Genomic DNA, 72089 nt, shown 5'->3' with positions numbered 1-72089 from the left:
CCACGGCGTATCCGCAACCGTGAAGAGGAAAGCACGAGCTTAACCTCCCACTCATGACCCCACACAATTGGCCACGGCACGGATCCCACACTGGCTCTGATATTGCAGCGGCTAACCGCAATAGAGCAGCGGGACGCCAGTCCGCGGTGCCAGCCAGTGTTCGCGGCCAGGCCAGCCCCCTTCACCATGCGAATAATGATTACTGTACGCCCTTCATAATCCAAAAGTCAGAAAATTACGCCATACATGGGCGAGGGCGACCTATTCCGGCACATAGATAACTTCAAAAAAGTTACTGCCAGTAGAGAATTCATCGACGCCACACTCTGCCACCTGTTTAGCGAAACACTAGACGGGGATGCTATGAACTGGTTCTTCGAACAGCCGGCGAACTCCATGGATTCTTTCGCGCGGTTGACAACGGCGTTCCTCAATCGGTTCATCCTCATGGCCGGAGGAGCACACACAACTGACGGTATATTTCAAATAAAGCAAGAAAGCAGGAAAACGTTGGGCGCCTTTATCATGCGATGGCAGACAGCTGCATCCAAATGCCGGAACCTAAACAAAACACTCGCCTTGGCCGCATTCAAGCAAGGACTGCGGTCGGAAAACTTCCTATTCCATATCAACATGGACCCTCGAATGCGCGACGCCACCTACGATGACATCATGACTGAGGTGGTGCGGTACACTCAGGCAGAATATGTCACATACGGGGAAAAGCGAACTCTGGTACCATTAGACAAAAGCACTGTGCTGCAGTCATCTGTACCTACAAACACAATCCCCTTACAACGCGAGTTCTTCCATGGCACAGAAAACTGCGACAAAGGAAGGAAAAGAGAGTGTCATCAGTCAAACCGCCATGACGAGCACAACCAAGATTTCCACAGAGGCCGAGATAAGAACAGGAGACTCGGCGACGAACATCGCGACAACAAAGATCCTCGCCAGGTTAACGCGATGGGTCGCCGCGGTAACCACACGCCACCAAGGGAAGAAACCCTAGAAGACTTCTTTCACAAACATCAGGGGACGTTGAGGAAGTCAGCAAGGCCACTACGCCCTCAAACCGAAGTGGGAACTGGTAAGTGGTGCAGGTTTCATGAAAATGGAAGCCACAACACGAATGATTGCAGAACCCTTCGCACACTGAGAGCAAACGACGACACAAGAGTTCGAGCAGCGCAGCCAAGGGTGCAACAGAACGTGGTTGCCGCAGAAGAAAACCTACACCGCATCAACGTAATTGAGGGCGGAGCCCCAATGACAAACATGTTCAATCGTGGAAAAAAGTGCTTCAGCCGTAGAAACCACCCAAGGCAAGTGTACGCTATCACAGGGGAAAACGCCAAAAGACAGAAGGAAGGATGGAAGCAGATCACCTTCACTGAAGAGGAGGAAATCGGCATCTCTTTACCCAATGACGACGCTTTCCTCACTGACGCGGTCTTGGGTGGACAGTGGGACGTAGGGAAGATGATGATCGATACAAGATCCGCAGTTAACGTCCAATTCAAGGGATGCTACGAGAAGATGGAGCGTAGTGGTAAAAAGTTAGTGCAGGACCACAAACCGTTGATCAACTTCTCTGGTGACATAACTCAACCTCTTGGCTCAGACTACATGATGGTACACATTAGGACTGCACCGTGCACAGTCTGCGTCAAAGCTGAGTTCATCGTAGTTGACACCTACAGTTCTTACAACGGGATCATCGGTCGGCCTATCCTCAACCGGATGCAAGCCTTCATCGCCAGATACATGATGCTCATCAAATTCCCAACTCCAAATGGGACAGGACAGGTCCGGGGTTCACAGTCTGTAGCGAAAGATTGCCAAACACGCGCAGTTAGACACACGCGCAAACAACACGAAATCTTGGCGGTACATGCTGTAACAAACTTGACCTACAAGGTCGTCGACGCGCGAGACGGCGAAATACCAAAAAGTAAGAACAAGTAAAAGGCTACGCCTTACGAAGCCAAAACTCCGGTGAATCCCGAATATTCCTTGAAAAGCATCACACCATTCCCGCACCACCTGAAGCGAAAGATCAAGGTCGACGCAACTCTTAGCCCCACAGTGGAGAGGGACCTAACAAGCTTCTTGGGAGAAAACATGGAAGTCTTTGCATGGTCCTACGAGGATATGCCCGGCATTTCGCCTGACATCATCATGCACGAGCTACACATCAAACCTTCCACATATCCAGTTAAACAAAAGCGTCGTAGCTTTGACGACGAGAAAAGTATGGAAAAACGCCAGGAGGTCGACAAATTGAAAGGCATGAAGTTCATTACGGAAGTCCAGTACCCTGAGTGGATTTCAAACTACGTCATGGTCCGTAAAGCCAATGCCTAATGGCGGACGTGTGTGGATTACAAGAACGTAAATAAGGCATGCCCTAAAGATAATTTCCCTTTACCCAGAATTGACCAATTAATCGACGCAACAACAGGTCATGAGTTGCTAAGCATGATGGATGCATACTCCGGGTATAATCAGATACGCATGAATCCCGCGGATCAGGAAGCTACAACCTTTGTTACTAACAGAGGCCTTTACTGTTATAATATCATGCCCTTCAGGTTAAAGAACGTCGGGGCTACGTATGTGCGTTGTGTCACGCAACTGTTTGATAAACACATCGGTCGCGAGATTGAGATATACATGGATGACATGTTGGCCAAGATAGTCAAGGCCGAAAACCACGTAGCCAGCCTTCGAACCATCTTCAACGTGCTCAAAAAATACAAGATGCGATTGAACCCGGAAAAATGTTTTTTCGGCGTGACAACAAGTAAGTTCTTAGGCTACATCGGCAGTCGACGTGGCATAGAGGCAAACCAAGAAAAGGTACAAGCCATTCTGAACATGGCGCAGCCGGTACTTAAGAAGAATGTGGAAGCCCTTCAAGGCAGACTCGTGGCGTTATCTCGATTCATTTCGAGGTTGACCGAAAAATGTGAACCATTCTTCAAACTCTTAAGACGCTCCAAGAGCAAGCTGATCAAATGGACACCCCATTGCCAAGAAGCCTTCCAGGGGATAAAAGACTACCTAGCCACGGTGCCATTATTGTCAACCCCGCAGCCAGGAGAACCACTGTACCTTTACCTCGCAGTATCTCAACCGCGGTTAGCAGTACCATAGTTCACCGAGATGGAACTAAAGGGTTGCCAGTCTTCTACGCGGGCAGAGCCATGAACAGTCCGGAGAGAAGATACCCAACATTGGAACAGTTAGCCCTTGCGCTTATTGTAGCAGCCAGACGACTATGCCACTACTTCCAAGCCCACAGATCCACGTACTTACAAATCAACCCCTAAAACAAGTAATGCAGAATCCAGAACACTCCGGACGACTCAGTAAGTAGGCTATTGAGCTGACAGAATTCGACATCGAATACAAGCCACGACCCGCCATAAAGGGCCAAGCCATAGCTGATTTTATTGCATTTCCCCAAGATATGGCGGAAATAGCACCAGACGATGTCATAACCCCCACCAAAATTTCTCCATGGAACTTACGCCAAGTCTAGTGGAGTGGGAATCATCTTGAGCGGACCGGGGGGATTCGAGCTAGAGTACGCTCTCAAATTCAATTTTGTCGCCTCCAACAATGTGGCGGAGTACAAAGTATTAATTGCAGGACTACAGTTGGCCCTCGGCATAGGCGCAACTACTATAAACGTATTCAACGACTCTCAGCTGGTAGTCAATCAAGTCACCGGATCTTTTACTGCCAAAGATGAGCAATTAGCAGCCTACCTGGCATACGTCACGACATTGTTGAAGCGATTTGAATTCTATCACATCACCCAGATTCCGCGGGCCAATAACACAAGGGCGGATTCCTTAGCAAGACTCATCACGGCACAGCCACATCAATGCCATAAGGATACCAGGGTCGAAGTTCTCCACCATCCTTCCATCTCCCAGACTCTACAGCAGATATGCCAGATAGAGCGACACCAAGTCTCATTGATGGATGAGATCATAACACTTAAGCGTGATGCCAAGCTACCCGAAGACAAGGATGCCGCAAGACAGCTAACGAGGCGCGCGGTGAGATACCACTTGCGAAACGGCACACTCTATCACCAGGGCCTGCTGAACGCTAGTTTAAGATGCGTTACAACCGAAGAAGACAAACAGATTTTGCACGAAATCCACAGTGGCGACTGTGGTAACCACTACGGCAGCCGCGCACTATCCGGAAAAACTTTGTGGACATGATATTATTGGCCCACACTTGCCGCTGACGCACAAAAGCAAGCCAGATCTTGCCATAAATGTCAAATACACCGGCATATACCACGCCAACCCTCATAACCACTATCATACATAGTCAGCCCATGGATCAACTGCCTCTGGGAAATAGATCTGATAGGCCCGCTTCCTGTCGGGAAATGCCAATTAAGTGGGTCATCGTGTGCATCGATTTTCACTCCAAATGGATCGAAGTCACGCCCCTGACCGCCATAACAACCGAGAAGGTCCAAAACTTTTTACAGCGCAACATCTTCTACACTGGAGTCTATCATCACAGACAATGACACACAATTCAATAACGACCACCTCATCACATGGTGTAAAGCAAGAGGGATTACGCTCAAGTTAGCATCAGTTGCGCACCCCAAAACTAATGGGTAAGTGGAACCCGCCAACAAGTTAATCAAGCTCGACGAGTTACTATGGGAAATCCGCACCACGCCAACAGAAGCCACGGGTGAGACCCCTTTCTGCCTAATGTACGGCACGGAAGCAGTACTTCCCATCAAAGTAATCCATCCAACATCACGGGTTTCGTTATTCGACCCCGAGACCAATTCGAAAAATATGCAACTTAATAAAGATCTCTTGGAAGAAAAACGCATCGCAGCGCACCATCACAACATCCTAAACAAACAGCGCGTGACACGTTTCTACAATTCCAGAGTAAAGAGCAGGACACTTTAGCTCGAAAATTGGGTCCTAAAGAAGGTCCAAACAAAGGACATCGGGTTACGCCCGAGATGGGACAGACCGTATAAAGTCGTCGAGATCGTGGCACCCAACACGTACTGCCTGGAAGACAAGTACGGAAAGAGACTAGCCCACCCTTGGAACATGGAACAGCTTAAGTACTACTACAAGTAAGGGTCCACCCGTAGCGCAACATATATGGACTTAGACTATTTTAAGTACTCACGGCATACTGCCAAAGCTATCTTTGTATATACGGCTACGGCCAGGCTATCAATGAAATGAGGAATTTTCAAACCATTGATCCTTACTACGCCAGTACACTAGCGTACCAAAACAATTAAATTCCTTCGACAAACTATTTCATTGCACTCGCAACAAAGATAGTATTGAGCATGTAGCTACAAGTATAAAACAACAATCACACAACGGTTGCTACGGAAATCACATAGGAGACATTACTTGAAAGGCCCAAAGGGCTTCAATTCATTAAGATAATAAGTACGGCACAATGCCCATTACAGAAACAGGAAAAAAAACTGGAAAAATACATAGAAATGATAAGCGAATAATAAAGCACTTCGGGGACGAGATGTTCTTCCATTACGCCAAGTCTTATAACTCTCATCCCACTCCTCCTCCGCAGCTTGCTACGTCGACGCCGCTCAGGGCGCATCACTGGTTCGTGCAACATCTAATTCTGCCGCTTGCCCCGGTTCGCCTTGCGGCGATTGTGCATTTTGACGCTCTGCGAAGGAGGAGTAGGAGAGGGAGTCTCCGGATTAGAATCAAACCTGTCATTATCACAAGATAAACCAGAAGAAGAAGAGTCAGAAATTTTCTTACCGTCTTCTTCCTGCGTTTCGGCCTCCGCAGCAGAAGAGGACTGCGAGAAAGGCGAGACCACTTCATGCGGCATCGGTGGTGCTTCCAAACCCTTCTCCCTCAGTCTAACTTCGTTGTCTGCAGGATCCAACATTTCCAGTTCTTGGAATGGCGCGATCATATCACCCACGACTGTGACGTAATACCCTTCCAAGTACTCTGTCATCTCCGAAGATGCTTTCAATGCGGCCATTGCGTTAGCTGCAGCCTCCTCCTCCACGCGGGCCTTCTCCACCTCCGCTTCCTCCTTCGCCCACCTGGCAAGTTCCTCTGCCTCAACAAGGGTCGACTGCAGCGCATCTCTCTCCGCGGCCATCTGCTGCGCCAGCGACTCGGCCACCTCTCGCCGGGCGACCTCTTGGCGTAGATCTTCCTGCAGGTTCGCTGCATTCTCCAACTTGGCCTTGACGTTGGCCAAGTCGTTTTCCAGAAGCAATACCCTCGTGGTGTGTTTGCTATCTCGTTCAGTGACTTCGGCGAGTAGACTTCGTTCCTCCAGGACATCCCACTCCGCGTCAAGTAGGTTGAAAACCATCTTAACCGCTCTAGTTATAGCAAGACCGAGCGGGCTACGCAACCCCATGCCAGACTCCTCAGGTTGTCGTAGCCCCCCGAGTCCGACATGCTGGCTTAGCAAGACCAGTTTCTCCAACTCCGCGGCGCCCAGCTGGCTCAATGGACTACGATCCAGGGCCGAAAGATCCTCATAGACCTGGGAATCGGTGAACGTGATGGGTCCCTTCTGCGTAGTCTTCTGCCTTTTAGGCGGCGGCGCTTCGACCGTCATGTCTTCCACGTCTTCAAGAGCGGTAGAGGACTTCGCTTTTCGCTGCGAGCCGACCGTTTTCTGCGCCTTCTTCCTCTTACCAACCTCTAGGGACTCCGCCGGAGTAGCCAACCGCAGTCGGCATCGATGCGACCTACACCTTCTGTATCACTCCGACGAAGCAAACCCTGCTCATTCGGCAAGCTCGTGTGGGATGGTATGGGCAGATCCACGACCTACACCTTCTGTATCACTCCGACGAAGCAAACCCTGCTCATTCGGCAAGCTCGCGGTCGCGTTCACTGCCTTAGTGGACGCCGCCACTTTCTTCGCCGTCACACGCTGCAGCATGGTTACGGCTAGACCTTTGGTGTCCGGAGTTACGTTGGGGCCTTCTTGCTGTAAGAACCTCGCGTAGCAAACACGCTTTGATTTCTTAAAGTTTCTGTTCACCGAGAGTGTCATAGATGCACACGCAATCACATATTAGTACGTAAAAAAATTTATAAATAAATAGACAGAAAATGAGAGCATAGTTCTATTACTCACGATGGCGGCGGAGTAGTCCTTGTTCAAATAGCAGATATGGGTTCATCAACACCTTCAAATCGTGGACCAAATCTTCACCTTGACACCTCCAAAGGTCCGTCACACGATTGACGCGGTCAACTTCCCGCTCCGACAACACTAACCTCCTTCCCGCTGCGCAACAAAAGAACAACAAAGTCAGCAAACAATTATTCCGCAGCAAGTATTTAGTAAGAAATTAACACCTATAGTTAATGGCTTGAAAACGCGAGGGGATACGCTTCTCCGGGAGATTCTCTTCCCCGCTAATACGCCAATATTCCCACCCGCTCTCTACAATGAAGCTATTCTTCCACCAGTTAGCTTCCGAGGAGGGCCAATTCTCCAAGATCTAGAACTCACTGCGTTCGTCCTGCCTAACGAACCGCGCAGTCCCTCCATTGCCATTCCGTTGGTTATAATCTATCTTGAAGAAATAGAGTACCTCTGCCGCAGTGGGAAACCAACATCTCGATAGGTGGAAGAGCGAACAGAGGCCGAGAATAACTCGCCACATGTTGTAATTGACTTGACCAAAGGCCAAGCTGAACTCCGCCACCAAGCACTGCAGGTGCGGATCCAACGGCAATTCAACCCCGAGCCATAATACGGAGGGACTGACCAACGCGTATCCCTCGTGTAATATTTGACCCGTACTCATCCAGCTCAATGGCCGGGCCACGATCGTAGCGGGCAACTTGAACTCCTCCATGTAACCAAGTATTGTGGCGGGGTGCGCTCCCTGCGGTTCCTCTACCTCCGACCTTTGCACTCCTCCATCTAACCAGCGCCTCACAGGTGCTGGACTCAGTGCCAGACTCGAGGTGCTAATCCCCGAAGCGCTCGTAATACGCTCGCAATACGCTCGCGCACACCTTGGTCTTGGTTCATAACAGGGCCCATCTCACTTTCTCCAACTTCCTCGTGTCTTGACTCCATGGTGCCTGACGATTCGCTACTCTCCCAATTCGCTAGCACTCTCGCAAAGACAGCGGCGCGATCCTCACAACGCGAATTGTTACCACTGCTTCGCCACACCAAATTCAAGTAGTTTGCCTCCAATTCACTCGTCCACTATTCAGAGGATGATGATGAGAACCAACTTCCCTCGGCAGGCGCGGAATCGCTGTCAGTTAGTATATTTTTCCTACGCATTACGCCGCAGCAAGCAACACCACAGTCAAAGATGAACAACCTAAACCTAGAAGTTAGAGAGTTAATTAGATCTAGCCTCAGAACCTCGCAAGGAAGAACATGAAGAACACGAAGAACACCAAACCCAGTTACCAGCCAAACTCATCGACAACCGCCCACATAAACACCCAACCTAGTCGGAAAACACTTATCCAAAGATCAAACAGACCCAAGACCTACCAATTTCGACGAAAAACCCAAACCCAAAACCACTGCCTTACCCTATAACCACAAAATCACCAGCAAACAACCAAAAGCACAAAATGCATATAGGGGATTCCGATCAAAACATACCTTAAAGACCGATTTGCACAAATAATCCCAGTAAGCTTTCGTCCAAGCTTGAAGAATAGGGTAGAGAGCAAAGGAGGGAACGAGAGAGCTTTCGGAATTCAAAAAGCTTGGAACTGTCGATAATGACAGTTCCTCTCTCCTTTTCACCCTTTTATATTAACCCCACACTTCTTCGCGCCCGTTGATCTGTCAAAGACACCTCCCAACCGTCCATACATAAAGACGTTACTTGCATCTCAGCCGTTGACCCAAAAGGCGTCATCCTAGATCTTGCCACGTGCATGAGTTACCGAGACGACGCTTCGGTAACGTACGCAATAACTGCTTCAGCCACCCACATCACCATCTCTCGAAATTGAACTGTCCACGTCACGTTCACCCAATGAATGCACGACACGTGCCGCCCACATTACGAATAGCGCTTCTGTCGGCCCACGTTACAACGCTCAAAGATAGCGCTCAGACGTCCTATGCCTGAAAATTTACTATGCTATGACGGACGCACTACGCTAAAAGAGAGCGCTCAAAGACGTCCTACGCGTAAAAATTTACTACGCTATGACGGACGCACTACGCTGAAAGAGAGCGCTCAAAGACGTCCTACGTGTAAAAATTTACTATGCTATGATGGACGCACTACGCTAAAAGACAGCGCTCAAAGACGTCCTACGCGTAAAAATTTACTACGCTATAACGGATGCACTACGCTCAAAGATAGCGCTCAAACACGTCCTACGCGTAAAAATTTACTACGCTATGACGGACGCACTACGCTCAAAGATAGCGCTCAAAGACGTCCTACGCGTAAAAATTTACTATTCTATGACGGACGCACTACGCCAAAAGACAGCGTTCAAAAAAAACGTCTTATGCGTAAAGACTTACTATGCTACGACGGACACTGAGACTAACCAACACCTAAAGAGACTCGACAGAGTCCATTACACCATCAACAACTCGGCATTCCTTAATCGGGGAGTGGGGGGACTCCGAGGGGGTCTGTGGGACCCACCGCTGATTATGGCGAAATGCTTAATTATTAACTCCCCAGTCAAGAAAATTGCCTCCCTAGACTGGGAACTTGAGGGGACTTGTTGGCATAGGCTTACGACCGCTATAATCAGAACAACTATCAACGCACTGAGGCTAATAAATAGCCCAACCTCGAAATACCAGCCGCACTAGCTGTGCGATGGGCCGCCCCGCGGCCCAAACCAACTACAAATGCGCCCTCACGTGCATCCCAAAGAAGACTTCAGAGAACACCTTAATCGGACTTTGTCCCACACCGGAAAATGGGTAAATGATCTACCTCAACTCAACAATAAAAGGTCAAACCCTTGACCTTGTAAGGTAAGTGTACTTAACTACCCACTGTTACTCTGCATAAATCATTACCAATCTGACTTGAGCATCGGAGAGTTGAAGACCACGCCACCGTGGTCTCCACTTTGACGACTTGTGCTACTTGTAACATGAAAGGAACCAGAAGCACGACGTATCACATCAACAGAGAAGTGTAGCGTATTGCATCAGTACAGTTCACTACGTTAACATTACCTGTTCCACAACCCCTTACATCATTTTTCTTTCGAGCATCAACACAGACTTTACCCGAACAACCACATTAAGATATGTCAAATGGTGGCTGACACAATTATTATTTTAGTATCTGTGTTATATATGGTGGGAGTTGAATTATGATGAAGTTCTCTCATGCGTCCCGAGTTTTGTAAGTTACATGAATATGGGAAGTAGCAGGTTTGAGTTTGGGCTCTGATTTGTATAAATATTCTAAATATTGAACAACATATATTTAAATCAGCTAATGAGGTGAGTGATGAGCCTGCCTGCTTGAATTTTATCCTCCAGATGGGCTATATATGCATGTCAAAGTCCACTAGAGTTATGCTTACTACAGACAACTGATCATTTAGATGAATCTAGGTGAATCTAACCATTTTTTTTTCAATATACTGATGGACTCTCTATTTCACTTTTTTTCCAAGTGTTTTGTGTTTAGAAACCAACATTTCACTCTCTTTGGACTCATGATCTGGTCGTGCTTCCCATATTCTTAAAAGAGTCCTTTGCAACCTATGGGCGGAAAGTAATTCCATATTGTCTTTGTAATTTTCCTTAAGGACTAAAATATTGAGTCTCATGTTGTCTCATTGTAATTTTTCATATAGCAATCGATGTTGGCAGTTAAAATCAACATATGAAGTTAAAGTGTCTCATCATTTCATCTAATTCATTCTTACTCTAATTATCTTGATATATACTCATTCACATAAATAGAGATGGTGTGAGGGAGTACATGTTGTACTCGGATGGTCAAAAGCATTTATGGAGGATACTTATTCTTTTAAACTAGGTCTATTACACTTTTCAGAGCTTCAATAAAGACTAGTTAATTTCTTTCTTGAATCATTACATGCATACTCCTTTTTAGGCCTCTTGCGCGTAACCTTCTTATACAATTGGTTGATTTGCTTGCTCTTTGAACGATCAGAGATATCTGCCTAATCTGATATTTGCTTGCTCTTTGGTGTTTTCATAATGTGTCAAAACAAATAGAGCAGGAACTGATGTAGCATAAAAGTAATTTTAGGAATATGTTTTGTTGTGTGTGATTAAGGTGTTGGCACACATACTTTGTTTTCCATGATCAGTTGCAGCTTTATTTTTTCTCGTTTGTTTTTTTTCCCTTGCTTGGAGGTCATTTGATGTTTACATACTTTGTCTGCATTATAATGAATGTATGCATTATATGTCTATTATATGTCATATTTAGTGATGTTATGCTATCATCAAATTTGGGACATGTCCTTGTTGTTAAAATTATTACACTGTTGAATTTGAGATGTGAATCAAAGGTTTAATATATATAGTTTAACAGTATGGGAAAGAAGAAAGTAAAGGGTACTGGAAATGAAGATAATTATTGCTACAATGGCCATTCATAACTACATAAGGAGATATGCTCATCAATATCAGAATTTTGATGAAAGTGACGATTACTCAAGTGAATAAATTGGTGAGGATATGGAGGATCATGAACTTGAAGAAGATCGTATGGGAAAACAAGAAATGGAGGTGCTAAGGAATATAATTGCACAAAGTCTAATAGATGCATCTAGTTAGTACTTTTAGTGGCAACTTCAAATGACTAATATATTTTGTGTAGTGGTTCCATTTAAATTGACTATGCTAGGAAATTATTTTGAGTAATTAAGTAATTAATTAGAAAAAACCCAAGTTTGCTACATATATTGAAGAGTTAATGAAGTTATTGTCCATTAATAAAAACAGTTCTTACATAATGTACATTTTAGTAATTATTCAACTCGAAAACACTTTTAATTTATAACTTACCAAACACTTAAAATTGATTTTCGGTCTCAAAACAATTTTCAAAATAGTTTACCAAACATCTAAACCGATTCATGTCACAACAGCTTCAAAAACAATTGTTCACAGCACAGTTATGCCAAACTGGGCCGCAGTCTATGATTTCCCAACCCACTTATGTTAACCAACGCAGTTCAAACACAAGCAAGGTACATATGAATGAAGAACAAGAATCATAGATTCAAAACTAATAAACAAGCATGAGTCAAATAACTAGAACATCATATGATAATGTAAGAACAATAAATCACACATAAACATAGACTAATAATCAAAATAAAATAAGAAGAATAATAATAAGATGATGAACGACATAAAAATTGGATTAAAATAAAAAGAAGAATTCATAGAGTTACACTTTTTGTTCGTCGAAACTCCGAGCACAACTACTAATAATTACACAAGAGGACAATGGCCAAGGAGAAAGAAAAGCCTAAACTATTATGGAGTAGAGACGGAGAGGCAGACGATGGAGAACTGGTGCGGCAATCAGGAGGTCCTCGATTCCTTAATTAAATCTCCTATATATAGGGAAGAAACCCTATAAAGTTGAATTAATCTTGGCCCTTTTTTGAGCAGATGCTAAAGTGATCAAAGAGCTTGAAATAACTTATTTTTCTGTCCATAATTAATGCTCAGAAAAACCCCAGTAGAAGCCTAATTCGTCATTGACACATTCTTTCCTTTCGTGACTATGATTGCTTTCTCTCTTCATCCTCGGACAGTTTGACATCTACTCAGTAAATCGAGCTTAACTTACTCTAGAAAATTGATATTACTGCTATTCTAATGGTTCTGGAAACTAGATTCATAGGGCTTTCCATCGATATATTACTCATAATTTTTCTCCAAGTAGCTCAGAGCGGAACGACTAGAAAAATAAGTGAAGTTAGAAAGCCGCACAACTTTATTGGTGATATGGTGGTAGAGCTGACTCCTCCCCGGGTAGTTCCCAATGCCGCGGAAATGCCCTTATCGTGGATCCTGCCTTGCGCGCTTAGCAACATAACAACAATTCTTGGGAAAGAAATTCACCCGCTATGGTCCGTCGAAGTTGACTATTATGCAGAGGCAAAATCCTAATTTCGGGTTTTATTGCTCTTTTGGTCCTTTAAACACATCTTTCTTTTATTTTGCTCCAATGTACCTAAAAACAGTGAGTTAAGTCAAAATGAACATTATTAAGAGAATAACTAAACTAAATGAAGGAGATAACATATTAACAACGTCGCATTATATGCTCCTATCAAACTGGGCTACTCAGCTAATTTATTCATAAGCCTGATGAGAGGCTCCATACAAAAGATAAATATATAAGGGGAAATAGGTTCTGCTTGTCGGATTCCTCTAGATGGGTGGAAAAAACCTTCAGGTTTGCCATTAACAATCACAGAAAAAGAAACTGAAGAAATACATTCCATAATCCAGTTAACCCAATGGTCACAGAAACCAAATCTATGTAAACAATTCTTAATGAATTCCAATTCATAAAGTCATAGGCTTTTTCAAGGTCGAGCTTGATGGCCATGGCACCAGTATTACCTTTTTTTTCTCTGAAAATCTGAGAATAATTCATGAGCAATAAGAATGTTATCATGAATTGACCTCATAGGTGCAAAAGCACCTTGATTCTGTGAGATACACTTCTCTAAGAGAGGTCTTAATCCCTTAACAAGAATTTTGGAAATCACTTTGTAACAAACATTACATAAAACTGATCAGCCTAAAGTGAGCCACAAGCTCAGGATTCTCCATTTTAGGAATCAAAGCAATGTTGGTATGGTTAATAGCCGAGAGAGAACAATTATCTCGAAAGAAGAATTTAACCATGGAAATAAGAGAATGTTTTACCCCATTCCACTAGTTTTGATAAAAGATGGCATGAATACTATCAGGGCCAGGGCTTTGTGAGGGCCAATTGACTGAACTACTTCCAAAATCTCATCATCATAACATGTTTAGTCAACAACTTATTATCACTGTCAGTTACACAATTGGTTACAATAGTTAAAAAATCTTTCATAGTATTTGCATTTGGATTAGTATCAGAAGTAAAGTGTTTTTTTAAGTCCAACACAAACTGCTTTTTTATCTCCTCCGGTTCCAAAAGCCAGAAACCCCTATCATACTTGATTCGAGTAATGGTATTCTGCTACTTTCTAATATTAGCTTTCAGCTGAAAGAACCTAATATTTTTACAGGCTACCAATCTAGTATGTAAAATGTCTGTACACCATGAAAATATATCTAATGACATCTAGTTTTAAGATATTTTGATCTACCATATTGCATATTTAAAGACATTTGATTTGCTGTGATGTCCATACACCAAGCTTTGCTCTCCTCAACTCACAAGCTAGCGATCAGGTTCTGTTTGGCCATTGATTAGAGACTAACCATGCCATATGGTCTGTTTGGCCATTGATTAGATACTAACTAATTGACGGGAATGCAATAGTAGGGTTTGGAATTAATAACAAAATTGTTATACACAATTGGAAATTTGGTACGGATAGCACGAATCGAAGATGAACTCTGAATCTCTGATTATAGTCTTCAAAAATATAAACATTTTTTTTCTTCTATTATTGGATTCTTAGGTCCAGAACTATAGCAAAGTTGTCTACTTCTGAAACTTGAGAACTAACTCAACTAAGAAAGTCACTTGAGACTTTCAGAGCGTAGACCACAAATAAACCAAGGGAAACACTGATCTGATATGGCATAGAGTACTCCATTCTACAAGAGTATTTAATCCCGATCACGTACTCTATATGGTTTCGCACTCTAACGAGTGGTCACGAGAAGAAAGATCATTTGAGTTTTGAATTCCCTAAATACGGCAGGAAATAGCCATGAAGATTAGGAAGGAGTACCCTGCCATTTGGAAATGCCTGGTTTCTCTTCTTTGAAGTCGATCTACATTAACAAATTAGATACAGCTTGAACCCTTGAAGCTTGATTCGTGTTGTATCAACCCCAGGACCACCCCACAAAGGCACAAAGTGCCCAAAAACACACAGGAAATGTTCTGTTTTCCCCATTTAGAGCAATCGTAAGTGTGAACTCATGAGATGTATGATACACTGAATCCTACCAATGGACATGAATAAAATCCTAAATAGGTATCCAATATGATCTTGTTTTGTCCTTTCCACATCCCTTAGTTTTTGTACCAATTAGCTTCCAAGATGTTTCTCTCGATATAATCTACAATATATAATATAGAGCTTAGCAGACTAATCTCATTTTAAAGGGAATAAACCCAGTTGAATTGTTCTGGTCGGATAATTAAGCAGCAGAATAAAACACACATAAAACGTGTACGTGCTAGAACATGCATGATAAAATTCATACGAGCAGAGAGGAGGTATGGAAGTAGAGGCAGTACATATATTCCAAACTTGATCCATGAGAAATTTAAGACATGAAGCTGCGACATACTTATTATTGTCCCATAACTTGATCCTATGGTCAATCGAAATCGAAAAACAATAATAATAATATAATATCATTGAAGTAACGTAGTTTTGGAAGGATGCAAAAGGGGAATCCAATATGCAGGGGCACCCAGTTTATTTGCACCTCATGACTAGATGAAGAGAACACACGTACGTATGTCCACCCCCTGCACCCAGAAACTCATTCATTCTTTATCACTCGTACCTACCCAAAAATGACTGATGAGAGAGAGAGAGAGAGAGAGAGAGAGAGAGAGAGAGAGAGAGAGAGCATATGTCCCTCTCTTGCTAGGGTGATTTGGCGTCTCCTACACATATGAGAGCGACCTTGGTCAATTTATATATTAGAACAAAACAACAAGTGTTCTTGAAGATGGAAGTTACCATGTACATGGAAAAATAATGCGGATATTTTACATGTGGTAATTGAAGTAAGACAAAAGAATTGACGTGAAAGAAGTAAAACTAATAACAAATCTTATGATGTGAATTGCTTGAGGATCAAATTACATGCGAAATTTTGCATAAATTAACTTGAGACGTATTCATCTGTAAAAGGTTGTTTCTAAAAAACACCTAAATCTATAAATCAAAACAATGACCGACTTGTCAAGCTCATTAGCAAATAGCAATTCACACTTCACTCGTTTATTCCATCTCTAACATCAATGCCAACTAGTTGGAATCTATGAAGCACGGACACTTGCTATGGGCAGCGTATTGCGTGTCCGATACGGACACAGACATGCGTGGACATGCTCGGATACACGAGCTGACTTTGGACACAAAGTGGACACGCAAGTATCCGAATCGGACACGTGGAGTATCCGAATCGGACACGCACCAACTCATAATAAAAGTGAAAGTGTTTATGGTGAGATTCGAACATTGGTCATCCAAGGCACTCAACAACTCTTCAACCATTCCAATAGATTCAGTTTTTGTTATATTTATGCACACTTTAATATATAGAAGGAGAAAAACTCATGATAAAAATAAGAATACTTGTGGTGGGATTTGAACCTTGGTTATCCAAAATACTTATCAAGTCTTTAATCATTCTAACAAGTTATGTTTTCATCATTTTAATGCACACTTTGACATATATATACATCTAAAATTTTAAATACTTTCGAATTTATAAATTAATTTTTTTAATAAATAATATATATATATATATTAAAAATAATATTTAATTAACGTGTCCACCACGTGCCCGTGTCCAAACAAATTATATATGCCGTGTCTACGTATCGAATCGTGTCCAATACGGACATTTGTGTCTGTGTCCGTGCTACTTAGGTTGGAACTTAATTGAAATTGATTATCATTTTCGCACAAAATTTGCGAATCTCATTTCTTATTAAATGTGATAATTGGAAAATTTTAAAAATGGTTTCTGAGAAATGTACCACTCTAATTTAAGGGTAATATACTGTCGAACCCTCCGTTAGTTTAATACTATGTCTATTTAACAGGGGTAATTATGTCTCTTCGGATTTCCTCCCAATTCACGCGCTAGCTCGTCTTAATTCCCTCCAAAACAAAAGGCACAGGGACCCCATTGATGAGTGCTTGGCCACATTCCAAGAAAACGAAGCTAAAGAGAAGGAAACACAGGAGAAACGTGAATCAACCTGGAAGTACTTGGAAGCTGTCGCTTCCTCCAGGTCTTTGAACAGTGAGGCTGTGCGTGTCTCAAGGTTTGCTTCTAATGCCATTTCTACAAGCCAAAAAACCCCGGGCCACTTCTAGTAGTTGATATCCCTGCAAAGTGAGTCTTCTTACCTAAATGAAAATGGGCGGGAGTCAGTCTCGCCAGCTTGTTGTAACTGTAGCTTCGTTCTGATAAGGGAAAACTGTGAAGATGGGAAGCTCTTGCCGATATTGAAACAGCCCCTGATTCAGTTTCTTTCGTACTCTTCAGCCATGGAGGTTTGTGTGTGTCATAAGAGATTGGTTGTTATAGAGATAAGTGGTGGTTTGAATTCCCACCAAATAGTATTTATTGTATAATGGTGCAGAATGTATCTCATTTTCTCATTCTGTTTCCATTCAAGCAGTAATCTTTTCTTTGAAATTCATTGTAATGCCAATTCCAGTGTTTGATTGCAAGCATCCATCCATATCAATCATATATCATTTTAAACAATTCAATGAAGAAATGGTTCTAAATTTGAATCTGTGTTCTGGAAAAGACATTCACGTACTCTGGCAAAACCATTAAAAGCAGGCAAGATATATATCATCTCTAATAATGTAATACAATTCCTTTAATCATCACCATATGCTCTGAAGCTGTAACACTCTTGGTATGGACCATTGAACCACAGGTCAGCTTCAAACCACTTGGGGTATCGAACAAGATCTCCAGCCACAAATCGGATGAACTGCTTGCTTCCTTCCAGCACCACTCTTACCTCTCTTTCCTCAATGTAAACCAACCGATCCACCTGCCAATTCCATGGCAACTTGCACTTGCTGGTCTTCCACATTGACCACTTTTAAACTCCAAGCTCTGCTACTCGGACTTTGTGAGGCTGACAATAGGGTCTCTATGCTTTATGTTTTGGAGGGAATTAAGACGAGTTGGCGCGTGAATTGGCTGGAAATCCGAAGAGACATAATTACCCTTGTCAAATAGACAGAGTATTAAAACTAACTGAGGGTTTGACGGTAGGTAAAATTATTGGGTTGCATTTCAAAAGTCATGTACAGTTTAGAGATTAAATTCGAAGTTGCTCGTTTTCAGAAGTAGAGCAAGGGAAAATCAAATCTCAAACCTGGGAATCATCAGACTATCACAGCAAAAACTAATGAACTAACTTACACTAGCCAAGATAAATCGATCAACTCTGCTCTTGGTTATAGAAATGAGAATTCTATAATAATAATAAGGCAATCATGGGAATCCAATGTAGAGAATTTGCCACGTAGCGGAGAGGAGGCCATTCCCATACGACATTGTCGTTTTGACTTGAGGTTGCAACAGTCCACAATTAGCGACGGACAAATATTTCCGACCATCTCTGACGCATGGCCGGAGTCTCTCCACCGCATGCTCACACGTGCAAAGCGGATAGCGCGGTGTTGGCTTTATTACGTGGAAGCTCTACAGTGTTCCGTTTATTGTGACGGTGCATTTATGAGGGGCCATGCCTATTCTCTCTCCTCTTTTGTCGTCTAAGAAAAAGTTGGGGGATTTTTTGTGGCCCCACAGAAGATTTTAGAACTAATTTTTGTTGTCGAGACGATGAGTCCAGATTGTTTTCATCTTTGAAGGTCAATGACCCCAACCAGCCCAACGGTTTGGCCCGGGTTAAGCTTTGCAAATTTGCAACTTCTTAAGGGAAAATTTCATGTTACTTTGTAGTATGCATCTCGAAATCTTACAATGTCGGTAATTGTTGAAAGTGAAATCAGAGACGTAAATTAAAATATTAAATTATTTTATGTGTATAGAATTGTTCCGGAGAATTATAGACAAATTATTGTCCCAAATTCCGAACAAATACTACGAACACTATAATCTATTGGTGTGAGTAGGAAAATGCAAACAAAGATCTTCATACAGTTTCAATTATGTTCCTCATATAAACTTTATTTAGGCTCATATAAATTTTATTAGGGTTTTATTGATTGTATACAAAGTTTTATGATAGTACTTTGAAATTGAATTGACTGGACACTTCATACAGTTTGGTCTAGCGGCACGCATCTTCCCTATGTACCAGCTTGCTTGATCTAGCATCGACTCAGTACTACAATGAAATCATCTCAAATCTATTAGATATTCTTCAATGAAATTATTTGTACGTTAACCAAACTATTGTTTTTGTATTGAATCACTTGGATCACCAATGTTGTTTAACTTATGTACGTTTTGTCTAGATATTTCAAGATATTTCCTTTTAAAAAAGTTTGGGAGTTTCACAACTTTCAAGTACTCGACTGTTCTAATGGGATAGGTCACAATTAAATCAAGATCAAAACAGACGTAGATACAAGGATGTTTATCTATATATAGTAGATATCTGGCTGTCATCATATGTTTTCAACAAAATCAATTTAATCCCTCGACCCTTCCGATCTCAAACGGATACAAGGCATGTATGTAAATTTTTTTGGCCGAACATCGATCATAATTATATAGACTACGTACGCTATGCCTAACGGCTCCTTAATAAAGAAATGTAAAACATGGACTTTGTTTACACAAGAAGATTATGATTAACTAAACCACATACCTCACCAACCAAAAGTAAAATTATAAAACGAAGTATACAAATGCTGAACACTCGTAAAGAGAGAGAGAGATATATTAGGACTTTAGGACAGAGGTTCAAATTTTAAACACTGCGATTTAACTTGCTAAACAGTAACCGCGCGTTCTGGTTCATGCATGTGACCTATTCGCATTATAACCAGGGGACTCGGAATTTGGCGTGAATGGTCGGAGGTGATCAATATACATATACAAACATAAATAATGAGGAAATGAGGGAAAATTATTAGATTTTATAGAGAAATTAGGCTAACGACTTCATATTCACTATGTGTGAGTCTATAGGTCCGCCCCAGTGGTTACAATCAAATTTTTTCCAACTTATCACCTTTTAAATATAAAATTTTTGATAAAAAAAAGTTTCTAACTAACAATATTGATAAGTTTAGTCAGTTTGCAAATGCTATTTCTGCTGCATTAATTCTTTGACATGCTTGATCTAGCTGGTGCAAATTAGAGTAACTAAGATAGAAATACTTGATTTTAGAGAGCGGTATGTAATTGAATATTTTAGTTATAAAACGCCTATATGTCCCTTTAAAATCAACACATTCGAATAGGTTAAATTCGAGTTCAAATATTTTGAGTTTCTTCTTTCCTATATTGCATCAATAATGGAAGTTGCTTATGGTTTGTGAGAGACAGCGAGAAGACAATCAGCGACACTAGATTACTAGGGTTTATATTTGGAAGGGAGACCCCATGCATCTTCTTCTGTTAACTTCTAGCTAACTGCTAAATTATACATTAAACACGTTCGAAAATGCTTGTCTAATCTATGCTAAAAGTGCTAAACCATGTGATTACCAACTACTGCATGTAGTTAATTAATTACTAACCATCTAGCTAATTAATTAGTTACTAAAGAAACTGCACTGCAAGAAGCATATATATGATATATGTAAAGAGCTGTCGCCCGTCTTGGATTTTCAACCTTATAGTTTAACTTGATCGATGTGATTCCACGTACTTCTTTTACTCGATGTATCGAATTGACTGGCTATGTTATCAGAAAGTTTCCTCGCTTGTAGAGTAAACTATTGGATAACACATATATTAACCATGTTGAGAACACTTGCAAGTTCAAAAATGTATTCAAGGATTTGTGGGGAGAGCATTTTATAGAAATTATGGTAGACTAGGGTTAATGTTTTGTCGTAAACTATGTAACATAAGTGAGATCTTAATTAGAGATCAGATAATTTGACTCACGAGAAATTTCAATCCAGGTTTTGATGTTATGCCCGCAAACCTCTTATCTCAATACAGCACCGTAGCAAGTAGCTAGCTCTCATTCCCAATAGAATATGTAGTTCATGATGACTGCCAATCGTCCAAAACGTAAACTTTCCCGAAAATACGTATCCTTCAATTATTCTGTTGGTAGCCAATCAATAATTATTGAAAATAAAATGTCTTAGGTTGAGTACTTAATTATTGATTATACTTCATTCAAAGCACTTCCTTGATTGTTATGGATAATGATCTTATTAACTGGAATGCACCGAGAGCTAAGGCCCCTCACAGTCCGTTTGCTAAGCACTGAGGCAAAGTTTCGTTTTATCAATTGTGGATGAGATAGACACAGCTAGATAGTCGAATATCTTTAGGGCAAAAGCGATGAATTACAATCATTTTCCGGCCGGCCGGGATGCTAGTTCGGATAACCCAATTATATCTTCTCCTCACTTTTGGCTCCATCAATATATCTTTTCCAGCTTGCACCAAAAACAAATCTATTTTTTCCAGCTCCCAGTTATGCTAGTGGAATGATATAATTGAAAAACCATATACATAATAGCTAATTACATAATAAATCAACTCACTGTAGCTGAAGATTCTTCTAATATAAAGTAGAAGATAATATATAGTATAAGCCAAAAGGGTTCTAATTTCGTTTCCTACGTAAGAATTCAGACCTGCAAAAGCTTCCAGTTTCTTACACAAACCCTAATAATGGTATAGAACTTTGGATTGACAAAGTTACATAGAAACCTACTCCCACCTCTTTTTCACAGGAACAACTTCCTGGGGGTTATATGAAATATCAAAACAATTAGACTTTAGTTTATTGTCTCATATATTCCGTGCACTATTTTATTTCCTTTGCCCTTTTCTTCTATAGGGAAACAGACGAGGACCTTGCACGCCGGCATATTTTTAATCCCATCAGTGCATAATTTCAGCACCTTCTTAATTAGGGTTAATATTCTTTTGTGAAAATAAAAGCTTACCGTTTTGAAGTGGGTACTGATTGTCATTACTCGTCAATTTTTATGAGAAACTCAAAAACATGCATAAGTATCATTCAATTTTAGTGAGATTTCTTTTGCGAAGTTATTGTGTATTATTGAAATTTTAGTCGTTGACACTTATTTTTTAAGATAAAATGGGTATCTTGCATAAATACTATTTATAAAAATTCCATATAAATAGATTTAAAATTGGAGTTTCACGTTCAATCTGCCCAAAAATAGTTGAAGCATGCAATTTTAGCGATTAATCGGCTGACTGAGAAAACTCTCTCTTCAAGCAGGTAAAATCTTTATATTCTAATTTTTATTTTTGTTTCTACAAATGGATAGAGTAAAAGTAAAACGGTTGATGTACGAGGTGAAAAGTTCATTCAAACATAAATTCTCAAGGTTCAGTTCCAATTTTAGCCACATTGTGTAAAGCCCCCCAAAAACAGTTGAAAACAAACAAACTTGGTCTAACGCCTCACAATCTTCTCACTCTTCTCGAAAATACATGACTGCTGTGCTGCAGGAACAGATAGCCTTATAGCCATAAACCCATAAAAGACAGTAAAAACCAAAAATAAAAATTCAAAAATTTAAATTAAAGTTGGTGAAATGGACTGAACAAAGGTTAGTTGCAGTAAAAAGTGTACGAGAACCTGCACGGTCAGAACGCTCCAGCCCACTACATTTCCAGAGATGTAATAGAGCACTTCTTTTAACTTTACTACTGGTGGTTAAAAAAGACAAAGATGTGTATAAAGTCATCGAGATCAACGGCTGCACGCTCGTATCCTAGTCTTTTGTCATCTTTTGATCGTCCATATATATGGTAAATACCAAACTACTTGTCATTGATTAAGTACACAAAAGTGTGAGTTAGCAACAAGTAATTGTACTCTTATTATCCTTGTTCTTGATAAGAAAATTTTTGGTGTACGATTATCACTGTTTGTGTTTTGTACCTCATTGGGTGTTAGAGAGGACATTTCTGGATTAGGGTTTCATGAGACGACCTGTGTTTTAGCTTGGTATTATAACCAAGTAATGTCTACATGATCAAAGTGCTGTTGCTAATTGACATATGATGAGGGCAATATATATATACTTATTTTAGGGTACAACTTACCTGTGAATGTGTAACAATGCAGAAATTAACTGCATCCCAAGTTTACTATGTAAATAAAAAAATGTTGATCGGCTATCTTTGTTAACCATCACGTCATATATAACTATTGCGCTCCTCGATCAATTATACATGTAGCTTACAAATAACATATTCGTATGAAAATTAAGTTCTCACCTTTTCGTAAACTGGAAAAAGGAAGTACAATGTTATGTAAAGGAGGAATTTATAATCTATATAACAATTCCACATTTTCTTTAAAAGGAAAACATGATAGATACAATGAATGAAATGAAGAAAACATAACTAGTGTTTACGACAAAGTAAGAGAGTTCCAATAAATCATATCTATAGAAAAGTTTCAATCAATGTATCGTTTCGAATTAAGAACGAGCCTTTTGTTGCATAAAATTCCCCTAAAGCCAATCATCAAACAATTTCCTCCATGATCAATGGGATTAGTGGGTGGATTATGAATTCGTTAGAAAGCACTTAATGAAGTATGAACACAAGAAAATCTGATTTTTATTTAAGGTAGTTGGTTAGTCATTTCATCATCAAGCATGCAAATTTGAAACCCTCATACCAAATTCTGGGGTGGATAAACAAATATCATATTGGGACCATGTCTACTGTGTGTTTTATGTGAACTTGTAGGTGCTCCCAGCTGTAAAGCAAAGCAAGCAATGGGATTGCATTCATGGCATTAGTACCAACACAACCTCCTCCTCCATCTGCCAATACAGAACCAACCTGCAAACTCTGTAACATTAGGGAGGGAAGGAGCTGAGGCCCCTTCTATTTTCTACTTTCTTGTCAAAACCAGAAGCCTCACAGTTCACCAAGTTTACCTCGACTGCGTATAATTGTACTGCTATAATGGGGTATAGGAGATTGTACCGGTTCAATTTGAGTGCAATTAGGGTGCCGGGATTGTACGTAACGAATCAGTGAAAGGAAGTAAATTTGGGCAGTGTCTTGACTAACCTGTTGACTCGTCTTGTCATTCATATCCAGCTATGCAAATGATGAAGTTGGAAGTAAAGATTCTAACTAGATCACTTGAAGATTTGGTATTTATGTTATGAATATATGTCACTTCAAACACCCACCGTGCAATAATCGACTTACTTACTGTTTTTATTGAAATCTCTAGATTATGTGCCTCTCAAATTGCATGCACTATCTCTAATCAACTGACATGATATCTTGTGAAATAAAATAGATTAAATCTCCCAAATTTTATTGAATTTATGCTCATTTTTCATTATGGACGAACTAAATTGATCGGATTTGTACGTGATATTTGTTTTACTTCTCTTTGATCTGACTATCTTTTATTTTAGCAAAATTATACTGTATGATCAACTCAGTATGCCAAAGAAAAGGGAACTAGCTAGAAAGCAGAAACTATTTGACTCATAGTTTACAGTCTCTGATGAAAGATCTGTTACCCCCACCCCCCCCCCCCCCCCACACAAATAAAAAAAAACCCAGGTTACAATTAAAGCGACCCAACACATTAATCTGCGGATCTCGGGAAAGAAATGAGATGGAAACCTCCGCCTGGTCCAAACTCCAGCCAGGCAGCTCATGCATCCTGTGTCAATCTCTTAACTTGGAACCTCAACAATATACCGTAATATATTCATCCTTGTTTGGACTCGCACTGTAATACAAGTACGATTTTGTATTTTGGATTCTAGACAAAACTCTGTTACCCTCTACTAGACCCCATTATATATATTCATACAATCACACTGTTTCATGCATGGTTGCATAGAAGGAAGAATCAAAAACTCTCCTAGGCAAAAACCAGATCCTTCTCTCTCCCGTGTTTTTTTAACCTTTTATTGTGCTCTTGATTATTTTATGATTACAACTAGTTGTATTATCATCTCCATTGATCTTCATCTCAGCCTCGATTTTCTAACCCCCTTCAGATTTGAATCATGAAGTCTCCTCATTCCTTCCTTCCTCTCTTCTCCTCTCTCTATATGCTATATTAGGTGACCACTTTCCCAGCCTTCAAACCTCCCCTTTTTGAAGCCACCCCCGTTTTAGTTGAAACCTCTTCAACTCTTTCATGGTGCTAAAACAGTGAAACTCATACTCCTCTTGGAAATTTCACTCCACATTTGTTTGTGTATTGCTTTTGTGCAGAAAGAATTAACCCATTTTTGCGATATGGCTCAATTACACGAGTTACTGAAAGAAGATCAGGAGCCGTTTCTTCTGAAGAGCTACATTGCTGACAAACGCGGTCAGCTGAAAAGACCATCCCCCAGAACCCAGTTGCAGGTCAAGAAACGAAGACCCATCTCGGAAGTTTCCAACTTCCCCAGAAATCTATGCAAAAATGCTTGCTTTTTTTCCCTCCAAGACTCGCCGGACCTCCGCAAGTCGCCGCTCTTTGAGTTCTCGTCGCCGGCGGCCAAGTCCCCATGCAAGAGTCCCAATGCCATTTTTCTACAAATCCCGACCAGAACCGCAGCTCTTCTCGTCGAAGCTGCCATGAGGATTCAGAAACAGTCGACCAGTTCCAAACCCAAAAACCATGGCTTTGGGCTAATTGGGTCGTTCTTGAAGAGACTGAAGACCCGAACCCAAAAGCGTGAAATCGAAGAGAAAAGGGTTAAGATCTCTGCCAAAGACATTCAAAGGTGGGATTCATCGGTTGGGCGTAGACAGATTTCATCTGAAGACAGTCAGATAAAAATGGAGGAGGACAAGTTTGATTCTGGTCCGAGTTTGGAGCACCGACAAAGTGCTTATGAAATAAGCAATACTTGTGAGGTGTGCTTTGCTTCTTCTAATGTGAACAGTAGGCCCAGTAGTGAAGTGTGGTCTTTGGAGATGGACACTTCGACTAGTAGTCAGTCGGATTACACGGAAGCCATTTTGGGTTCAACAGATTGCGTTTGCTGCGAAGCCAAGGTCTTTTGTGACAGCCCTTTCCGTTTTGTGCTCGAAACATCACCCTCGCCGTCCGGTAGCCGGACACCGGAGTTCACATCGCCGGCAACTTCCCCTGTTCGCCACAGACAAGAGGTACAATACCATTTTATTAGTCTTTTTCTTAATCCCAATTATTAAGCTTCATTGAGCGAGTGGTTAACTCGGACCGTCGACAGTCCGAGTTAACCCGCCGGGGGGGGGGAACTAACATAGTTGCATATATCAAATTGTCGGCAACAAGATCGCTTTCCATAGATTTACTTGGAAAATTTAGGCGCAGTGGAGGTCATATGTGTCAATTTGAAGCTGAAACACCATGCTTATAATTCTTGTATTTACGTATGTGCTAACTGATTAAGTTTGGTTTTGTTCAGAAAAAAATATTTTGTCAAGTTTCTCATTTGTGATCACTGAATAAAGTCCCTGCGTCACAAATCTTTTTGCTTGGATTGTCTATATCATAATCTTCCATAACAAAAGACAAATGGGGTTTTGTTTGATAGTGTTAGATCTAACATCCCCTAATTATATACTTTTTAAGTGTAGCTAGTCGGTTTTGTTCTATGAAAACTAGAAGAAAAGTCAAGCACACAAGCAATTATGGATCTAGGATTAATCCAAATTTGGTACTGTTTAAGGGGTTGGTTAGGAAACGTTTTGTTCTTTAACCTCAATTATGTATGTGTATATCATCTAATAAAGATTTGAACTTTTAATAGAAGGAAGGGCTAAAGAATTTCCAAGTTGAAGAAGAGGAGGAAGATAAGGAACAGTGTAGTCCTGTATCAGTGTTGGACCCTCCATTCGAAGATGATGACGAGGAGCATGACGAGGAAGACGAAGAACATGGTTTTGATCTGGAATGCAGCTATGCCATTATGCAGAGTATGTTATAGTTCTATGCTGTGTATTAAATTCTTATTCAATTATGTACCTTTCTTTGTTTGGTGTCCGGTCATTTTCCATGAGCATGCTCTTTATAAAACTCAATGAACCAATTAACCAATAGAACCCATATAATTGTTCTGATTTTGGCTTATCTTGTTATCTTTGTGGGTTCCATAGAAAGAACTCTAATGTGAACGTTCTAATATTTCCTTGTGTTTAATTGTTTATGCTATGAAATATATCTTTGTCCCTGTCCTAATATCTTGATGAAAGAGATGGACATATGTATATGATTCAGTCCTTGCTGCATAGGTGACCCACATTCTTATCTGCAGATGTCCTAGCTAGAGCATGTGTTGGTTCTATTTATGAGTTCATAAAGTCTCTTCATTTCATTTTAGTGAACTTGTTTGAATATTTTTGGCAGTTGAGGGTGGTAATATGTGATCCTATCTGATCGGTAAAACCCATTGATATTAGTTCATAAGCTGCAGCATTTTGTTGTGCATTGAAGTCCCAACAGATGATGTAGATTGTTCTACATTGTCATTAAAAGCACATCCATTAGGAGCTAGCTGAACAAATTTTGTATATGTATGCTCACTGCAGTAAGAAATATTAGTTGTTATAATTGGTAACTGAAATAATAATCTACTCTAATTCAATGAACTGTCAAACAAGTAACTAATTGGATACTGCTCATTGAATTTTCAGGGACAAAGAAGCAGTTAATGCAGAAGCTCCGTAGATTTGAGAGATTGGCAGAGTTAGATCCAATTGAACTCGAAAAAAGAATGTTAGAAGAAGGTGATGATGAAGATGAAGATGAAGAGTATAACAGCATTGGTGATATAGAAGCCGAATCAGAAGAATGTGATGATGATGAGTCGAAAACATCAGAGAGCAGTTGGGAGGATAATCTTGAGGGGTTGATCAGAGAAGTACTTTGCAAATCACGCTTTCCTAGTTTGAAGAGAATACCGGAAGACCTGAAGAGGCTGGTGTCAGATCTTATTGTTGAGGAGCAGAGAGAAGTGGATGACGGTTTCAGCAATAGAGAAGAAGTAGTGAGAAGGGTCTGCAAGAGGTTCAACTCCTGGAACGAGGTAGAGTCAAACACCATAGATATGATGGTGGAACAAGATTTCAGAAAGGAACTCAATGGGTGGAAACAAAATCAAGGTCAGGTGGGAGAGACTGCAGTAGAGGTTGAGCTTGCTATCTTCAGTCTTCTAGTTGAGGAATTGGCAAAGGAACTCAACTAGGTTGGTTAACTTGATTAGTATCAACTAGGATAAACTTTGAGATGTTAGGGATCATTAAAAGAGTTCGGGGTAATATTTATTTAATTTTTTTTGGCCGCTTCCAAATCCAAAGTATGATCACTTGGACTCTTGGAGTATAGTCTGACATGCCCCGGGAAGAAGGAATAGGCTACTAAGCAAGGAGATGGTATCATGGTATTATGTATATGAATCATGTATGTACGTATCCTTTGCTTATTCAGATATGATATGTACAATTCTCAGCTCTTCATAATCTTCTATATTATCTCCTGCCATATCACCTCTATGTTAGATGATAAATTCTCAATCATATCAACGACATTTAGAAGATTATGTAAGAGAGGGGCAGGTAGAGATAGTAGCAGGTAGCTAGGGTGTCTTACAAATGATGAAGAAGCATCAAACTGTAGGCCACACACTTTTTCCAAAAGAAAGTTGAACAAGTAAAAGCTTGGAGGATCCAATAAGGTGGAAACAACCTATTAACAACCCTAAAGATTCTTTGGCAAGTTATGATTAACAGGGAATAAAGTGCAAGAACAATTTTTCACTACCAATGGTTGTTGGCTATTGCTTTCTTGCATCTTTGCTATAACTATGTTATCAAGAGGGGGACATAATTGAGCACAAAAAGATCATGATTAGTTAGGTTATTGTACTTCAAATTCTTATTCCACTTGATTCTAGCTAGTGATGTGACTATATACCAAATTCTATTATTAACCACATCCTAATCAAATTTAACAAATTATTACTAATAACTAAACCCTGTCGCTCTCTCTGCTACGTATGTTGGACTTGATTCTGACCGTCAAATTAAGGTCTTAAGTAGGCGGGTGGTTTGTTACAAGTTACAAGGAATTAAGTAGCTGTATTTTTAATCTATTCTTGCAGGCTCGTTTTTTGAGCCAATTAATTTCAATGAAGGTAATAGTCATGGACTCGTGGTGTTGTTAGCCTCTGCCTAGTATACCGGTGGAGTTAGGTGTATGATGTAACTTGTCTTCTGGTCTTTGTTCTTGCAATATATTTCCCTTTGATTCAAAAAGAAGAAGAAAAGGACAGTCATGGATACTTATTTTTACTATGCATCTTATGTTTAACTGTTCCATTTTATGCAAGAAACATAACTTACAGTGGGTTGTTGCACTTGTTCAGTCTTATCTTACAGGCCAACCCGCTAAAGCCTATTATTCAAAAAAAAAAAAAAAACCCGCTAGAGCCTTGGATCTTCTAATTAAGGGGAGCAACGAGAAGGTAACTGTAAACATATGCTATAACTAATTAGAATAGAATATCATGCAAATCCATGAGGTGAAGACGTCTGGAGAGGGCTATATATGAATTCTTGGGCATCTCGATCCGTGCTCTATGGTTGAGTATACTTGAGTTCTTCACGCTTCTTGATTTTGATCTCAATTGAAAATGTCACTCAGAAGTTGTAGGTTGATAAAGAACTGCTCAATTAGTTTTTGAACCACCAATTAGTCTTTTCAGGGTAATCGAGAAAGATGATATTGACAATTTGATCTTGACAAACGTAACAACTAAGCATAGGACTGATAGGAGAGACTTAATTGCAGCGATTTTCTTTGCATCGATCTCTCTCTCAATGTGATTCCCATGGGCTTAAACTCTGGCCCCGCCCATAATATTTTGCTCGTTTTCCATTCTTTGGCACAAGACAGTAGCTTCTATCATCAACTAATTCCAACCAAAAATGTATCGGGCACAGGTGAAAATAGGATCTCACGATTCAAAAGAATACATATGTAGAATTTGCAGTGTAGGGAAAGGGAAACGAACGTCTGTACTCTGCAGCGTCGGAATCTACAAGAACGTCTGCAGTGTAATTAGGAACCTAAAGAACAGCTGGGTCGGCCTTTGGAAGAAGAGAATTATCATTCGAAAACCCTTGCCCATTCTGATGGAACTAATTTAATTTACTGTCTTCTGTTAAATAAGTCATGGTTTTTAGGATTAAGAGATTATGATTGATTTATTCCTTGTTCACTAAACCACGTTTCTAGGAGTGGTAAACGTGGGTTGTTCATGTTTTGTTTCCAGTTGTAAAGGCTTGATATATAAGCCTACTTTTCATCATTCAATAATACAGTTCCATTCTCCCATTCAGAGAGTTTTAATGCTTTGAGTTTAACAAAGTGGTATCAGAGCCCCTTCATTGGGGCCTGATCAAGAGAGTGAAAGAACCTGCAGTGTTCTTGTGGTAGAAAATTGAGAGAGTGAAAAGAACGAAGAAATTGAGATCGTAGAAATGACAAATGATGATCATCATCTGGCAATTCCCAAGTTTGATGGTCAACACTATAATCACTGGGCGATGACAATGGGGGTTGATTGAGCATGGTGTACAAGAGATTCAAGGGGTTGAACAGGTTCCAGAAGTCGCAAGAAGCTACTTGGCAGCTGTGGAGGCGACACAACCATCACAACAAACTGAAATGCAACAAAAACGGAGGGAAGATCAAAGGAAGCAAGTAGAAGAGCAGAAACTGAATGATCATAAAGTCAAAAGTTACTTGTTCATAGCCATTGATCGTTCCATTATGGAGACAATCTTGAACACAGAGTCTGCAAAAAGCATATGGGACTCCATGCGGCTGAAGTACCAAGGATCTACCAAGGTGAAGCGGGCTCAACTACAGGCATCACGAAGGGAATTTGAGCTCCTTGGAATGAAAGAAGGTGAAAGTGTCAAGGATTACTTTAGAAGAACCCTTGCTATTGTCAACAAGATGAAAGCTTATGATGAATGTATGGAGCAAACTGTCACTGTGGAGAAGATTTTGAGATCTATGACGGAAAAGTTTGATTATGTTGTATGCTCCATTGAGGAATCAAATAATGTTGCCACATTGTCCATTGATGAACTTCAAAGCAGTTTGCTTGTGCACGAGTAAAGAATGAAAGGGTATAGAGAGGAGGAGCAAGCTCTCAAGGTTTCCAATGGAGAAAGGTTTGGAGCAAGGGAGGATGATGGATTTGGCTTCAGAGACAGAGGTCGTGGAGGCTTCAGAGGCAGAGGTAGAGGCAGGGGAAGACAAGCCTTCAACAAAGCCATCATTGATTGCTATCGGTGTCACAAATTGGGGCATTTTTCCTATGAGTGTTCTAGTTGGGAAAAGGTTGTCAACTATGCAGAATTGGATGAGGAAGATGAGATGTTGGTTATGGCACACGTGGAGGTTCATAAATCCACCAGAGAGGAGGTATGGTTTTTAGACTCTGAGGAAGATGAGATGTTGGTTATGGCACACGTGGAGGTTCATAAATCCACCAGAGAGGAGGTATGGTTTTTAGACTCTGGTTGCAGTAATCATATGAGTGGGAATAAGTTGTGGTTTACTGAGTTAGATGAAGGGTTCAAACACAGTTAAGCTAGGCAACAATTCGAGAATGATGGTAATGGGAAAGGGTTGTGTGAAGCTGAATATAGCTGGAGTAATGCGGCAGATTGGTGGAGTTTATTACATCCCTGAGTTGAAGAACAACTTGTTGAGTATATGTCAATTACAAGAGAAAGGCCTAGCAATACTCATTCAGAACAATGCATGCAAGCTATTTCACCTGACTAAAGGCCTCATTATGGAGACAAACATGACCACAAAAAAGATGTTTGTTATGCTAGCAACATTGCCCCCAAAGGAATCAGATTGTTTTCAGGTTTGTGAAGAGAGTGAAGCACAACTATGGCACAGTCGGTTTGCTCATCTTAGCTTCAAGGGCTTAAGAACATTGTACCACAAGAAAATGGTTGAAGGGTTACCATCACTCAAAGCTCCTACGAAGGTCTGTATTGACTGCTTAGCTGGAAAGCAGCACAGAGAAAAAATCCCAAATAAAAGCAACTGGAGAGCATCATTCAAGTTGCAACTTGTTCACTCAGACATATGTGGGCCTATAAATCCTGAATCTAACAGTGGAAAGAGGTACCTAATCACTTTCACTGATGATTTTAGTAGAAAGTGTTGGGTTTACTTTATGTCAGAAAAATCGGAAGCTCTTTAGTATGTTCAAAAAGTTTAAAAGTCTAGTTGAGAAAGAGGCCGGTTCATTGTTGTTCTGTTTACGAACTGATAGAGGTGGTGAATTTACTTCTAAAGAGTTTAATGATTATTGTAGTGTGAAGCGAACGGCCGCCCCCTAATTACTAGACCAACCTGCTATAATAATTCCATAAACACCTAGCGAAGATATGGTCGGATCAAAAGACAGTTGACTGTAGCATATACTCCACAACAAAATGGAGTTGCTGAAAGGAATAACCAAACAATCATGAATTTAGTTAGAAGCATGTTATTTGAAAAGCACATTCCTAGAGAATTCTGGCCGGAGGCAGTGAACTGGTGTGTGCATGTGCTAAATAGAAGTCCTACATTGGTGATTAAAGATATCACACCTGAAGAAGCATGGAGTGGAGTGATACCTTCAGTAGAGTACTTCTGAATATTTGGTTGCATTGGACATGTACATGTTCCAGACAAAAAGAGAACAAAGCTAGATCCAAAAAGTTTGAAGTGTGTCTTGTTGGGAGTAAGTGAAGAAACCAAGGGCTACAAAATATACAATCCAATCACAAAGAAGCTGATAATTAGCCGTGATGTAGTCTTTGAGGAGAATGAAAGCTGGGATTGGGCTAAAAACAAAGAAAGTGATACAAGTGTGTTCCTTGAGTGGGGTGATAATGAGAGTGCAACCAAAGAGGTGTTTGAAGAAAATGAAAATGAAGATTGGGAGCAAGAGCAAAATGAAGTAGCCGGAGAAATTAGTCCTTTTTCATCAAGTTCAATTAGAAGCAGGCAAAATGAAGCAGTTGGAGCAATCAGTCCGTCTTCATCAAGTTCAGTTGGAAGCAATGAGCCAAACCAACTTGGTGCTAGAAATCGAAGACCACCATATTGGACTAAGGATTATGTTATAGGTGAAGGATTATCTGAGGAAGCTCAAAATATGGTACTCTATACTTCAGCTGGAGATCCATATACCTATGAGGAAGCTTAAAAAAATCAGAAATGGAGAGAAGCCATGGATAATGAAATTTCAGCAATAGAAAAAAATGGTACGTGGCAACTAACTGAATTATCAAAGGGTGCAAGAAAGATTGGAGTAAAGTGGATATACAAGACAAAGCTCAATGAAAAGGCTAGACTTGTGGCAAAGGGGTATGCACAACAACATGGAATTGACTACACTGTGGTTTTTGCACCAGTAGCAAGATGGGATACGATTAAGATGATTCTAGCTATGGTTGCACAAAGGAGATGGTGTGTTTTTCAGCTAGATGTAAAAAGTGCATTTCTTCATGGAGATTTAGAGGAAGATGTGTATGTAGAGCAGCCTCTTGGTTATGAGAAGAAGGAAGAGGAACACAAGGTATTCAAATTGAAGAAAGCTTTGTACGGTTTAAAGCAAGCACCAAGAGCCTGGTTTAGTAAGATTGAGTCGTATTTCATGAGGGAAGGATTTGTTCGATGTCCAAGTCAGCATACTCTGTTTGTCAAAACTCAAGGAGAAGGGAAGATCTTGGTGGTGAGCTTGTACGTGGACGACTTGGTGTTTACTGGAAGTGATGAAGAGATGTTTGAAGTTTTTAAATCTTCAATGAGACAAGAATTGGATATGACTAATTTAGGCAAGATGAAATTCTTCCTTGGAGTAAAGATTATACAAAATGATGAAGGGATATATCTAAGCCAGAAAAAGTATGCTCATGAGATTTTAGAGAGGTTTGGCTTGGATGATGCAAACTCCGTACGTAATCCAATGGTGCCGGGAAGTAAGCTTATGAAGAATGAAGATGGAAAACGTGTGGACATGACAGAATACAAACAGATGGTGGGTAGCTTGATGTACTTATCAGTGACAAGGCATGATCTTATGTTTGTAGTTAGCTTGGTCAGTAGATACATGGAGAGGCCTACAAGTTTGCATATGCATGCCATTAAGAGAATTTTAAGGTATGTGAAGGGGTATGTGGATTTACGAATTTGCTACAAGAAGGGAGTTGCAAGTGATGAGATGTTGATAGCTTATTCTGATAGTGACTATGCTGGTGATCTTGATGATAGAAGAAGCATCTCTGGTTATGTGTTTATGTTAAGTGGTGGAGCAATTTCTTGGAGTTCGAAAAAACAACCAGTGGTTTCACTTTCAACAACCGAAGATGAGTTCATTTCAGCAGCTCATTGTGCTTGTCAAGCAGTTTGGATGAGAAGGGTGCTCGAAAAGCTAGACTGCAAGCAAGGTAAACCTACTGTCATATATTGTGATAATATGTCTACCATTAAGTTGGCAAAGAATCCAGTTATGCATGGCAGAAGCAAGCACATAGAGGTCAGGTTTCATTTTCTACGTGATCTTTGCAAAGAAGATGTAATTGAGTTGAGGTATTGCAATTCTCAAGATCAAGTTGCAGACATTATGACAAAAGCATTGAAAATGGATGCATTTAAGAAGCTGCATGGCTTGCTGGGTATATGTGAGGTACCAAGTGGCTAAACTGCTTGATAGCAGTAATGCAGTTTAAGGGAGGAATTGATGGAACTAATTTAATTTACTGTATTCTATTAAATAAGTCCTGGTTTTTAGGATTAAGAGATTAGGATTGATTTATTCCTTGTTCACTAAACCACGTTTCTAGGAGTGGTAAATGTGGGTTGTTCATGTTTTGTTTCCAGTTGTAAAGGCTTGATATATAAGCCTGCTTTTCATCATTCAATAATACAGTTCCATTCTCCCATTCAGAGAGTTTTAGTGCTTTGAGTTTAACACATTCCCAGTCCACGAAGGAGGGCTGTAGTCAGTGGCGGATGCTTGAAGAGACCAGAGGGGGTTGTGGCCCATGCGGAAGTAATTTTTTCCCCTCTACATTATAGTATAATTATAATATTATTGCTATAAATGAGGTGTAGTTGATATAGTTTTGGTACAATTACATATAGTTATGGTATAATTGCTATCTATTTATGGTATAATTGTGTATAAATTAATATTTAATTATATACTTTGATATATATTGGCCTATCCAAAAATTTTGGCCCATCCGAAAATTTATTTCAAGATTCGCCACTGGCTATAGTAATTTAGCCATGCCACCACAATGTTTGGAGCATGCTCTTCAAAAGTAACTATGTAAGTAGCTCGCAGATGACACATATGGGAGAATTTTTAACCCAAAAATCTCCTAAATTAGAGTCGGAACATGAATTTGACACATGGGAAAATCTTTGTGTTTCATATTTAAGGGTTTTCCGATCCATGCAAACAAAACATGCAAAGATTGTCCCGGAACAACCATATAAACACAGACAAACTATTTCATAAAGCATAATATTTCGAAACAGACACCTCCGCGTATTTATAAAGTTCTTGACAATACCATGGAGACTCGTTATACTGAAGTTGACTATGAGAAACAAAAAGCAAAATACGTATTGATGCCAATCCTCGAGAAACACGTGTCATTATTAATTTCACATGACTACGAGCCTATCATTGTGGTCATACTCATACACTTAAGGACCAGCATAATTCTCTATCGAGAAAAATCCCTCTTTCTTATTGGTCCCAAGCCAATTTGTAGCTTTGTACCATCCCACTGCCATGTGTCTTGGACTTTCACTATTTCATTTCATAGTTCAATTATAGAGAGGGCATCGAAATCAAATAAAATCGTCTAAAAGGCTCTAATTGTGCATTACCTATTTTTTTTCATGATTGTGATGTAATAGCCATGGCTACCATATATGACCTGCCCATCAGAGAGCCTCGTTGGTCCCCTAAAAATATCTACTTAATTAGAAAGGTACCAAATTATATTCATATCTTTCTTCACGTGGGATTTATTCGTATAAGTTTTTCCTGAGTTTCCCACCTCTTCCACGTTTAAACATTTTTTTTTTCAAACATTCTGAATCACTCCAAAACACACAACGTTTTAAACGTAGACATGATAGGGTATATACCTCCATGCTTATAAATCCCCATGCTCTGCATGCGATGCTTCAGCTTCTTCACTAATGACTTATAGAGAGGAACCGGCAGCACCATCTTCTCCAGCTTCGGTGTTAGTGAATATGGGGCAAACCCTAACCCACATTTCGAGTGGAGCGATCAAGAAGAGGAAAGCCGGGAGGAAGAAGTTCACGGAGACTCGCCACCCGGTTTACAAAGGCGTCAGGCAGAGAAGCGGCAAGTGGGTTTGCGAAATGAGGCAACCGGATCTCAAGAAGTCTCGGGTTTGGCTCGGGACCTTCACTTGTCCTGAAATGGCTGCTAGGGCTTATGATGTAGCAGCCCTTGCTCTGAAAGGTGAATCTGCTGAGTTAAACTTTCCAGAGGAACAAGCTAAAGCTTCTCCTTCGTTGAGTTCACGTATGTCGTTGCCGGAGTTGACGAGTGTGGTGAACTTGGAGAAGGTGGAAGTAGGGTCGAGAGAAAGGTATGTAGATGAGGAGGAATTGTTTAACATGCCGGAGTTACTTGACAGTATGGCTGAGGGTTTGATTGTCACTCCCCTAGCCATGCAAAAAGGATTTAACTGGGATGATTTTGATTTGGAGAATGGCGTAGAATTTTCTCTGTGGAGTGATTAACTTCCGGACCTGGATGGCTGATCAAGGGCCGGGAAAGGGTATGACGCATTATTGTTGTTCCTATGCCACCACTGTATGTAATATATACCGAATTTTCTAGTTTGATTGTTCATTTAAAATTATCTGATCGAGTTAGTAATGTGTAGTATATTTTTGTTCGTTAATTAATTTTGACTATTCTTCGTACTTTGTTTTGAGATAGTCGAGTCGAGTTAATTAGAAAATCACACTTTTTTCCTTGAAAAAAGAAGAAGAAGAAGAAGAAGAAGAAGAAGAAGAAGAAGAAGAAGAATTAAAAGTCCTTCAACAGTCTTTAGTAGGTTTTAGAGTCAGATCTCGAGCCATTGGCCCTTTGTTTATTTGATCTTCTTTTCCTGCCTCGCATCCTAGAATAGTAATCAACTCATTCAAATCCCATTGCTGGTTCTGAGCGAAATAGGCAGACCTCAAAGGAGCAATACGAGCAGGCAGGTCTTTCAAGACATTGTGGGTGGTAAAAGCAGCATGATAGGTGATCTCTAACTCTCGAATCCTAATTATGTTATGACTAATGTACGTGCAAACTGTGCAGATGAATACTCTCCAGAATCACATTTGCCTATAAGTTGGTCTAGAAGATTACGGATCTCAGCCTTTGCATTTTTAGTAAATTCACCAGTAGCGCCGAGTCGTAAACTCTTTGGCAGTCTCAGGTTCATGCACACTACCTCTCACAATTAATCTTTCCTCAAAGTAAGCTTGGTCACATGGTTTGCTCTCACAATTTACTGAAAATGCAAAGGCCGAGATCAATAAATAATCATCTAGACCAACTTATGGGAAATAAATATGATGCTGGGGGAGTACTCGTCTGCACATTTATGACCATTATTCATATAACAAACTACTTGGAAAGTTAGTGATCGCCTTTCCTGCTGCTTTTACCATCCACCTTGGCTTGAAAACCTGCCTTCTCATCCAAGCCTCATGCTTAATTAGCTATTGCAGGTTCCTCACTCATCCGTTATCTCAGGTTCTGGTTTACTCAAACAGATATCAAGACCATGGAGCCCTAGGTACAGTTCAATATACTCCTCTCACTTCTTAAAATTGGACCCTTTCAGAGGCTCAAGTATATTAGCCAAGGATAAACCCAAACCCATAGCTGGAAACATGTAAAAAAACGAGTTTTAATATTTTGTTAAAGCTGAAAATTTGTTTGAAAGATAAATATGTATATACTGTATATGTACACAGAGCACCATACATACCAACACAAAATTCAAAAATATATAGGAGAACAGTTCATATCAATGAATTAAATTTCCAAGTTTTCATACCGTCTTTATTCTCAAGAGTACAACAAGTTTAATTATTTGTTGAAGATACAGTTGATGTGCTCATATTATCCTATATTTCTATACATCATATCATTAGTTTATTTGTTTAGTTATTTAATTATGATTGATTTATGTTATTTTAGTGTGTTTCTAGGTTTGTGTCAAAGAAAGAATAAAAGAAGCTAAAATGAGCTAACAAATATTTTATGGCAATTATATTATTCTTCATTGTCAGAATATGCTTGTGCAGAACGATCGACTTTCCCGAACTATTGTGTGAGTTTCGGATCGAATCAGACCATGAGCCTCATCCCATTGGAAAGATACGGATGTCTAGTTTCTATAGGATTTTACGGATCTTAATTTCGATACTCTGAGAGGAAGTTATGATCGTTTGAGTGACGAGAAGTCAGAGCTGAAACCTACCCGGGTTCACTAGCATTCATGGAGAACTCAAGTTTCATGGCACAAATGCATCAATTTTAATACATCAAGGTCAATAATTCAGATGAAGATGGAAAGAGTACATGAATTCTTACTTTTACAAAAGATATTTCAAGATTTTCTCATTCCATATCAAGTTAGAAGTCTTAAACCAAGTCTTACAAGGAAACTGAAGTCAAAGATGAGCAAGAATCTTCTCTATATAAAGGCGCACGAATTTCATATGAGGTGAGGTCTCCCGAGCACAATGTATACGCCAAAGGAGCAGAGACCATCCATCCATCATCCTAATTCCATTCTTTTATGTTTTTGTTTTGTTTTTCTTAGTCGTAGTTTGTTAAACCTTTTGCTAGGGTTAAGATAATGCTCTATCATCATTGTTTGTGTAGTTTAATGTTTTATTGATAGATTTATAGTTTTTTATGATGAATTCTTAGTCACTATTTGAATTGATGCTTTATGTTTAAATTCTTTAATTGATAACCTTAGGGCTTTGCATATAGTAATTAGAAGATGAATTTGAGGCGTACATGAAGTAATGGTTTGCATGGTTCTCTTGTTTTCTAATTCAATTTAGCTTCTTGTGATTAAGAGTTGTGAATTACATTATTGTCGTACCTGAAGTAATGGTTTGCATGGTTCTCTTGTTTTCGAAAACGTAATGAGTCATTCATGTTAAATTTATGCCGTACTTGAATAGACCGCATGCTAGGATATATGACATCTGCCGTACCTGGAGAGTATCATACACTTAAGGAAAACTATGGTCTAAGTGTCATACCTGGACTTAGATACCGGAATTGTTATCTAGAGATACAAAATAATCCATTAGTTGCATTGATACATAAATATGATTGTTAGCGGTTGATTCTAATACTTTAGGTTCCATCTTATTTGTTTCTTTTATAATTTGTTATTTGAAAATCTAAAATCTATGTTCTTAGTTTAAATTAGTTTAGATCAATTAAGTTAGGATTAAATCGATTCTCAATCCCTAGTTGGAACGACCTCGTACTTGCACCCTAAGTAGCACGGACACGGACACGAGTGTCCGTATTGGACACGATTCGATACGTAGACACGACATATAGAAATTTTTTTGAACACGGACACGTGGTGGACACGTTAATTAAATATTATTTTTAATATATATATATTTATTAAAAAATTTATTTTATAAATTTGAAAGTATTTAGAATTTTAGATGTATATATATATGTCAAAGTGTGCATTAAAATGATGAAAACATAACTTGTTAGAATGACTAATGACTTGATAAGTACATTAGATAACCAAGGTTCGAATCCCACCACAAGCATTCTTATTTTTATCACGAGTTTCTCTCCTTATATATATATATATTAAAGTGTGCATAAATATAACAAAAACTGAATCTGTTGGAATGGTTAAGGAGTTATTGAGTGTCTTGGATGACCAAGGTTTGATTCTCACCATAAGCATTTTCACTTTTATTATGAGTTGGTGCGTGTCCGCGTGTCCGATTCAGATACTCGCGTTTCCGGGCCGTGTCTACACGTGTCCGTGTCCGTGTCGGACACGTAATACGGTGTCATGAGCACGTGTCCGTGCTACTTAGCTTGCACATACTAACGACGATTCGTACGCTTGCGAGTTATAATTAAAATTTCACAAGAAGTTTTTAGCGCTGTTTTTGGGGATCGACGATTGGTTTAGTTCTAATTTGATTGCTTTTATTTTTGTTTTTTTCTAACATGAATTTTTTTCCATCTTATTTTTGTTTTCAGGTTCTGGACGTGTCTTTTGCATCCAATTTTGGACATCTTTCTAGAAGTTTTTATAGCCTTATTACATATCACTGGAAAGCTCTGCGAGTCTACTTTCACTCATTCTCAGGGATCTCTAAACCCTTCTCTTTGCATTTTTATTTTTGATTTTGTTTCTTATCTCTATGCTTTTATTTGCATTGCTTGCTTTAATTCTTAGATGTGTTTTCCTTTTTTAGCGTTAAAGGAAAAATATTCTTATTTTCTTTCCTTGATTTTTGATCTCATTATTCTTTCATTTCGATTGATTATTTGCCAGAGATTAAGTTTAATAGACTATAGAAATTACTAGAACTCACTCTTGTGCTAGTCAAAGCTTTTAATCAATACATGTTTTGATTTCGGAAGGGATTAAAAGGACTTAGGATTTCCACTATTGCCAAATTGCAACGTATCTAATCTTTTGTAGATATGTACACAACCCCTTAGATAACCCCTTTGAGCTTACATGTTTAGCCTTTTGGTTCATCACTCATATTATCATTTACCTTTGAAGCCATAGTATAGTTGAATCGTTAACTTTGTTCTTAAGATCTAGTAGAGCTATACTTTGGTGATTTGTGCTTATTCAATAGAAGGAGGTGATGATGAAGAGCAAGTGTGGGTGGGGATAGACTTATCCTTTAAAAAAATGTTGTTGCCGTGAAAGAAAAAAAAAGTTGAAGATAGTTTGAAAAGAGAAAAAAAAAGTACATATATGATGACATTGTAAAATAAAAAAGTAGTGATGTTTGGATTAAGTCCTCCATATGTGATTGAGGAGTTTGTTTACAATTGAAGGTCTAATGTTATTATTATTGGTCTTTGTCCTCTTTAGTGTTATTCTAAGGTGATTTTATGGTTTTGTTAGGTTTTTAGGATGTTTTGTATTTCCCTTATCTTTTTATTCTTTAAACCATAACCTTGGCCTACTTACAATCTTGATAGTCCTTTTATGATCTTTAAGATGGGCAGCCTTTGATATGTGAAGATGTGTTACAAGAGTGAGCATATGGTTTAGGTACAGTTGTGCAAGTAATTAATATCATTGATGAGATCTTTATTTTTCACAAAATGTTTTTCTTTTTTAATATGTGAGTTATTTGTTTTCATTTATATTTTCTCTCACATATGCATTTGAGTGAATAAGCTTTTAAGCATGAGCCTTAATTCTGAGAGAAGAAAGAGTGTATTCATTGTGAGGTTGATTCATTACTTGTCTAAACATGTTGAGCTCCATCCAATCACCATTGTTGCCTCCAAGTCCTACATGTGATGTGTTATATATATGTTTTATTTAACTCTCGAATGATTCATGATTAAGTCTTGGTGGTATGCTATTCTTTTGTACATGAAAATATGAGATTTGTGAGACAAATGTTGAAAGGTCTAGTGTGTTCTCTTTTGTGTCTTTGTGGTTTTGATTTTTAGTTTTGCTTGAGAACTAGTAAAGTTTAAGTGTGGGGGTATTTGATGTGCTCATATTATCCTATATTTCTATGCATCATATCCTTAGTTTATTTGTTTAGTTCTCTAACTTATGATTGATTTATGTTATTTTAGTGTGTTTCTAGGTTTGTGTCAAAGAAAGAATAAAAGAAGCTAAAATGAGCTAACAAATATTTTATGGCAATTATATCCTTCATCATCATAATCTACATGTGCAGAACAACCGACTTTGCCGAGCTATTGTGTGAGTTCAAGATCGAATCAGACCATGAGCTTTCTACCATTAGAAAGATACGGATGTCTAGTTTCTGTAGAATTTTACGGATCTTGATTTTGATACTCGGTTATGATCGTTTGAGTGACGAGAGGTTAGAGCTGAAACCTACAGGGGTTCACTAGCATTCGTGGAGAACTCAAGTTTCATGGCACAAATGCATCAATTTTAATACATCAAGGTCAATGATTTACATGAAGATGCAAAGAGTACATAGATTCCTACTTTTACAAAAGATATTTTAAGATTTTCTCATTCCATATCAAGTTAGAAGTCTTAAACCAAGTCTTATAAGAAAACTGAAGTCAAATATGAGTATGAATCTTCTCTATATAAAGGAGCACAAATTTCATATGAGGAGAGGTCTCCCGAGTACAATGTAGAAGTCAAAGGAGCAGAGACCATCTATCAATCCTCCCAATTCCATTCTTTTATGTTTTTGTTTTGTTTTTCTTAGTTCTAGTTTGTTAAACGTTTTTCTAGGGTTAAGATAATACTCTATCATCATTGTTTGTGTAGATTAATATTTTATTGATAGATTTATAGTTTCTTTATGATGAATTCTTAGTCACTATTTGCATTGATGCTTTATGTTTAAATTTTTTGATTGATCACCTTAGGGCTTTGAATATAGTAATTAGAAGATGAACTTGAGGCATACTTGTAATATAATTCAATTTAGCTTCTTGTGATTAAGAGTTGTGAATTACATTATTGTCGTACTTGAAGTAATGGTTTGCATGGTTCTCTTGTTTTCTAAAACGTAATGAGTCATTCATGTTAAATTTATGCCGTACCTGAATAGACCGCATGTCAGGATATATGACCTCTGCCGTACCTAGAGAGTATCATACACTTAAGGGAAACTATGGTCTAAGGGCCGTATCTGGACTTAGATACGGAAATTGTCATCTAGAGATACAAGGGATTATTAGTTGCATTGATACATAAATATGATTGTTAGCGGTTGATTTTAATACTTTATGTTCTATCTTGTTTTATAATTTGTTATTTGAAAACCTAAAATCTATGTTCTTAGTTTAGATCAAATAAGTTAGGATTAAATCGATTCTCAATCCCTAATTAAAACGACCTCGTACTTACACACTATACTAACGACGATTCGTACGCTTGCGAGTTATAAATAAAATTTCACAACAACCGTCATATTCCAGGAAACAAAAAACAAGGATCAGTTAAATAACATGACACCATCTGATGATTTTCAAAACAATAAAATGGCAGATTGATGGTACGTACAACAAGTAACACGATATTCTTATGAAAACCACAATTAATTAATAACTTGATGTGAGGTTTTGTCATAAGACTATTAGTTAACAAGATCATGAAAACTTAAGAGAGATAGTCTTGCTAACAATAATTCAATACAAACGTCCAAAAAACATATGCATATAATTGCATATCAACCACAAATTCCAAACCATGAAAGCACCAGAACATCACTCGAACCACATATAATTAAGACAATTCGAACAGATAGCCAAAATTCATTATCTCCCACAATCAAGCAATCAACGTAAGTGTCATCCGGTCACCATACAGTATATCTATCTTATACGCACGCCGGGAATGCAGACTAGTGTTCTTCAGTTCTTGGGCTTAAACTTAATCCTAGATATAAGAAATCGAGTTTATGATACGAAATTGTACCATAACGTTCCCGCGCTACAAACAGAGTGTTAATAGATACAAATATGTATAATAGTGCGGAATACATACAAGTCTCGAATCTCCATCAATTTAATCCAGAAGCCTTGAAATCTACATGATTTTCATAAACCCTAGAATACAATTCGAAGGGAACGTTGAAAGAGAACGAGCTAATTAAGACGTACTAAAGTTTAGACTCGTCTAACAATGGGTCCTGGTTTAAGATAAAAATGGGCCGGGTACTGAAGTTTAGGCCTGAGTTCGAAAACTTAAATTGATGTTATTTTCATTTATGAAAAATAGTCAACTAACATAAATTGATATGATCATATGTACAGTAACAAATCGTTCTGCAAGAATGGATTAACATGCAATATTGACCGTTGTAATATATATAAGAACAAGATCATGTACAATCGCACAATTAATGGACACAAAATATACGAAACAAGAACAATCATTGATCGATAGAAGTAATATTAGCATCTTTGAGAAGAGAAGCATTATCCATCTTGAGCATATGATCTTTTGCGAGTCTCTTTACAACTTCTATCTTTGGGAGTTTGGGGCAAGATTTATGGATAACTGAAATCTAAAGAGGTCATGGATAACTCGAATCTAAAGAGGTCACAGGGATCAAGCGTATATATAACAAGCAATAGTAATAGTTCTCTCCATTAGAGGTTGATGTATTCAATTATCACTATATTCTTATCATACGTTTTATTCTTGGTTACCAAGTAAATAGACTTCCTACATGTAATTCAGATTGTTTGTGATAAAAAACTATACAAGGGTGGGACAAGGAGTATACCTTATTTCTACTACCCATTATGCAACAACAAATTGTCGTAGATTCATGATCAAACTCAGTCATACATATATATGGCTCCTTTTTCCTAAACGTTATGATCTAACATCACGTCTACATGAGTAGCGGATATTTCTTACTTGACTGGGAGGAGAGATTGAGTGTACGTTGAACTTTGGTGTACCAAACAAGACGGTTCGGGCTCCCAGCTAATAATAATTCATTCCCTCTCTATCACGTAGATGACTTGTACCATGTTTTAGTTTCTTTTTCGCAAATTAATAAAAAAACAAATGTGTTTAGTTAATTTTTCCTTGATCACTCTTTGGTCCTCGTCATGGTTGTAATATTATATATCATTCCTACCTCCCAGCCTGTGTCCCCTTCTTCCTCCATCATAACTCAGCCAACAGTCTTCGATCAATCTCCTTTTGTCATGGAGACTAACCCACTTCAAGAAGAACACAACCATGTCATTTCCATCTCCGAAATTAACAGCAATCACTTAGCTTCCATGTACCAAAAGATTGCAGAGCCTCCGAGACTTCTCAGCAATGCCGCCGGCAAACCCTCCTGCAGCATCTTCCGAGTTCCACAGAGCCTCCTCGAGATAAACGGCAAGTCGTACCAGCCCCACATCGTCTCCATCGGCCCATTCCACCGCGGCGAGCCCCATCTCAGAATGATCGAGGAGCACAAGTGGCGATACTTAGGCTCTCTGCTGTCAAGAACAGAGCCTCAAGGGTTGACTCTAGGCTCTCTGCTGTCAAGAACAGAGCCTCAAGGGTTGACTCTCCAGCACTACTTAAAATCCATAGAGCCAATGGAAGCTAGAGCTAGGGAGTGCTACTCTGAAACAATACACCTCAGCTCTGATGAGTTCGTCGAATTGATGGTTCTTGATGGTTGCTTCTTAATCGAGCTGTTTCGAAAATATGGTCGCGTGGTTCAGTTTGAGCGCGATGATCCACTCGTCAATATGCTCTGGATAATTCCGTTTATGGTTAGAGATTTTCTTCGTCTTGAGAACCAAATTCCTTACTTTATTCTTGAGCATTTATATGATCTGATAACTACGTCGGAAGATCGTCAAGACTCTGTGAAGTCTTTGTCCTTTCTTGCTTTGAATTTCTTCAACAACCATATGAACAGGCCGGACGAAGTCATAGCAAGGCTGCATTATCTTACAGGCATGGTTTGAAATTTTGATAATATATTATTTTGACGTTTCCCCTAATCTTATACACTTTTTTTTGTTCAGGTACATTTTACTCTGAAATACAATTTAGCACATTCTGTATTTTCTGACCTTCGCATGGGAATACTTGTAGGTAAGCATTTGCTCGACTTGCTCCGGTCAAGTGTGATACCAGTTGACCATGTTGAGCCAGGACAGACTACTCCATCCCATATTATACATTGCGTTTCAAAGCTTCGTCGTGCTGGAATCAAGCTCAATCCTCCTAAAGAATACGAAAGCTTCTTGGCCATCAAGTTTAAGCGTGGAGTTATCGAAATGCCCAAAATCACCATAGACGATTTCATGAGCTCGTTCTTGTTGAACTGTGTGGCGTATGAGCAATGCCACAAGTCATGCTCCAAACATATGACCACTTACGCTACGTTGCTGGATTACCTCGTCAACACTTACAAGGATGTTGAGTATTTGGCTGACAGAGACATAATTGAGAATTGCTTCGGGAACGATGAGGAGGTTGCTCAGTTTATTAACAATCTGGGGAAGGACGTGGCTTTCGATAATGATCGGTGTTATCTGTCGAAAATGTTCGGCGAGGTTCATAAATATTACGGGGATAGTTGGCATGTTTACTGGGCTAGCTTCAAGTACACTTACTTCGACACGCCATGGTCGTTCATTTCGGCTTTTGCTGCGTTGGTTTTGCTTATACTCACCTTACTGCAGACCTTATACTCTCTTCTCAGTTATTATCATCCCTAATGTCGTCTTGGTTCCAAGGCCGCTAATATGCAAGTATCAAGATAATAGACGCTAGCGATGGATCCCTCCCTCTTGACTCGTACACCCGGTGGAGGCTTTGTTGTGTCTTGGCGTGAATGCCCTGAAGCCCTGAAGGTACAGTGGGTTTGGGTTTGGTTTTGGGTTTGAGGTTGCTTTCTAATGTGCAGAGACGAGGCAGTCAGACAGTCATCCATTACGGCTAGGGTTTCTTACTGTGCAATAGTTTTTCCAATTACGTTCTAATTTTATTTCATTTTAGTGAATAATAGAAATAGAAAATAGAACTGTATACTTTTTATTACATCATCATTATTCTTAGTCCTATTCTTAGCTGTCGCTCAAACCCGATTGTCCTACCACCAAGTCTCTGTTCCCTTCTTCCTCCATCACAACTCAAATTATCAGAAACTTCAAACATTTAATTTCTTAATGGATACTAAGCCACTTCCAGAAGAAGACAACCATGTTACCCCCATCTCCGAAATGATCAATGATCGATTAGCTTCCACATACAAGAAGATCGCAGAACCTCCAAGACTTCTCAACAATGCCGCCGGAAAAGCCTCCTGCAGCATCTTCCGAGTCCCGCAGAGCCTCCTCGAGATAAACGGCAAATCGTACCAGCCCCACATCGTCTGCATCGGCCCGTTCCACCGCGGCGAGCCCCACCTGAGAATGATCGAGGAGCACAAGTGGCGCTACCTGGGCTCTCTGCTTTGAAGAACAGAGCCTCTAGGTTTAACTCTCCAGCACTACATGAAATCCATAGAGCCATTGGAAGCTAGAGCCAGGGAGTGTTACTCTGAAATAATCCACCTTAGTACTGATCGATGAGTTCGTTGAGATGATGGTTGTTTCGAAAAGTTGGGCGTGTGGTTCGGTTTGAGCCGGATCATCCACTCGCTAACACGTATTGGATCATGCTGTTTATGGTCAGGGATTTTCTTGGGCTTGAAAACCAAAGGGCCTACTTTGTTCTTGAGCACTTGTATGATCTGATAACTAAAGCCGAAGATCATAAAGATTCTGTGAAATCCTTGGTTTTGCTTCCTTTGGGATTCTTCAACAACCATCTGCTGAGGCCTACGCTGTTATAGAGAAACTCCATAGTCTTACAGGTATATATGATTTGAACTTTCGACTTGGGATGCTCATCATAGCCTAAATTCTACATTTCTTCTTTGTGGATATTTTGTACTACTGGGCTACGTACTATTTGGTGTATATCTCTGTATTTTCTTACCCTAAAATCAAAGAAAATGCATGTAGGTAAACATTTGCTTGACTTGTTGAGGTTAAGTGTGATACCAGCTGGTTATGCAGAGCAAAAAAGAAGCAGTACACCAACACACATCATACACTGTGTATCTAAGCTTCGTCGCGCCGGTATCAAGCTCACTGCTAAGGAATTTGAAAGCTTCCTGGAGGTCAAATTCAAGCGTGGAGTGATCGAGATGCCTACCATCACAATCGAGGATTTTATGAGCGCCTTCTTGTTGAACTGCGTCGCCTATGAGCAGTGCCACAAGTCATGCTCCAAATACATCACCACTTATGCCACATTGCTTGATTGCCTTGTGAACACTCACAAGGATGTCGAGTACTACTTATGTGACAGAAACACAATGGAGAACTGCTATGGGAACGATGGGGAAATTGCTCATTTAATTAAAAACATGGGGAAGGATGTTTCGTTTGATTATAATAGGTGTTTGTAGACACATGAAATTTAATGAAGTAAATTATCTTCGTTAAATAATTAAATCGACCAAGAGCCCGATAAAATTGCACTTGTGGCCAAAAGTCAACAAAGTTGGTGCGGATCCAAATAAAACTCGTGTTAGCACATAAACGGATGATCGTAATCAAAGGTACGTGATTCCGACTTAAATCAAAAATTGAATGTTATTGACGATTCGAAATGGTAATCGGACATTTAATTAAATTAATAAATTCTTTAACGACTATAATTAAATCAACTATTTTCTGTTTAATTTAGTTATGAAAATAACTAATTTTGAATTAATTGGAAAATACATATTGATTTAATTATACAATTAAAGAAATTTATTATTTTAGTGTCATTAAAATATTCTACAAAATAGAAACCTTGACACTATAAATACCCCATTCAACATGAAGGAGGGGAGGATTTTTTAGACTTGGAGAAGAAGGAGAGAAATCACTCGAGCAAGAATCACTCTCGACAAATCCCGAAATCTCTCAAGTCCACGAAGATCATCAAATCCACGAAGAATCGTCAAACGGCCAAATCGCTCGTTCTTCATCAAATCCAAATCCAATCCAAACTCAAGTCCACGAAGAATCATCAAGCGGCCAAATCGTTCGTTCTTCATCAAATCAAATCCAAATCAAACTCAAATCCTCAAGATCAAGTGCATGTCACCCTTGAGCCAAATCACATACGGAGATAGAATCAGAGGAGTTCACCAAAGATTGTAACCCCGCGCTTGATATTCAATAAATTATATTTATTTGTATACGTGTCTCCATTCTTGTTTGGTTTTCAGATTCGTGTTCTACAAATTGGCACGCCCAGTGGGACATTTTTGGCCTCTCATCTCCTTCTCCGAGGAAATTTTCAAATCCGTTTGTGCGATGGCTTCCAAGAACAACCAAGTCATTCCAACGAAGAAATCCAAGTCCACAACCGCGAGGTTAAGCAGAGAGGCCGAGCTGATCAAGAAGTCCAAGCAAACATCCTCCAAATCAAAGAGTGAACCGATTGCCCTTGTCACCCGGAGCGTGGCTAAAGCTCAACCCACGACGTTGATGGCACTTGCTAGTAAGCCTCGTCAACCAGTCATCACCTTGGAGAGCTTGGGAGCAATAGAACATGCCTTTTAAAGCGGGAAGAAGCAAGCGTCAAAGGAGAACGAGCTAAAGGAGCAATCTCCTCTATCCGTTCATGGTGATGGCCCTATCCTGGAAGGCGCTTTCTCTGATGACGAATCAAGCACGGCATCATACCATGGAAGTCCCAAAGAAGATGGCGATAACTTTCATTATATGACACATGAATCCTCTTCTGACAATGCGCAGATCTTGGTGACGGGGGCATCCACAGTCGAGGAGCAACTCTGTAATCTGTTGGAGATGGTTGAAAAGCTCACCCGAACGATTGAAGAAAAGGATGTGCAAATCGTTGAGCTCTATAGCAAGTTGGAAGATCACAATGATGAGAACTCCACCAAAGGGTCGCCTGGAAGGAGTAAAGTAAATGAAAAGGGAGAAACGTCCAAGAACGATGGCGACTCACTTGGTTCCTTATCACTCCAGCAATTGCAAGACATCATCACCAACTCAACTCGGGCTCAATATGGAGGTCCTTCTCGTGACTCCCTCACTTACTCCAAACCTTATACGAAGAGGATCGACAGCTTAAGGATGCCGTTGGGGTATCAGCCACCAAATTTCCAACAATTTGAAGGTAAAGGGAACCCAAAGCAACACGTCGCCCACTTTGTGGAGACTTGCAGTAACGCCGGGACAGAAGGCGATCACCTTGTCAAGCAGTTTGTTCGCTCGTTGAAAGGAAATGCCTTCGAGTGGTATACAGACTTAGAGCCGGAGTATGTTGACAGTTGGGACCAAATGGAGCGCGAGTTCCTTAATCGATTATATAGTACAAGGCGGACGGTGAGCATGATGGAGCTAACTAACACGAAGCAACGGAAGGATGAACCCGTGATCGGCTACATCAATAGATGGTGCACACTTAGCCTTGATTGCAAGGACCAATTGTCAGAGGTGTCAGCCGTTGTAATGTGCATCCAAGGCATGCACTTTGATTTGCTATACATCTTGTAAGGAATCAAGCCTCATTCTTTCGAAGAGTTGGCTACTCGAGCCCACGACATGGAGCTAAGCTTGGCAAGTCATAAGGGAAAGAATGAAACCCTGGTCGACCAATGAAAAGACAAAGCCTTCGGAAGCATATTTGACAAGGTTGTGAAGAAGCCTTCCAAAGAATCAATGGTCATCAATACTGCACCATTTAAGATATCTACGCGGGATAAAAAGGAGTTCCATAAGGTGGAACCTCCTCGAACCTACAATAAGAGTAAACGCACGTTGAAGGAGATGGAGAAGAAGACGTACCCGTTCCCAGACTCTGATGTGGCATGCATGTTAGAGGATCTGCTCGAAAACAAGATAATAGATCTTCCGGAGTGCAAGCGTCCAGAAGAAATGCATCGAGTCAACGATATGAAGTATTGCAAATATCATCGCCTCGTTAGTCACCCTATAGAGAAATGCTTTGTTCTCAAGGATCTGATCATGAATCTCGTCAAGTAAGGGAGGATTGAACTGGACGTTGACGATGTTGCTGAAGTTAGTTGCACTACCGTAACATTCGGGTCGTTCGAGCTAGTTCCACTCTATTTTCACCCAATAAAAGCATCGTCCAATTTCACAAAGGAGGCGCGCGAACATAAGGAACGACAAATAAGCAAGAAGAAAATGACTTGTAGTCAAGCGGAGAGCAAAGAAATCCGAAGTCTTATCCCGTCACGCATGAGGAGGCAGTGTGTGTTGGAAGTGAATTCCACGGATCAACACAAAGTGAAGCAACATACCATTATATTCACTGGCCAAAAAGGAGATACCAACCTCGGTAATGGCGATGAGGATAACATTATCCAAACCTCTTATCATATCACGGTGGCAGAAGCATATGCCGTAGAGGAAGACGATCATGACGATTTTGAAATTCAAGTAGACGAAGCTCCTCCAAAACTTGAAGACGGGGGGCAAGCCACAAATGCTATACCTTATTCTCTTATCTATGGTGTTGAAGCCGTGTTACCATTAGAGAAAGAAATTCCGTCGTTGAGAATCGCTTTGCAAGAAGGTCTCATAAATGAGGAAAATGTCAAGTTGCGCCTGCAAGAGTTAGAAGCTTTGGACGAGAAGAGGCTTGATGCACAACAACGCCTGGAATGCTACCAAGCTCGGATGTCACACGCCTTCAACAAAGGTGTTCGACCATGGTCATTTCAAGTTGATGATTTAGTTCTTGTTGTTCAAAGACCCATCATTATGACGCATAAGTCTGGCTCCAAATTCAAGTCAAATTGGGATGGTCCTTACATCGTCAGCGAAGTATACACCAATGGAGCTTACAAAATTGTGGCGGAAGACGGTTTGAGGATCGGTCCCATTAATGGCAAGTTCTTGAAGAAGTACCATGCTTGAAAATATCAAAGTATGCTCCAAGTCTGCATGAGCTTAAACTGTGCAAGACACAAAAAAAACAAACAAAAAAAATGCTATAAGGCTGCATGAGCTTAAACTGCGCAAGACACAAAAAAATGCTCCAAGTCTGCATGAGCTTAAACTGCGCAAGACACAAAAAAAAAACAAAAAAAAAATGCTCCAAGTCCGCACGAGCCTAAACTGCACAAGACACAAAAAAAAAAGTATGCTCAAAGTCCGCATGAGCCTAAACTGCACAAGACACCAAAAAAATGCTCCAAGTCTGCACGAGCCTAAACTACATAAGACACAAACAAAAAACAAAAAACGCTCCACGCCTGCATGAGCTTAAACTGCACAAGGCACCAAAAAAAAAACCCTTGAACTACATGATGACTTAATTCTTTCTTTAGAAGGATACGTAGGCAGCTTAAGAATAACAATCTTAAGTTCAGTCACATCAAAATAAAAATAAGGGTTTGTCTGCCAATCATACAAATTCTTATTCCACTGATAGTAAGTTGAATTTCAGAATCGATTGATTACAAGATGATTGAAGAAAAGAAAGGGAGGAGCAAGTCTTGATCATTCAAGTCAGTTATCACATCCAAGTCAAACCTTTGAAGCTGCTACGATGTTCTTCAAAACTGGCTCGCAACTTCTTTGCCTCTTCAATCTCTGTTGCAGTCACTTCTGGAATCTCTCGGATTTGACACTTTTTTTTACTTGAAGCCACTCCGACATTCTACAAAACTTATGTTCTAGATCAACAAGTCTTGCATCGTGAAGACAACTCTTGAAAGCCGCCATGGTGAATGTGATGCGTAAAGCCTAACACGCTTTTGTTGACTGATGTCAAGTCTATGAATTGAGAGCAGATAAGCGATTAGGTCGTTTACGTTCTTCAAACTCTTGAAAGCCGTCATGGTGAATGTGATGCGTAAAGCCTAAACGCTTTTATTGAGTCTGTCAAGTCTATGAAATGAGAGCAGTCAAGTGGTTAGGTCGTTTACGTTCTTCAAACCCGCCGAAAATCAACGTGTTTCGAAAGCAGATGGCTAGATCGACCGTGACTCTCGAGTTTATTTTCAAAATCCTACAAAAAAGAGGTCAAAATAAGAATGTGAAAAAAAGTCAAAATCAGACCATGATTAAAAAAAAAAACTGGAGCCGAGCAATACTGTAGCGAAATCGTTACTGTAGCGGACGGGCACTGTAGCAGACAACATCTTCTCTCTCTTTTTCTCCCTTTTCTTCTTGTCTCCCACTTCCGTTTTTTTTCCTCCTTCTCTCTCTCTCATTTTCCCTCTCTTTCTCTCTCTTTCTTCTTGTCTCCCATCCGTGTCTTTTTTTTCCCTCACTCACTCTCTCTCTCTCTCTCTCCTTTTCCCTTTCTCTTTCTTCTTGCCTCCCACTTCCGTGTTTTTTTTTTCCAACCCCTCTCTCTCTCTCTCTCTCCTTTTTTCTTTCTCTTTTCCCTTTCTCTTTCTTCTTGCCTCCCACTTCCGTGTTTTTTTTTCCAACCCCTCTCTCTCTCCATTTCCCTCTCCCACTTCCGACTATTTTTTCTCCCATTTCCGAAAATTGCTCCAATGTCTTATCTTTTTTTTCTCTCTCTCTCTCTTGGCATTTTCATCTTCCTTTCTCCCAAGTGTGGTTGCTGCATCCAACTCCAAGGATGACCCCGCCAAGGAGGCTTCTAACTTCACCTTCATGTTATCATCGTGAACCACCATGAACAAGATCGGAAATGGATATGCTCTAGTCCTTGACTGCCACACCTCCCACATTGCTGATTAAATTTGGTGAGATCTTGATCAAAAAGGAGATTGAGAAGGAGCCCATGTTCTTGAAGGATGGAGATACCGGTACTGTTAAAGATGATTCCCACCAAGCCCATGGTTGTCAACACTTTCTCTGAGTACCCACCTCTTGGTCGATTTGTTGTGAGGGACATGCGTCAGACTGACTGTTGCGGTTGGGGTTATTAAGAACGTTGAGAAGAAGGATCCATCTCGTGCCAAAGTCACCAAGTCTGCTACCTGAAAAAAAAAAACAAAACAAAAACCAGAGGATCGTCCCACTCGCTGCCTTCGTGCTCCTCGTCTATCTCGAGCTTCTTGAGAGTGCGGCGGGCAAGGAGGAGGCCGGTGCAATAGGCGGCGGCGTAGTTGGTGAGGCATGCTGAAGCCATAACGGGGGAGCTCATGAGAATAGGCGGAGGCGAGGACGAGGTTGCCGGAAATGGTGGCGAAGATGATCTGAGCGACGATGTCCTTGTTGGTGAAGTGGACGACGAAATGAACCGAAGGTTATTTCCGGAGGCGAAAATGCAATATCGGGAGCTCCAGTGGACAACTAGTAGCTAATGTAGCTAGGAGAAGAGTGAACAACAGTCATGTTTGGGGAAAAGAGTAAATTCGGAACAGGGGACTACCACTACTACTTGGCGGAGTTCAAGGCGGTGGAGGAGAGGAAGGTTGCTGCTGAGGACACCGTACTCTCTTACAAGGCTGCTACTGAGGACACCATGCTCCCTTGCAAGACTGCTCAAGATGACATACGGCGTGCAATAGAAATGAAGCAGTGTCAGTGTGTGATGGTCCAGACAACAAGGGTACATGTATTTATAAAGAGAAAGCTTAGAAGATAAAGACTAAATGAATGCTTTCATACAACAGTAGAACGTGATAGAGGGAAAGCATAGGAGGTAGGAAAAGAGAATAAAAGTGGAGATGGCTTTCTAATAAAAAACCATTTTGATGCTTTCATGTGAGATGCTTTCAAAAGACAAAGACCACTTTGCTACTTTGATGATTCAAGGGGCATCTCTAAATGGTTTCGAATAACGAAAGTGTTCAAGGTGCCAAATTTTTCTGGTGGGCACGTGGTGAGGGTAAAACTCTGGGACTCTATCACTAGTATACCTGATCATGAGTTTTTTTTTTTCTGATCACATGTTGCAACTCCACAAATTATCAAGATCAAGTGCATACTTCAAGCTACGTCTTCGGTACGTGATGACGACATACCTGCAGCACAACTTGAAGTGGGGGCATTTGTAGACACATGAAATTTAATGAAGTAAATTATCTTCGTTAAATAATTAAATCGACCAAGAGCCCGACAAAATTGCACATGTGGCCAAAAGTCAATAAAGTTGGTGCGGATCCAAATAAAACTCGTGTCAGCACATAAACGGATGATTGTAATCAAAGCTACGTGATTCTGACTTAAATCGAAAATTGAATGTTATTGACGATTCGAAATGGTAATCGGACATTTAATTAAATTAATAAATTCTTTAACGACTATAATTAAATCAACTATTTTCTGTTTAATTTAGTTATGAAAATAACTAATTTTGAATTAATTGGAAAATACATATTGATTTAATTATACAATTAAAGAAATTTATTATTTTAGTGTCATTAAAATATTCTACAAAATAGAAACTTTGACACTATAAATACCCCATTCAACATGAAGGAGGGGAGGATTTTTAGACTTGGAGAAGAAAGAGAGAAATCATTCGAGCAAGAATCACTCTCGACAAATCCCGAAGTCTCTCAAGTCCACGAAGATCATCAAATCCACGAAGAATCATCAAGCGGCCAAATCGCTCGTTCTTCATCAAATCCAAATCCAACCTCAAGTCCACGAAGAATCATCAAGCGGTCAAATCGCTCGTTCTTCATCAAATCCAAATCCAAATCCAACCTCAAGTCAACGAAGAATCATCAAGCGGTCAAATCGCTCGTTCTTCATCAAGCGGTCAAATCGCTCGTTCTTCATCAAATCCAAATCCAAATCCAACCTCAAGTCAACGAAGAATCATCAAGCGGCCAAATCGCTCGTTCTTCATCAAATCCAAATCCAATCCAAACTCAAGTTCACGAAGAATCATCAAGCGGCCAAATCGCTCGTTCTTCATCAAATCAAATCCAAATCAAACTCAAATCCTCAAGATCACCCTTGAGCCAAATCACATACGGAGATAGAATCAGAGGAGTGCACCAAAGATTGTAACCCCGCGCTTGATATTTAATAAATTACATTTATTTGTATATGTGTCTGCATTCTTGTTTGTTTTCAGATTATCGTTCTACAGTGTTTATCTGGCGAAATTGTTCAATGATGTTCATCAGTATTATTGGAATAGTTGGCATGTTACATGGGCAAGCTTCAAGTACACCTACTTTGACACACCGTGGTCGTTTGTTTCGGCCTTGGCTGCTTTGATTTTGCTCATACTCACCGTGCTGCAGACATTATACTCTGCATTTAGTTATTATAATCCTTAAGATATATATGTATTTGCCCGCTACACAAATAGTGGTCGATGTTGTTGAGTGTTGACCTATCCACGATACACATTCAACCCACGATACACATTCAACACGATATACATTATTTACTTCCAATCTTCCATTTTTGACATGTTTCTGTACCCTAAATTTCTTGTTTGTTCTGTAAACTATTAAGCAAGCAAACCAAAAATATATCAACTAGTTGGAAAATTATAATACAAGATAATGCACGCTATGCATCACCTTTTCTTGAAAATGAGTCATCAAAATAGTATTATTTCTTTAACATTGTAACTCGAGTCCTTAAAGTTGTAAATCTAATTACCAGACGAGTTCTTAACATAGTAATATTAGTTCTCAAAATGTTAATTGATTTCAATTAGTTAAAGTATATAGCATTAAATTTGCCATTTCGGTTTAGCATAGGTAGTGAAGGAGAACGGAGTTAAAATTAGTAATAAAGTGCTAAACAGTGATAACATGGGTCTTTTATATCTCTTACGTGATTTCTCAAAACTATTAGGCATGCATGTTCTGTAAGCCAAGGAAAATAATCTTTCAAGAACTTAGAAGCAAGAAAAGGAGCGAACTGAAACTTTGAACATCGATCTAGAGTCAATACAAACCAAAGGTTAGTTTCCACGAAAATCTAGCAACGCGCCAACGCCCGTGACACAGTTTCTGGCTAGGAGCAGACAATTTGACACCTTGCTGAAAACTCACACAATATTTGCGAAAATTTGGTACTGGATCAACTATCGAGTCTCGACCAGTAACTTCTTTTATCAGGCAATATCAAAACGTAAAAGAACGAGCACCCTGTGTTTTGAACACAAATGAACACGAAAATGTCAAATACCAGCTCATAGAATTATAGAATTGTCCAATTTAGCCTCGATCTCGAATTATTGAATCAATCTGCTGTGTTATAAGCCATCACATCAGACCAAAACAAAAGCCAGCGCGTCTTCTTATTAGTAGGTTAGGACCAACAGGCCAACTAACAGTTTTGTATGTTCTGCACCAACTCCATTTTGTGGAGTTGTTTGGAGTGAAGCAAGTGTCGATTGTGGATATACATAAGAAGGTGAGTTTTTAGTTCTGGTCAACTTCCTTACTACAAGATCAGAATGAAATTCTACATTGCGCATTTAACTTGGACAACTAGACAGCAACTTGGTCTCCAAGTTTCAGCAACTTACAAATGAAAGATTACATAATAGTGATAATACTAATTATCAAGAACTATAAACAGGCAAGTAGAAGCATTATTAGAAACTTGTGACACAATCAAGCCTTAAGAACTAACCAAGAACCAACAGACTGGAGATTTAGTCGTTCCATGGCAATATGATCTCAAAAGGTGAATTTGACTGCTTCTTAAACTTGACTCTTGATTTGTCAACCAGTATATTTCTTTTGCTGACTGCCTTTTAAAATGTCAAATTGCAATGTCCGAGTTTTGATTTCTTCAAATCTGATTCCATATATATATGCACCAAACTTTCAAATCCAAAACAAATCTCTTTGTTCCATAATCGCCTAGAAACGCTACGCTACAGCCACAAGAACTAGTATCAGACTTTGTTTCTATACAATACACAAGGGCAGCTTCTCTGAAGAATTTACAGAATGAGTTTTGAAACCTATTCATCCCAAAATACAGGAGTGCATCAACTTCCTACACCCACAAGACCAACGAGCAGCTACGACATGGCTTCGATGTCTTTGTTGCCTTCATCTTTTCCTCATCCGACAAAACCAGTTAGCATAGACCAATATGATGCTGGACATGTAGTTTATGATGAATCTTTAGTCCATGGGGCACAACCAACTGAAGAAGAAGATAGGGAAGGTCTTGATGGATTTCTTGGGTTCATGTCAGAGCTTTTTGAAAAAGTTCCTGCAAAGCTAGAACATATATTACATGATAACTATATGAATCATAGAGAAAATGAAGGCCGTGTCATTGTGGAAAGGGGTACTACTACTACTACTAGCCGCGGCCTTCACGAAACTGGGGAATCATCACAAAAGCTTGAGCGCTTCAAGATCCGAACACAGGATTTTGAGGAGGATGTCAAGGAGGAACAGAACATGAAGAAATAATGATACTAAACTATGTATCCATTTATTATTCTTTTTATTTTGGAGCTGTTGTAGCATCCATAAAACTTATATGATCAATTCTTTATTATTATTATTTTTTTTTTAAGAAAACAACTTCAGGAGGAAGGATATAATAGGAACAGAAACCTCCAATGGTTGTGACGCATATTCTCAGAAGTCTTGACTACCACAATCTCACAATTATTTTTATTTCTGGAAACATGAAATTGAAATCCATCAGTGTGAGTAGTTATTATTGTAGCAATGAAAGTCTTATTGTAATGTCTCCAGCTCCATAACATTAATTGATGAGCTTCTGCAGCAGCTTAATCTTTCTGGAAATGAGTAATAGTTCTCATAGAAATCCTAATCAGAGTGAGTAGTTCTTATTTCCGGCTGTCAAAATGGATGCTCCTTAACACATGTAGTAACATCATCAGCATCTGCAAGACCCTGCAAGTAAAGCCTCAACTCACCTCTAGGACCTAGTAACACAATGCGAAAGAAAAAATATATTCAGTACACCTGAAACCAGAATACCAGATGAATATTTTCTCAAAGTACAAAAAACCAGTGACATTTTGCTAACCCTAAAGCCTTGTCATCAACTTGTTCATCCTTGTATTCAGAAGGAAAGATGGCTGTGTGAGCCTGAAGGAAAACAATTAAAAATAAACTTCGACAAATAATCACATGATAAGATAAATTTAACAACAATATTTTAGTTTTTACAGAATCAAGTATAATATTACAGGGTTTAAAAGAGCTTTGTAAGGCTTGTCATCAATTAACAAGGTGTTCAATGAAGAGTATTTCCCCATGGAAGATGGAAGTGAGGCTTTGAATGTAATAACCCGATTTTTCGGAACCAATTATTGTATTGCTTTAAAATTTATTAAGTTTGTAAAATTCATTAAACGTGTTTGTTTCTCCTTGCGACGTTGGAAATCGAAAACGGAACCGATATCAAAAATGTTAATTAGAAAAACGTTACGTTTCCGCGACGCGAGAATCGACTTTTACTCCGTCACTCGTTTGTGACAACTTCCTTCATGAAAGTTGTAGAGCTCGTCGATACGAGTTCGTGGACAAGTCACACGTTCGAATCGGACGTCGGAAGTGAAAGTTATTAACGACGGAAGTTAGTTTCCGATTTAGAAAATGGTATAAAAAGGAAAATTGAGGGATTAGGGTTTCCATTTTCGGAAACCCCTCATCATGCCTCCTTCTCCTTTTCTCTTATCTCTCTCTCTCCCCGATCTCTCCCCCTCAGTAAAGCTCGCCGTTGAACTCCTACCTCCGGCCGTCCGTGTCCCTCACCGCCGGTCCTGGAAGCTTCGCACGGCCCTCCTCAACTAACCCCGAGCTCGACACATCCCCATTCACCGCCGGGAAGCCGCACGACAAACCGAGCCTCATGCCGTCGTTCGAAACTCCGCCTCCGACGACGCCGTTCTCGAGGAAAGCTCGCCTCCACCTCTCCTCACCTCTGGAGCCATCCATGACAAGGTTTGGACCTCGATTTGCCGCGCGCTCACGCCTCTGCTCAAATCGACCGGCCTCTCAAGCATCTCTGACGACAAATTTGACGGTTTCGAGATCCAATCAAGGTGAGGGTTAGCTTTTTAGATTGATTATGGTTGTTTGTGATGGATTTGGGTGGTTTTGGGAGAAGATCGGAGGAGGAATGGAGGAGGGGGGTACCGCCACCTAGGGCGGCGCGTGAGGGGAGATGAGGTGGTTATGAGGCGGCCTGAGGCCGTAGAAGGGTGGAGGAGGAAGAAAGGAAGAGTTATGGGGCGGCGGTGGCATACCACGCGCTGCCACAATGAGTGGCGCGTGAGCACCATGCACGGTCCCCGGAGGTGGCGCGTGAACCCCACGCGCCGCCATGTGAATAGTGTTTTTGAAACAGTACTTTTGTAAAATTTATTTTTACGTACGTTGAATATAAAAAGTAATTTACGTACAGTAAATGTAAATTTATTTACGTACGGTAAATGTAAATGTGAATACAGTAATTGTGAAAGTAATTTCTGAAGGGTAAATCGGTAATTATTATTTACTGAGTCAGTATATACGATTGAATAGTACTTTGATGTACAGAAATACTTAAATAGTATGTATTCGTACATGAATACATATTTAATATGTATTTGTACAGTAATACGTGAATAGTACTATGTGAACAATAATTTCGTAAAAACCAGAAATTGCTGGACAGTAAAATATTATTATTATTTCAGCACTTATGGTTTTACGTAACGATTCTAAATCTAATTCTTATCTATTCTAGGTGATCGATACATCACATAAATGATTCACTTTCGGAATCGTGGAAATTACGCTCAAGATTATAAGGTGAGTAAAATCTCACAGTGACGAATCTACCCTTGCGGAGATTCAGGAATATGCTAAATTTTAAAGAATGAAATATGATATGTATATGATATTGTGAATTGTGTATGTGTATAAATGCTAAATTCAAAAGAGGTACGAAACGAGCATGAAGCACCAATTGGCTCTGGTCCTAAATTTGGCTGCCTACTTCCTGATGCCCGTCGATTAAAGAGTGTTGAACGGGGCTCAGGAAGGGCTGCCATTTCCTCTCTCACTTGTAATCATTCACCAGGAACAGCTCATAATGCAGGGCAGTTCTCTAGTTCTGAACTACAAAGAAGGGAGGATGTGAGGGTGGAATAAGACTTATATATGGTTTATTATATTATATACTATCGTAATTTCCATTGTGAATAAGTTCATTTTGGTGTTGAGATTTATTATTGAACATGTTGATTCGATTTGTACAATATCATGTGATGATTGTTGGTACGTGGTTTTAACATTGAGTTTTGTTAAAATGTTTTATGTCTTCGGACGTGTTTTCAGTCTTCGAACGTGAGTTATATCTTCGGACATGTTTTCTGTCTTCGGACCAGTCTTCGGACATGTTGGCAAGTCAGAACCTAGCCTTGGCCGGGTGAAAGTTACGATACAGTTAGAGCTCTAGTATGTCTGTCGGGGTACTGCATAAGAGGTAACATATAGGTTATCGGCTTATGAGTACCCATATTTTTGATATTGGGTAACAAGTGGTTGTCCAATGTCGACATCGTACTACATGAGGGGTAACAGAGGTGTACCAGCGCTCATGAGTACCCGTATTGTAAATGCATTTGGGTAAACAGATGGGTTGCCCAATTTCTCATGATCACATATATTTTCATATTATTAGACAAACAGATGGGCTGTCTAATGACTCATGAGTGCATTTGTGATTGATGTTTTGTGGATTTTCGTATATATTTTTATGTGAGTTGTATTGTTGTTTTACTCATATGAGCTGCAAAGCTTAACAGGTTTGTGTTTACAATCCCGGTGCACCTATTCAACGGTGTAGGGGATAATTCCGCAGATGTGGATTAGCGGAAATCGACGGACAGCTCTGAAGACTTGAAGTTATTTTATTCTATCATGTGGTGAGGATTTTTACATTTCCATTTGATATAATGTTGAATTATAAATTTGGTTTGTAATAATCATTTTGACTGAGTTCTACTATGAACTCAGTAATGAGCCGCTGTAACATTAAAATGATTTCGATTTATTGAGATTGTTTTAGAGTTTCATGACTTCGAAATTTGAGTTTCATACTTGAAATTTTGGGATCGTGACATTGAACCCCTTGTTTTCCCATATTTTCTTCAGCTCTTTCAAAAAATAGGCTTCCTTTAGTTCTCCAAGGTCTTGAACCCTGAATCAGTACTTCCTCTGATCCTAAAAGGTATCAAGAGCATTGCAATTGTAGATTTCATCAATGTTAAAACAATGAAGCAAAGTTCTACAAAATTAAGAGTGAGATATCGTGCATGTACCCAAGCAAACATTAGCTTCCTCCTCAACCCTTTCATTACACAATCCAAGGCACTGTTCGAGCTACACCTGTCTAAGCACAAAGTAAGATCAAATAAAGAAGGAAAAACATATATAGGATTGATATATAGGAGGATACTAATTGTAGTTTTATCACTTACTCCCTTGCAGAAGACCATATTCCAACTTCAAATCTTTCAAGACAAAACTTCAAAAATTCTTCACAGTAAGGCCTCTCGTAAACTTTAAGCGAAGATCAAACAGAAAATAGCTCTTACTGAAGTCCCAAACAGAACTATAAAATGATAATGGGAAAGAAAATATATCATTAAATCAATATATACCCTCAGGTGCCGATCTAGGGCATTGGGGGGGGGGGGGGGGGGGGGGGGAAGACTCAAGTCCTTCAAGAATTTGGAAAATACTTACCTAAGTACATGTCATATATTCATATGGTGTAATTTTGCATGCTTGGTTTTGAAATTTTATTAATATCAAGCCCACCCAAGATCAAATCCCAACAAATGCATATTTGTGTGTCTATTTTTCCATTTATTTCCAATCTTCCTTGATTTCTTGAACATGTAATTAATATATTTTATTTTCATTGTGCATTAATTTTTATTAAGGTCTTTGACCAATTCCAAAAATTTATTTTCGCAATTGACTAAACTTATGATAATTTTGAATGAATTACTATTTTCACACCAACATGGTATACATTTAATATATTATAGTTGAATATTTTATGCGCTATAAATTTTTGGCACTTCGGCCGTTGTGGAAAAAATTCAAGTTCCCCCGAGTTATAAATCCTGAATCCGCCACTGTATACCCTTAAAGTTAACATATGCTACATCTGGATAGCAACTTTTCGGGATTTTGAGTTTTTCAGTGCGATGTACTCTTCAAGACTAATAACTAGAACCTTCTTCTTCTTTTCTGGACCGAGAGTGAGTTTCTTAAGAGGGAGAGCCAAGTAATCCAATGTGTGTTTGCTATCTTCAGCATCACTGTGATTATCTTCATATTAGGGTTTCAGCCCTAACTTCTGGGTTTTGAGTAGTATTAAAGACAAGAAATGAATGAACAATAATTGAAGAACGAAATTGGAAAACGCAGAAAGAAGAAAAAATATGCTTTTAATTCATCGATAGCATTCAATACAACACAGCTGAGGATAAATACAAGAGACCATTTCATGTCAAACACGTGTCGACTCGACACTCGTCAGAACAGGTCACAAGTTAACAACCAAAATGCTGCATTTGAGCATTAACGAAATGAACAACACTACAAGCTATTCCTTAGTCAACTAAGATAAAGAAGTCAACACCCTAACTTTAGTAACATTTGGATCTCAAGATGCACTTTAAACTTTTCCTTATCCTTCCCTGTATTAAGTACCCCAAGAGGGCTTAATTCTACCATCACAGCCTCAATTTCCCAATAACCTCGACATAGCCTTGCATGTAATGACTGAAGCTTGAGGACTGTTCTCTCCTTACAACACATATTGAATTTGGTCTTTGAAAAAAAGACATCACCATGCTTCCAAAATTCCAAGTTATGTCTCCCAGTGATCTCAACCAAGCAACACCTAAAACAATCTCACAACCAGAAATAGGTAGCACATAAAAATCACATGTGAATATATAGTTTTGTACTTGTAATTCAACCCTAGCCAAACCACTTGTTTGCATCAAAGCCCCACTAGCCAATCTTACCTTCAATGGTTGTATTTGCATGATCTTTGCTCTCATCAATTTCAGTAGTGCAGGATGTATAAAATTATGTGAAGCGCCAGTATCAATTAAGACATGTATACTCTTGTTACCAAACACTCCTTTAAGTTGCATAGTTTCTAAATCTTATTGGCCTCCCATAATTTGCAGTTGCAACTTTGGCTCATGTGTCACAACTGCTTTAGTATTATCATCAACAAGATCAATAGCTTCTTCCTCACTAGAGACACCTGCAGCGTCATCTTGAACTATCTCTAGTGCCATCAAGCGCCCCTGCACTTTCTTTCATTTATGCCTTGGTTTCCATGGACCATGACAAGCAAAACATTGTTTATTGGCCTTGTGTTCATCGGACTCTGCTTGAGTGAGCCTTATGTTTGAAGTATTCCCTCGATTGTCCCCATGACCTTGTTGCCGAGGGATTTTCTGTGAATTGCCTATTGCGGATGTGTTGGAAGTAGCTGTGGAATAACTCCAAGTGTGTGGTGTATGGCTCTTGCCCTGCGTTTTCTATCCCCAATCAGTATCTTCAAAAATACGAGCAAGATCAAATGCCTCATACAAACTCTTTGGTCTCAAGCCTTCACATGACACTTGATTTCCTTCTTCAATCCTTTAATGAAAAATGAACATAATGTATCCTGAGAGAATTCAGGCACATGCTGAGAAAGTTTTACAAATTGTTCCATATAAGCATCAACACTACTAGATTGAGACATCCTACCAAGCGCAGCTTGATATCGCCCTTGTTGTATCCTCCAAATTCCCTCATCAACAAGTCTAACAACCCTTGCCATGTTGGAGGAAACTCATGCTTAAACAAATACCACCTATTTGAGGCTTTCTCTGTCAAATTCATAGAATCAATAGTCATTTTCTTCTCCTCCAGTACCCTGTAGAAATCAAAAAATTATTCAGCAGTATGCAACCACTCAGTGGGATCTCCCCCACTAAAATGAACCAAATCCAACTTCATTTGTCTCATAGAAGGCATAGAGTGATCAAAGGGCATCTCCCAAAAACTTGTATGAGGAATAGATGGCCATGTAGCAGGGAATTGGTGGAGCAGCATAAGGATTGAATGAGTGGGAAGGCAACAATGTTGTTGAATCGGGAAGTTGCACTTGACTATAGGCAGGAGAACCAATGGAAAAATGCATACTCAAAGGTGGCCTATACACACTCGAACCAACTTCACTGTAACGAGTATAAGGAGCTGAACCATAATTGTAGTTATCATAACCATAATGGTGAGATGGAGGACCGGTACCATTATATGGAGAGCCATTGCCATTTTTGTGTTGAAAATAGGAGTTAAGGCGAGAATCAAGCCCTCCCAACCCACTCAGCGACAATGTGGGCTTAGGACGTTGATATAAACCTGCCATACTCGTAGTCGAGGCCTGCGCAGAGCGAGCACTAACACCAGGTGCAAGAGAAAACACATGAGTACCAATAGGTATGGTGTGAGCAGCACTCCGAGCTAAACCAAGCATGACATCCTGATGTCCCAATTTCTTATATGTCAACGAAGTGGAAGAAGCAACATAACCACCCAGAGCTGAGACGACTGAGGTAGTGCTGGACGAGGTTGTGGAAAAACCCGGCAGAACAAGCGAGGTGGTGGAAGTAGTGACCATGGTCGTAACTACAACGGTGGTCACAAGAGACGACCCAACCGAGCTAGACAAGAGTGAAGCAGATCCAACAGTCAACAATGGTTAAGAAGTAGTGGGTAGCACACTAGGAGTGACTGGAGGCACGAGTCTCGCCTCCATGAGCAAGAGGCGAAGTTCCGACAAGATCTCCTACTTGAGTGAGGTCACCGTGGACTGAACGTTCGTCATTGACTCCTGAACGTCAGCAATGGAGCTCTGGACCTTACTGAATTGCGTAGAAGTCTCATCCCGGTGAACCTGCAATGCAAGCTCCACCTGAGCCACATCGGCGCTCAAAGACATTCCGGCACTCATCGACGCTCTGGATTTGCCCATCGCCCTCAGAATCGAGGGCTATGATACCAGATTTTTTAGGGTTTTAGCCCTAACTTCTGGGTTTTGAGTAGTATTGAAGACAAGAAATGAATGAACAATAATTGAAGAACGAAATTGGAAAACATAGAAAGAAGAAAATATGTCGTGTCTTCTCGACACTCATCAAAACATGTCACAGGTTAACAACCAAAACGCTGCGTTTGAGCATTAACGAAATGAATGACACTACAAGCTATTCCTTAGTCAACTAAGATAAATAAATCAACACCCTAACACTTCATCTCAACATACAATTTTGCTCTTATTTTTTTCTGCCATCATTTGTTGTGTAAGACGAGCATGCAGCGGTAGTTATTTATATATGAGTTTCTGAAATCAATCGTTTTTTCTGTGGTCATTCAACTCCTCTTAATCAAGGCATGGTTTAATTCCCAAGGTTCATTTTAACATATGGGAATCCGAATGGAGCATCTGTAAATTCCAAAGGTTTCTTAACGCAATATGGAAGAGTGGATGACAGTTCATCATTTTGACTCACCTCATCATTCTTCCATCTTTTGATTTTTTAAATTGTTTTGACTGTCATTTTCACAAATTACTGCTCTTATATTGTGTTCCAAGTTCCAACATACAAAGGTACCTTGTAACATGATTATCAACGTTTTAAAATCAAACCTGTCAATGTGTCACCAATACATGCATGTTGAGGACGAAAGAGTCATCCATAACACCTGATACTCATAGGTCACAATTTGCTACGATTAGGTTATTACATATCATGAGGTGTATAAAGACAAGTAGGGCACATGCAGCTGCAAATCGAAAAGAACAAATCAATTATACAGCTGACATCTGAAGTCTTTATCAAAGAATTTTGTTATGATTTCATCATTCACCGGTGACTTGTCTGTTGCCTGTAGGTGATGCAGACAAAGAACACGCGAGAGGAAATGTTTAAATGAGACTAGCAGAAGTTGAACTCAACAGTCAAATACAACCATAAGGTAAGAATCCGGTTTCATCAGTTTATTGAAGCCGAATTTTAAGACTACAGATACTTTCCAAGTTTTCGGATTACAGCCGAGTAAAAATTCCAATCAGGATGTCTAGACGAAATTGCAGGCAGGCCAAATGGATTTTGCTTCACATAAAGCTGTACATCATCTGCAACCGCAAGACCAGACAAATACTCCCCCAACTCTTTCTTTGGATCTATTCATTCACAATTTCAACAAGACCACCTATTAGACAAAGCAACTGCAAAATTTTCAAATACTGCACACAATGTGTTTCTTACCTAAAGCATTGTCACTACCATTATCGGGAACGTAGGGATCCAGGAAAATCCCTGAGTAAGGCTGCAGGCATCATGAATTAGATAGATCATAACAGAAATTTACAAAAATAGTAAAATACCCCAAACTTGGACCCCTTAAAGACATTGCCAACTCTTTTAGATTCTAGAATTTTAAGAACTCGAGTGTTTCTAAGGAGAATCCAAAGGTACTATTTGAAAAGGTTAAACACTGAAGTGTATCATTGTATATATCTCAAAAGTTTGGCTAGATGTCTTTAGAGGGCCTAGAATTTGGATATATGTATAAACTTTTCCTAATATGGTAGAACAGAGAAAAGGAATAGGATTTGAAGATATTACAGGATTCAGAAGGGCCTTGTACGGCTGATCATCAATCAATAGAGTATCAGATGCAGAAAACTTTCCCTTAAACTGATCCCATACTTTCTTCAGGTCTTTGAAAAACAGAGGCTTCATTTTCTTTTCCAGGGACTTGAACCCAGAATCAGTACATTGATGCTGATCCTGTTGAACAAAGGAATATAAGTAATTGTTCCTCGTCAAATATTCAACGCTTCCTATCTTTACCAAGGATTAAGCTGCTCCAACTTACCCACACAAATATGAGTCTGCTTCTCAGCTTTTCCATCAAACAGTCCAAGACGCCATCCACATTTTTCCTGTTGACCAATCATTAAAAAATATTAGAGACATGTCATAGGTAAACAAAAATTGTTTTCTTGAAAAACGATATAAATGAAATGCTGACTCCAGAGCAGATGTCCATATTCCAACTTCAAATCTTTCAAGGCAGAATAGCATAAACTCCTCAGCAAAAGGTCTTTTGAATACTACAGCATCAAAAATTTGATTATTGTCAAACTAAACTCTTTGTATATGTTCAATAAATTGTTATCCACAATTTCACAAATGATTAGACTGAACAAATAACAGTTTACATCACTACCTAGATGGTTTCCACATTTCCCATCAGGAGCACGATCCCTTGGAATAACACTCGTGTTGAAACAGAAAGCTCTGTAGACTAGTAAGCCATTGAGATCGAACACAAGAAGCTTCTTTTTTCTTGGTGCTAAATTCAGCGTACATATGACTTGTGTTCTTTCATTATCATAGTGTTTCTCACCATCATTCTCATTACTCGAAATAAGCTTCTTCTTAAGGCCATCTCCTGCCATATTTGATAATAAAGGGAACAGATAAAAGATTGCTGTCGGTTCATTTACATTCAATGATAAAAGATTGCTGGGGGCTGGCTTTTAAACTTAAACCCGTTCAAATTAGTGGAGTCTTGCCACACCGACATTTACGAAAAAGGAAAAATAATTTACAATAAAAAGCCAACTAAGTATGAAAAAAATTGATTGTTCCAAAATCAAGAAATGAAGACTCACCCCTGAATCTACTGCCTTCCACAGCAAGGTTTCCAGATAACTCAAACGAAATTTTTTGCTGCAAGTCGAGTTAAAAATGATATGAATATCATGATACTTGGAAGGGGTAAGGAATAGCAAGATCTACCCCAACTTTGCGCAGTTACTGAGAATCATTTACATATATAACCAAAAAGTAGGAGAAGAGAGCTGCTATTATGTCAAGCAAAGGTGCAACACCAAATACACTATCTACATATGAAAGACTCCTGAATATATATAAATAAATATAAATTCTCAGATGCGGACGACCGGACAGTCTGCACCGTGCAGATTCGGCGATTCCGGCCACCGGCGACACGCAATGATGGTGCCGACCAGCATAGCTGCACTCCCTTCCTCCTGGCGCTCCTATATGTGCCGGCCGGAGCTGCAACGCCGGCCTACGGCGGTCTGAATCTCGAAATCTCCATACGGTGCCCAGAAACTTGAAATTTCGAGATTCCGGCCGCCGTGGGTCGGCACTGCAGCTCCGGCCAGCACATACAAGAGCGCCAGGAGGAGGGGTGTGGCTATGTTGGTCGGCGCCGTCGCTGGTGGCTGGAATCACCGAATCCACACGGTGCGGACCATCCGTAGCATAGACAGACTATATTATATATAGGGCTTCTCAGCTGCGGACGCCCACACGGTGCAGATTCGGCAATTCCAGCAACCGGCGACGTTGCAGATGGTGCCGGCCGGAGCTATATCGCCGGCCCACACCGGCCAGAATCTCGAAATTTCAAGTTTTTGGACACCGTGCAAAAATTTCGAGATCCGGCAGACACCGTGCCGGGAGGGGGAGCACGGCCGGCACCATCCGCGCCATCGTTGTGCGTCGCCGGTCACCAAATCCACACAGAGATTTTATGTACGTAATATATATGGTAGGAAGTGAAAGAAATGAACATGAAACCACAAACAAATTACATGTGAGGGACTCATAAACAATAATTATAATTGAAATATACAGATTCTTAAAATATAAATAATGTTTGGATGGAAGTTCAGTACTAATTCTATACCAAAGAAACTTTGTCAATCAACATGCATATGAAAAACCATTTGTACTCGTCATTCAGATAAGCAATGAAGTTCAAAACAAAGTTGTTGCAATGGAAGAGGGAGTATAAATCACCAGACACCTCATTGTGAGCTTCACTATCTGCAGCTTGTCCAGTGAAATGAGTTCGGTGTCCGTTCTTGTGGTGTTCATCCAATGGAGAAATCAATTGCCCATGTCCTGATCTTGAAGACCAATGACTAGAACAGTCTTTTGCTGTCCTTCTCTCTATTCTTTCAGTCTCATATTCTTTGTGCATATTTCTATAACTCCCTCTCCCATTATTTCTTTGACAACCTCCAATTACTTTCTCCTCATCTCTTGTATCATCAGCATGTTGAAGCGACTGATTATATCTATCTCCAGTACTCCAATGTCGATCTGATGGAGAATGACCGTGAATTGATCTTGAAAACCTATGAACAGTATTCTCTTTTGCTGTCAACCACTCCGTTCTATCGGTATCATTTTCCCTATGTATACTTCTATAATTTCCTCTGCTATAATTTCTTTCACGGCACATAATTACTTTTTCGTTGACTCTTATATCAACAGTATGTTGAGGTAATTGAAAACTATATCTACTTTTGTGGTTTCGATCTGATGGAGAACCACGCATTGGTCTTGAAGACCTGTAACTAGTGCTCTCTTTTGCCATCATTCTCTCCATTCTTTCAGTGTCATATTCCATATGCATACTTATATGATTCACTCTGCCATGGTTTTGTTCATGTTCCTGAATTACTTTCTTCCCATGTCTTGTATCATAAAAATGTTGAGGTGAGTAAGATCTATCTCTACTCCTGTGTTGTTGATCTGATGAAGTAGTATGCCTTGATCTGGAAGACAGATGACCCCAACTGTCTTCTGCTGTCATTCTCTCCATTCTTTCAGTCTTGTATTCCCTATGCATGCTTCTATCAATCCATCTGCTATGATTTCTGTTATGGCCCTCAATTACTTTCTCCTCATCTCTTGTATCACCAGTACGCTGAGGTACGTGTCTATGTCTACTCCTGCGGTCTCTATCGGATGAAGAAGTACCATGCCAAGATCTTGAAAATTTACCATCAATAACATTCCTTCCCGAAATTTTTTCCTTTCTATCACTTCCACCATCTTCCTGGAAATTCCGACCAATCTTCCTACCATTAATCCTTTCCTGTTCTGTCTCAGGCACTCCTCCAGCTTCAGCTCTTCCTAACCTTTTTGCCTGCGGAAAAGGATAGTAAGGAGAGGGTGGCCTTGCATCCTTGGGAAACTTGGGGCGAGTTGAATATCTCTCATTCGGTGGAGAACTGTCTTTGTGAGAATTTCTATGACACATATATGATCTTTCTGTTTGATATTGACTCTTCCTAGAGGGACTTCTGCTACGACGAGATCCATGATCCTGTACTGAGGGAATGGAATGATGCGTTGAATTTCGCCCCATCATGGAATATGCAACTGCACGAGAGGACTTCTCCTGACCGCAGACAAACTAGAGGATTGGAACCTCAAGGATTACCTGATAAAAAGTTGTTGAAAGTCTAACATCTGAATGAAGACATGCTATACAAATACAGAGGAAATAACAGATACAACATAGTGCTAAAGATCAAGGTGGTGGGTTGATCTATTGTGTATCATATCCACACAACTAGATGTATATCAATGGCAATTCAAATACGCTAAACAAATGAAATTCAACCACAAAGAATAAACATGCTGGGAACAGATAAAACAAGAGACTATAAAGTCATCTACAAGAATTACCAACCCATAAAAGTAACCAGCTCACTGTAGCATGAGCCAAATTGATCCCGAGGCTTGAAAATCAAAGCTACGCATGCAATGTAACTCTACAAATCCTTGGAAGACCGATAAAGTAGTCCAAATACAATGAAGCTTCAACAGTCCAACCCATGCCATAGATATAGCGGAAATGAGAGTATGCTAAATGTAAGCTCAACAAGTGAACATAAGAATAAAACAAATATCATCAACACAAGCACAGGATCAGAAATAGGCACTAAAGTTTAGTTATCTCCGATTTGGCAAAGTATATAGTTCCAATCATCGGTTTCAGTTGAAAGAAAATCATCAACAAATATACACTTAATACATATATGTATTTGGCAGCATTAAATGTTGGCATCATAAATCATGAAAATACAAAGAACCCAGAAGCAGAACAGCCAGAAAGTGCTACTACAACTGTGTGGCGGTTTCATATTCCATGAAATCAAATCCAAACTGGAGATGGAGTGATACAAATCCAAGAAAACAGAGACAAAACAAAAAGGCGCAGAGTGGAAATGAAACCTGGAGAAGGGTCGCACGCATCGGCTTCAAGTTTCAAGAGACGGGCG

At 39.7% G+C, this 72089-nt stretch overlaps 4 protein-coding genes and 1 pseudogene across 6 annotated transcripts in view; 4 read left to right on the top strand and 1 right to left on the bottom strand.

The window, feature by feature from the left end:
- Positions 1-246: 246 nt before the first annotated feature.
- On the top strand, positions 247-1968 carry LOC126796852 (uncharacterized). Its single transcript, XM_050523573.1, has one exon. It carries the CDS (start codon positions 247-249, stop codon positions 1966-1968), a length of 1722 nt encoding a protein of 573 aa, XP_050379530.1.
- Positions 1969-24981: 23013 nt separating this feature from the next.
- Positions 24982-28744, top strand: LOC126797728 (uncharacterized). The gene is made up of 3 exons (XM_050524432.1): positions 24982-26257; positions 26881-27048; positions 27766-28744. Exons 1-3 carry the CDS (start codon positions 25393-25395, stop codon positions 28314-28316), a joined length of 1584 nt encoding a protein of 527 aa, XP_050380389.1. The 5' UTR covers positions 24982-25392; the 3' UTR covers positions 28317-28744.
- Positions 28745-45127: 16383 nt separating this feature from the next.
- Positions 45128-46978, top strand: LOC126797743 (UPF0481 protein At3g47200). Its single transcript, XM_050524451.1, has 2 exons — positions 45128-45897; positions 46039-46978. The coding sequence occupies exons 1-2, from the start codon at positions 45144-45146 to the stop codon at positions 46665-46667; spliced, it is 1383 nt and encodes a 460-aa protein (XP_050380408.1). The 5' UTR covers positions 45128-45143; the 3' UTR covers positions 46668-46978.
- Positions 46979-53505: 6527 nt separating this feature from the next.
- Positions 53506-54143, top strand: LOC126797779 (elongation factor 1-alpha-like; annotated as a pseudogene).
- Positions 54144-66768: 12625 nt separating this feature from the next.
- The window catches only part of LOC126797713 (uncharacterized), a 5449-nt gene continuing 128 nt past the window's right edge, over positions 66769-72089 (bottom strand). The window contains exons 1-10 of one of the 3 annotated variants that reach the window (XM_050524417.1): positions 72043-72089; positions 71519-71673; positions 69818-71245; positions 68652-68709; positions 68204-68428; positions 68006-68087; positions 67850-67916; positions 67597-67761; positions 67237-67297; positions 66769-67151 (exon numbers count right to left, since the gene is read on the bottom strand). The exon at positions 72043-72089 is cut by the window's right edge and continues 128 nt beyond it. In XM_050524417.1, coding sequence (XP_050380374.1) covers positions 66988-67151; positions 67237-67297; positions 67597-67761; positions 67850-67916; positions 68006-68087; positions 68204-68428; positions 68652-68709; positions 69818-71173 — 2178 coding nt within the window. In that variant the 5' untranslated portion in view covers positions 71174-71245; positions 71519-71673; positions 72043-72089 and the 3' untranslated portion in view covers positions 66769-66987. The remainder of the gene's footprint in view (positions 67152-67236; positions 67298-67596; positions 67762-67849; positions 67917-68005; positions 68088-68203; positions 68429-68651; positions 68710-69817; positions 71246-71518; positions 71674-72042) is intronic. The other 2 variants (XM_050524414.1, XM_050524416.1) reach the window with 2 other exon arrangements.

The sequence above is a fragment of the Argentina anserina genome, chromosome 6, assembly GCF_933775445.1.
Source record: "Argentina anserina chromosome 6, drPotAnse1.1, whole genome shotgun sequence".
NCBI lineage: Eukaryota > Viridiplantae > Streptophyta > Magnoliopsida > Rosales > Rosaceae > Argentina > Argentina anserina.
The sequence above is the reverse complement of the archived record's forward strand: the minus strand, read 5'-3'. Positions and strand labels throughout refer to the sequence as shown.

Excerpts from the sequence above, each read along its gene's own strand:
- LOC126796852 (XM_050523573.1), top strand. The coding sequence starts at position 247 with ATGGGCGAGGGCGACCTATTCCGGCACATAGATAACTTCAAAAAAGTT.
- LOC126797728 (XM_050524432.1), top strand. The coding sequence starts at position 25,393 with ATGGCTCAATTACACGAGTTACTGAAAGAAGATCAGGAGCCGTTTCTT. Across the intron at positions 26,258-26,880 it reads TGTTCGCCACAGACAAGAGG|AGAAGGAAGGGCTAAAGAAT; the intron begins TACAATACCATT and ends TGAACTTTTAAT. Across the intron at positions 27,049-27,765 it reads CAGCTATGCCATTATGCAGA|GGACAAAGAAGCAGTTAATG; the intron begins GTATGTTATAGT and ends TTGAATTTTCAG.
- LOC126797743 (XM_050524451.1), top strand. The coding sequence starts at position 45,144 with ATGGAGACTAACCCACTTCAAGAAGAACACAACCATGTCATTTCCATC. Across the intron at positions 45,898-46,038 it reads AAGGCTGCATTATCTTACAG|GTAAGCATTTGCTCGACTTG; the intron begins GCATGGTTTGAA and ends GAATACTTGTAG.